Source organism: Cibotium barometz, chromosome 14 (assembly GCF_041138505.1).
Source record: "Cibotium barometz isolate CiBa-2024 chromosome 14, ASM4113850v1, whole genome shotgun sequence".
Classification (NCBI taxonomy): Eukaryota; Viridiplantae; Streptophyta; class Polypodiopsida; order Cyatheales; family Cibotiaceae; genus Cibotium; species Cibotium barometz.
The window spans coordinates 29,393,974-29,466,062 of record NC_141059.1 but is presented as its reverse complement, the minus strand read 5'-3'; the positions used below and the strand labels follow the sequence as shown (position 1 = coordinate 29,466,062).

The 72,089-nt window shown below is 41.4% G+C and overlaps 1 protein-coding gene and 1 pseudogene across 2 annotated transcripts; both read left to right on the top strand.

Moving 5' to 3' along the window:
• Positions 1-19,578: 19,578 nt before the first annotated feature.
• On the top strand, positions 19,579-22,564 carry LOC147631913 (dammaradiene synthase-like). Its single transcript, XM_086808460.1, has 2 exons — positions 19,579-21,856; positions 22,134-22,564. The coding sequence occupies exons 1-2, from the start codon at positions 20,259-20,261 to the stop codon at positions 22,135-22,137; spliced, it is 1,602 nt and encodes a 533-aa protein (XP_086664586.1). The 5' UTR covers positions 19,579-20,258; the 3' UTR covers positions 22,138-22,564.
• Positions 22,565-38,424: 15,860 nt separating this feature from the next.
• Positions 38,425-41,705, top strand: LOC147631912 (dammaradiene synthase pseudogene; annotated as a pseudogene). Its single transcript, XR_015267377.1, has one exon. The product of XR_015267377.1 is annotated as a dammaradiene synthase pseudogene (transcript).
• The last annotated feature ends 30,384 nt before the right edge of the window (positions 41,706-72,089 follow it).

Sequence of the window (72,089 nt, the reverse complement as noted above, 5' to 3'; positions counted from 1 at the left end):
AGCTTAATCTATGCATTAAGCTTAAGCTAAACTAATCCTAAACCCCAGCACCCAAGGGTGCAATAATAGGTAGATAAAAAGCATAAATAATTAGAGGGCTTATCTCTTTTTGGTGAAGTTTAAGGAGAGGATTAGAGGACAAAAAAAAGATTAAACAAAGTAATTAGTAATACAGATCCCAAACGTTTAATGTATAGATACAAAATCTTAAATGCTTAATGCATAGATACAAAACCCTAAATAATACAAGCAAAAGAAAGCTTACCTCAATATTGTCTAGCTAAAAGAAATGATTAGTGCAAGACCTACACAACATAAAAAGATAAAAGAGTGATTAGCAACACATTTAATGAACTCCACCTACCAAACACAAGAAATATACAAAATACCAATACACATTAAGCATAGACATAAAAGGGAGAAGGTTAGTACTCTATGCATTAATCTTAATCTCATTATGTTTCTTATTAATTATAAGGTTAAGCATAACAGAAGCAAACCCTAATCATTAGGTCACACCATCGCTTGTAGAGTGATGAATAGGAAAAGAAAGAGGAATAGCAAGGGGAAGGGGAAAGGGAAAGGGGAGAGGGGAAAAGGGAAGGGGAAGAAGAAGAAGAACCCTAAGCAAATGCATTAGATTAAAACATAAGAGAAAAATACCTTCAAGAGCTTACACCATAGCCATTTCGTGGTGATGAAGAGAAAGAGTCTCATGAAGAGGAAGGGGAAGGGGAATATATAGAGTACAATTGCATGTGAGGGGATCCAGATTGATGAGGAGTTGGTGCGCACGAACTCAAGGAAAGGAGTGGAGGGAGTTTTTTGGGGCAGAGGAAGATAGGCGTCGACAGTGCCGTGGGTTTGAAAACGTGGGTTTGAAAACGTGGGTTTGAAAAGTAAATTTTCTCAGCATCGCTATAAGGGCCACTAAGAACGACACTTAGCGATGCTTTAACGATGCTTATAACGTCATTTATAACGACGCTCAGTAAATTCCTGAGAGTGAACCTATGCATATACCATTGACACTGGTAGATTTAGTGCATATTCATATTCAGTTTTTTAATTGCACACTTTTTATGCCCGATATACAGATGTCTTCTACTAGTTCACATAGTGATGGTTAACCATTAATTGGAGGTCTAGAGTGGTTGCAAAGAAGAATCCCTTGTTAATGTGTAAGATGCAAGAATGTTTGTGTTTGAAACACATGAAAGAGAGGATGTGTTACACAAGGAGGCTAACACACCATTGTATGAGGTTGCAAAGTACTCAAATTTGTGGGTATGCTTGGAAATCCTCAACTTGCAACAACAACATATGGATGAAGTGATAATAGTGTGAATAGCCTACTCTGGTTATTAAAGAAGATGCTCCCAAAAAACAATTTCATGCCTGCAAGAAGAAGTGATGCTCGAAGAATACTTTCCAAGCTTGGTATGGATTACACTCGAATTCATGTATGTTGTAATGATTGTGTACTATTCAGGGGTGCCTTTGCCAATGTCATGCAATATCTAATTTATGGAGAGGCTCATTATAGGAAGGATTTACAGGATGCAAAAATTTTGCAAAAGGTACTGAGGCATTTTACTATTATACCTCACATTCAACATACATTCCGTCAATCCATCGCTGAGTCAATGTCATGGCATGTGAACCATTCTCCAACCGCCGATGGCATGATGAGGATTCCCATCGACTCACCGGCTTGGGCTCACATTGAGGATAGATAGCTAGATTTCAAAGATGATCCCCGTAATTTATGGCTTGGATGGGGTGAACCCATTTGGATTGAGGTCTACCTCATGGTCCACATGGCCCATTGTTCTTGTGAATTAAAATATTCATCCATGGATGTCCATCAATAAGGGTCACGTGATGCTTGCGCTTCTTGTGCTGCCCGAGAAGCACAAGGTAAAGAATATGGATGTATACCTTGAGCCCTTGATTGATAAGCTTAAACAATTATGGAGAGGCATAAGGGTGCATGATGTTTGTCTTCCAATTTCATGCTGCAAAATGCAATGGTGAAGGGTATCTTGATGTCGACCACAATAAATTAATCATTTGTGCATGCTTAGATAAGAATCAATTTATGAGTATGATGTAACTAAGCACTCCGTATAGCCTAGAAAAATATCCATTAACTTTTAATTCTTACATGCCAATTTCGTAAGTCTCACAACTGCAGGAGATAATGCATGTCCAATTTGTGGTCCATCACTTGTTTCCAAACAAGCACATGCACTAAAGAAATTGATTTATGATGAACATCATCGATTTCTTCCTCCAAACCACCCAAATTATGCTCCATCATAGGTTTCTCCGATTTTGAGGAGAGGTGCAGAGTGGGAGGCCATGTGTCATTTGCCTCCTATGATGTCATTGGAGGAAAGTTGGAGGGATGGAGAGTGGATGGGAGATGGAGGGTGAGTCCCATCACAGCATTTGCGGGCATGAAAAGGTACTCAATCTTCTGTCATCTACCATATTGGACAGAGTTAAGAATAAACGATCTTTTGGATCCAATGCACATTTTTAAGAATGTGGCACAAATGAGTTAGGACCATCTAATTGGAAAAAAAGATATCCATGCAATAAGGGATGACCTAAAGGATATCGGACGTATGGAAAATGCATGGCCAAGGGTAGTTAATGATAAGGTGGTTTTATTAAAGGCGCCATGGAGGTTGATAAGGTAAGAGGAAAATACTGTCAAGAATCAAATTTCATATTTTTGTACACCAACCCATGTAATGCATCGGTTAAAGGGTGAATTTACAATAACAAAAAGAATGGTGAGCATCAACTGTATAGTCTCAAATCAAATGATTGGCATAAGATGATGTAGGTACGTACATAACTATATCTATTTTTTGGGGGTTTATGTTGTGTGGACTCTATATTGACCTTTTATTATTTTCAAAAATTGATTTCACTAGTTCATACTTCCAATATTAATTGGTGGGTGAAGAGAACAAAAATCTAAGAATGCTATCTATAAATTAAGTGGATTGGCAAGGTGAGTTCCAATAAAAACTATAGATTTGTGCGTTAGGTATAGCATATAGCTTTGGAATTATCTATTATTCTTTAATTTATCATTTATTCCTTGGTAAAGGAGATTCATCTAGATTCCATTGAGAAGGCTCACGTTGACTCAATTGAGGCGGTGTGTATGATTGAAGAAAGATTTCCAAGAAGCATACTCATAACTCAATTGCTCCTTCTAGTACATTTGGTGGATGAGATGGCTATATGTGGCATTGTTCATAGCTAGTGGATGTCCTTTCTTGAATGCTTCATGAAAATCTTAAAGGGATTTGTGGGGCAAAGGGCAAATATTCCACAGGAACACTCACGAGAACACGGATTATGGAAGGAGGCTGGAAGCAATTAATGCGAGAGAGCGGGATTGTAGCCATGGGAACATAAAGACGCACATAATTTTTTCATATTTTTGTGCTGAAGTGCAATGCAAATCGTTTTAGGCCAATGTGGGTTCTAAATGAGAGTTCTAAGTGTATTAAGCAAGGCTCACTTATGGGGTTGTCCGTCCATGTGTGAAAGAGGCCTAGGGTTAGGGTTAGTGACATCTCTATAAAAGAGATGTTAGCTAAAGAAAGAGGACGTTTTTGGCCATTCTCATAAGCTATTGAGTGAAGCTCTTGAGCTCTCAAGCTATGGCAACTCTCTAACTCTCTCTCTATTGTACTCTAATGAGCATCAAGCTCCAATGAGTATAGCTCCACTTCTTTCTCTTAATCTGTTTTAACATCATTGAAGTAGATTAATCTATGATTAGTTGAATGCTTCTTTCTTTCTCTTGTGTATGCATGCTTGTAGTGTGTGTGTGTGTAGTCTCCATTGATGCAAGCTCTTGCCCACTTCATTAGCAATGAGTTATTCATGGATAGAATCTCTCTATGAGCTTATGTGTTTGTGAATGTTACATTCTATGCTTGCTTAAGCTTGTGGATTAGTAGATGCACGCTTATGGGTTCGCTTGCATTAGGGAAAGCTAAGATTTAATCAATGTTTGAATGGGATTAAGAGATTGCCATGCATTGCTTGTTCTCTTGATTAGTGTAGTGGGTTTAAGGGATTGAGAGATTGATTGAGGTGTTGAATGGTTGAATCGTCAAGTGGTGGTTCGTGTATGTGAGCTCTCCCGCAAGGGATAAGCCTTCATGCACTAATCGGGTTGAGTCCTCGGATTGACATTGTGTTTCTCAACACATTTGTTGATCGAACAAGGATTCAACACACGAGAAGGATTAGAGGTAGGTGCTAAACCTGCCAATTTCAATTTGTGTGCGAAAGAGAGAGGCCTGATTTGCATTTCTGTCATTCTGTTTGAGGATAATTTTTGCTGTCTGAGGTTAATTTTTACAGTTTCAATTTTCTGCATGTTCGTTTTATTTTCTATTCTTAGCTTAGTTTTTTGCATCTTTAATTTTGTGCATTTTAGTTCTCTGTTAAACCTGCACCTGTAGAGAAACTAAAATCTGTACACACCTGTAGAGAAACTGAAATTTGTGCATTTCGAATTCCCTGCAAATCTCATAGCTGCACACTCATTGAGTTCCTTGCCACACGCATTGAATTAGCTGCAAATCTCACAGCTGCGCACGCATTGAGTTCACTACACGTATTGAGCACACACTTCAAAAAAGAAAAAATAATAATAATAAAAGAAGGCGGCTGTGCATGAACAGCGCACCGCACGGAGAGACCTACACACCGCACCATAAAGACCGCCACCGCACCAGATAAAGGGGTGCAAAAAAAAAAGAGTCTGGAAAATTTTTCATTTTCTGGCGCAAAAAATTGGGAGGTTTGAGAGGAGTTAGAAAACACCCATCGTCAAAATTTTGGTCCCGGAACCATTTTCCCATAGTGAGTTCAGTGGAAACTGTTAAATTTTAGGCGATTTTTTATCCTGAAAAATACGCTATTTTTTTGGCCTAATGTGTTCGAGGGGGTTCAAAATGGGTTCTGGCAAAGTTTGAGCCAACTTGAAAATTTTTGGATTTTTTTGAAAAAAAAATATTTATTAAAAAAAACAATCTTAAAATTTGATCTTATGCACTTGCGGTCGGGACGTCATATAGACACTGCCATAGGGTCTAGGGCACCTTCTAGAGTACCTACACAGGAAAGTAGGACCCAATCGGTAGGAAATTTGGCAGATATTGCTGAAACGTTTTCCGAATCCTAATCTGATACCCTTTCCAGGACAACTAGCTCATTGTCTATGGACAATCTAGGGCCGTCAAATAGTCATCCCTTAGCCCCAAATAGGACACCCACAAGATCTTTTAATCCATTTGAAGCCGACATCATGGGGTTACCACTCAATGTGAGACTTCAATATGTCTACACGAATGCTCAAGGAGCTGAGATCTTTAGGGATCCACAACAACGGTATCTCAATAAGATTGCAGACTTTTTCTCAGAGCTTGATAGAGCACCTCTAGTTAATGACCAGGGTAACATGTACATGGGTGGAGATGGTGTTCGCTACGAAGTCACCTATCATCCAGAGAATGTAGACAAATTAGGAGAGCTCTCTAAGAGTGAGTTCCTAGATTTATCAAAGCCTTCCGGAGCAAGGGAGTCTAGAGATGATTGGCTCGTTGAGCCGGACATGCCTGGACCATCCAATGCCCAGTTCTCAAAGCCATCCATAGATGATTTACTTTTTGTAGATCTAAATTTAGAAAGGGACAGGAAAGACAAGAGCAAAATGGATCAGGGGGCTCAGAACCAATGGGAGTTTGTACGACAAATTCCAGTGACAAAGGTCTTTCAAGATGACCCACTTCAAGAGGTCTATAAGGACTCTTTAGAAGGATATTATGCCATAACTAGATTGCCAGAGCTAGATCTTCCTCTAGCACTTGTGGTGGTAGTCGAGAAGCTTGCAGGATACAAGAACCGAATCGTTGTGATAAATGGGCCAATGAATACCGAACCTTAGATTGGAAGGAGATTCGTGAGCTCACGTGGAGAGGACAACCATTGTTCATGAAAGTGTTCTCAACAACTAATACAGCTAAACCAGGAGAGATAGCCTTTCTTGGAGAAACTGTTGCTCCTCCCCTATGAGAGTTCACTAGAGAGGGACCCTCAACATCAAAGTGGACCACTACAAGTAGCCCAACTCTAGCACCAAGATATTATCCTACACCAAAAGTGCGACCACAGATCACACCACAACAACGTTTCTCTCACTATGACAATCGGACGGTAGGGGAGCCAACCCCTTGGAATTTTACCCACACCACACAGGAATGTACTCGCATTGCAAGAATGAGATAAGAGCGTGAGCAGCAAAGGGGTGCGGTGAACACTGATGTCTAAAAGATTAAGAAGAAGACCTAAAAGGACTCTATCGCCTTGATAGATGTTGATAGGACTCTTGGGTACATTATGGGCCCTCGAGATTGATGCCCTCATCTTCATGGGGTACTCCTTATGTCAAAAAGAAAGAAAAGAGTCTGTCGCCCTTGAGATACTTAGCGGCCTTTAGATTCTCTTGGCAGAGGTCTCTTGGCCATTGCTTGGGTCTCATTGGGATGGAACCTTCCTCTTTATCAAGCTAAAAATAATAATTCTCTTTAATCTTCTGCTCTTTACATAAAAAGAAAAAACAAGAAAGGTCCAATCACCATGGCTTATATTTAGGAGTAGGGTTGCCACTTAGGAATAACTTAAACACTTGTAGGACATTGAGACTGCGGTCATAACTTCCGGCGTACATGCACACTTGCCTTTACACAGCACTATCTACCACTTAGTCTCACTTTGACTAGTCTTTACTCGCTTCTTTTAGCACTCTTTAAAACTCTAATCGGCCTTTCACTTGCATGCTCACGTGTGAGATTGTCATTGCTGGTTTTTTTTCAATAAAATGCTTTACTTGTCTTCCATTGTTTTTTGCAGCTTTTGTTTCTACCGCGCCCGAGGACGTGTACGATTTAGGAAGGAGGGAATGTTTCACGGGAACACGGATTATGAAAGGAGGCTGGAAGCAATTAGTGCGAGAGAGCGGGATTGTAGCCATGGGAACATAAAGACACACATAACTTTTCCATATTTTTTGTGCCGAAGTGCAATGCAAATCGTTTTAGGCCAATGTGGGTTCTAAATGAGAGTTCTAAGTGTATTAAGCAAGGCTCACTTATGGGATTGTTCACCCATGTGTGAAAGAGGCCTAGGGTTAGGGTTAGTGACATCTCTATAAAAGAGATGTTAGCTAAAGAAAGAGGACGTTTTTGGCCATTCTCATAAGCTATTGAGTGAAGCTCTTGAGCTCTCAAGCTATGGCAACTCTCTAACTCTCTCTCTATTGTACTCTAATGAGCATCAAGCTCCAATGAGTATAGCTCCACTTCTTTCTCTTAATCTGTTTTAGCATCATTGAAGTAGATTAATCTATGATTAGTTGAATGCTTCTTTCTTTCTCTTGTGTATGCATGCTTGTAGTGTGTGTGTGTGTAGTCTCCATTGATGCAAGCTCTTGCCCACTTCATTGGCAATGAGTTATTCATGGATAGACTCTCTCTATGAGCTTGTGGGTTTGTGAATGTTACATTCTATGCTTGCTTAAGCTTGAGGATTAGTAGATGCATGCTTATGGACTCGCTTGCATTAGGAAAAGCTTAGATTTAATCAATGTTTGAATGGGATTAAGAGATTGCCATGCATTGCTTGTTCTCTTGATTAGTGTAGTGGGTTTAAGGGATTGAGAGATTGATTGAGGTGTTGAATGGTTGAATCGTCAAGTGGTGGTTCGTGTATGTGAGCTCTCCCGCAAGTGATAATCCTTCATGCACTAATCGGGTCGAGTCCTTGGATTGACATTGTGTTTCTCAACACATTTGTTGATCGGTAGTACTCTATGAGCACTATATTGCATGGTAGAGAGAACCGCTCTTCAGCAAGGCCAGAAGAAAGCACGGCAGAGAGATGGTGTGTTTAGGAATCCCTCGTATCCATCTTTGAATAGTTGAAACAAATTGATCCATCTATTCCTATATTTATGCGGATGAATGAATGGTGTAACATGTGCCACATGGAAAATGATGCATTCGAAATATGGATGAGTCCATGTGCAAAAAGGTCATTACATTTTGTCTTCTAACACTTCTATGATAGAAAAATGGATTGACAAATATGAAGATGCAAGAAAGATAAGCATAGAGGAGAGAAGAGTACTTAAGAGATCAACACAAAGGCACATGGCACACCCACCCAACCTAAAGGCTCTTCCAAAGGATTGCAATATTGAATGGCTTTGATATGTCCTAGATCAAGCCAAAAGGATAGGAGAGGAGATTATAAGAGAAGGATGGAAGTATGCAAGGGGATGTGACTACCATGTAAGTAAAGACGTTTTGCTAAGATATATAGTGTTGAATACTAAATTGCTTACATATAAGCTATATTAAAGATTTTTTATTCAATTTGGATTGCAGTATAAAGTGCATAATGCAATGTGGTCAGAAGGCCGACATTTTTGCAACTCATGTAGACTCCAAGAGAATCACATATGATTGTGGTGTAATGGTAAGTTTTGACCAAGAAAGTCGAGCTAGTAGAAGAGATAATAATATTATAGCAGAGAAAGTTAAATATTGTGGAACAATTCAAGACATCTTAGAGATTGGATTTAGAGCTTTCAAAGTGTTCGTCTCTGATGTTAAGTGGTTCAAAGTGGTATATAGAGGTACTCAAGCAACCGCCAAGAAGCATCCAAGAAGATTTTTCAATTGACTTAACTAAAGTATGGCAAGATTCAAGAGACACATACATTCTACCATAACATTGTGAGCAAGTTTACACTTGATTTCCAATTTTGATGAATCTATGGATAGAGGGAAGGCATTGTATATATTTTCTTGTAAATATTTTGTGTTTCTTTCTTTTAGGTTGTGTTTAGCTGAACCAAAGGAATCCTAATTGATGGTATGTAATACAAGTCACTCCTTCATCTAAACATATATTTAAAGATCAAGATGTTGAAGAAGAAATGCATGGTGGACAATCAATGGAGGATGCAACTAACAATCAATATGGTGACCATGAGAACCATGGTGATAATACCTCTACATCTTCTTCAACTAGCGGAATAGGAATAGGAATTTGTATTGATATGGAGCCATTGAAATGATGAATTTAGAGATATACCAATTAGCAGCATGGATTTATTGCAAGATAGATTTTATGATAGTACAAGTTAAATATATATCATCATAACATATGTACACATTGATCGGTTTGTATAACTATTTGATGATTTTGTTGTTTTAGTTCAACAATATCTCGATGTTTGTCAAGTTTTTTGGGTTATAATTTATTTTAAGTTTTCATTCCCACTCAATTTCAACACTGTTTTTTCCCCAGCGTCTCGTTGGAGAGGTGTTTTTTTTGCAGCACCGCTTGAGCGATGCTTAAAGCTGCATTTAACTAGTGCCACTAAAAGCAGTGCTAATAACGGCGCTTATCCAACGCCACTCAACGACGCTAATATCGACACTTAGAGACACTAAAAATGATGCTTAGCAATGCTTTAACGATGCTTATAACGTCGTTTATAGTGACGCCGGGTAAATTCAGAGAGCAAACCTATGCATATACCATTGACACTGGTAGGTTTAGTGCATGTATTCATATTCAATTTTTTAATTGCACACATTTTGTGCCCAATACAGATGCCTTCTACTAGCTTCAGAAGGGGATCATACATGGAAAGATGCCCAAAATAATAATAAGAGGCATGAAATATAGCTATGCAAGAAAAGCTAGTTCTAGCATTTCAAGAGGATGAAGGGGTAATTTTCTTAGCTTGAAGCAGACAAGAACGGTATCGTGCAAGAGCCGTGAGAGTGAAATGCTGGGCGTAGAAGTGATACCTGAGGTAGAAATGACCAAGAAAGCTTGTTCCTGTGAAGGAAGCCTCAAACCACACCAAGACCCATCTTTTCTTTGGGTGGTTAAGGTATCTGACTCCGTGCTCAATGGAATCTACCTTTTCTTTGGGTGGTTAAGAGGTATATGACTCCGTGTTCAATGGAATCTACCTTTTTGGCTGAGGATAGATCCCAAGCTCCTCCCCTTGTCTTTTTTGCCCCTTGGTGGAGCCCAGTTCTCGACCAGATTTTTTGAGGGTTGCCGAGAATTTTTTTCGGTGCATGTACTTGTGTTTACACTTGCCTATACACTCCACGTTACACTGCATGTAGGCACTTACACTTAGAATTTTTCTCTAAGTGTGGACCTCGCCCTCATGTAAAAATGAGGGTTTAGGAAATGCATGTCTAAGCACAGTCAAGTATAATTATATAGAATGTGTAGGGTAATAGGGTGTGCAAATTAGGTTTTGAACTAATAAAGACTACACACAGTACGGTCCACATTTCAGCTCTATCCACCGCACTACATTGTAGTTGTTAGAGAACACCTTTTTGAAAAGGTACATAATGTTGTTGTTATGGTACTTTTCCCCGCCGGGCCCCCCACTACAGACAAGCAGGGGGGGCTTAGTTCTTATCCTCAGCCTTTGCCTAAGGAAAATGCAACATAGGAGTTAGTGCCTTTGCCTAACGAAAAGAAGGCAATTGGATGTAAGTGGGTGTATAAGGTCAAGAATAATGCAAATGGTTCAGTGAGTAGGTATAAGGTGAGATTGGATGCCAAGGGCTATGCGTAGACCTACGACATTAACTATGAGGAGACATTCAGGTCCAGTTACAAGAATGGAAACCGTGAGAGTTGTTATTACTATGGCCTTTACATCAGATATCTGAATATAAAGAATGCCTTCTTGCATGGTGATTTGCAAGAAGAAGTATACACATGATGTAGCCACCCGGTTATGAGAGTGATGCACACCTAGATTTTTGGTGCAGGTTATGTAAAGTCATATATAGCTTGAAGCTACAGGCACCCAGAGGATGGTCAAACAAGATCGGGGAGTATCTTGTTAACCATTGGACTTTAGATATCTAATGTAGATTGTTCACTTTATGTGAAAAAGACAGATAGAGAGATCATGCTATTAGTCATCTATGTAGATGACTTGATTGTCACTAGATGATAGTAATGCTGACATACATGATGTCATGAGGATTTTGAAGTAGAAGTTTGAGGTGAAGGATTTGGGTCAGCTGTATGTCTTGGGCATAGAGGTGGTGAGATCACCTCATGGCATTTTGTTATTACAGAGGCAATATGGCTTGGACATGTTGTCCAAGTATAGTATGACAGGCTGTGCACATAGAAGCTCAATAAATTTAGGAGGTTACTTGGAGTGTAGTGTGTGGAGTTGAGCTCAAGGGGGGAGAGTATTCAGATATCGAGCTCAACTAGTGTTGCGGGGACATTGACGGCCAGCCTTGGTGATAGCTTTTGCACTTATGCCACTGGCATGGTTGGTGAGATTATGGTTGACATGACACTAGTGGATGACAAGCTATGTGATAGCCACTTTTGAGTACTAGAGTTATGGCATAGTTATAATGCCAGCTCATATATTCAAGTTGACACTATGGACTGACCATTGTATGTTATTATATGAGAGTACATTCCCTTATAGTATGTACTCTTACCTTTTAGTTATATGGTTGTAGAGAAGAGAAGAAGATAGAAGAAAATTCAGCTATCCATCTCTCTTGTGTTTTGCTTTCTTTTGTGTGTTTGCATCCAAAGAGCTCAAGTTCTCCCTCTCCCCCACATTCTCTTTAAGAAAGGGAGGGAGAGAAAAGAAAATATGATCTGTTTCTTTCTCCCCCTCCCCCTCCCTCTCATATATTTTGCGTAAAGGGTCCCGCCAGGCACTATGCAGAAAAGAGCGGGTAGCAACGCACCATCACACTCATCCAATGTCCGATGGGGGTGAAACTTTGCAAGTGGGGGGAGAGCGACCCCATGGACCCACTCACAAAATTTCACCTCCATCGGTGTGACATCCTATCCAAAACCATTCTTATTTTGCATAGGGGATCCTTCGGTACTATGCAAAAAAAGAATGGGTGGCATGTATGTGTAGCATGAAGAAGCGATGCCTAAGAACCTTGCATCACATCTAGGCACATAACTGCATGCTAGAATATATTTCTTTGTTAAAAAAAAAACTGGTATTATAATCGCATGAAAGTGTAATAAATGCCACTTTTAATATATTCCTCTTTGCCAACAAAAATAAAAAATATCTATGGTTCTATTTTTTCTTCCTCTTTTCTAAATTGTGAGAGTTTTATTTTTTTCAAAGAGTAGAGAGAGAGTAGAGCTTGGAGCTCTAGTAGGGTGGCTTCAGAAGGGGATCATACACGGAAAAATGCCCGAAATAATAATAAGAGGCGAGAAATATAGCTATGCAAGAAAAGCCAGTTCTAGCCTTTCAAGAGGATGAAGGTGTAATTTTCTTAGCTTTTGAAGCAAACAAGAACGGTATCGTGCAAGAGCCGTGAGAGTGAAATGCTGGGCGTAGAAGTGATACACCTAAGGTAGAAATGACCAAGAAAGCTTGTTCTTGTGAAGGAAGCCTCGTACAAAGATTCATCTTTTCTTTGGGTGGTTAAGAGGTATCTGACTACGTGTTCAATGGAATCTACCTTTTCGGCTGAGGATAGATTCCAAGCTCCTCCCCTTGTCTTTTCTGCCCCTTGGTGGAGCCCACTGCTCCGTCGGATTTTCTTAGGGTTGCGGGGAATTTTTTCCAGTGCATGTACTTGTTTTTACACTTGCCTATGCACGCCACATTACACTGCATGTAGGCTCTTACACTTAGAATTTTTCTCTAAGTGTGGACCTCGCCCTCGTGTAAAAATGAGGTTGTGGGAGAACATGCAAGTGTAATCATTGGATGTGTAGAGTAATGGGGTGTGCAAATTGGGTACTACAACAAAAGCAAGTGTAATTATTGGATGTGTAGTGTAATGTGTAATGCAAATTGGGTTTCGGACCTAGGACCACACACTTTCTAGATTTCAGCTCTATCCACCGTCAGGTGTTGGAGAATTCCTTTTTGAAATGGTACATAAGATTGTTGAAATGGTACTTTTCCGGCAAGACAAGTTGACCGTGGACCCCCGCTAGCAGCCAAGTCCCCCTCAACTCCACCCATGATCGACCCCAACACCTGAAAGACAGAGTCCTCCTTTGCCGCCCCCGCAGTCCAAGAGGAGTTAACTACATCTACGGCACGTGCGGCGTGCTGGTTGCATTATCTGTCGTGGCACCCTCCACTCATGAAGAAGAAATCTCAAGAGGAGCCAAATGGCTACAGAACACTAACAACAGTATATGCTAAAGCTACAACGACCCTGCCCTCAAAGAGCAGACCGGATATGCAAGCAGTTATAGGATTATTGGCCGCAGGAGATGCTCTAGGAAAAGGCTGAGGATAAAAAGCACGCCCAGCCGCCGGCTTTGCACTGCATGGATCGAGCAATGGCCCCTTGCTTGACGCTATCATTGGGGAGTTTGAGGGCGTCCAGGGCCATGACGACAACCGCGCTGTCGTCCACGTCGGCGTACCCAAACTGCTAGGGTACCAGAAAAACATGCCTATCATTGCAGGATTGGATGGAAAAATCTCTAAAGTTAAAGGAAAATTAGGCAAACATGCCTATCATTGCAGGATTGCATGGAAAAATCCTCAAAGCTAAAAGGAAAATTAGGCATATGCCTGTCGAATGTGGAACAGAAACCGTAGTAATATTAAACAGAAGGTACGTAGAATCCATACATACGAGCAATGAAGGAAAGGCAAGGGCAAATATATGAAGGCATAGACTACACGGACCTGGATAAAAGAAGGAAGAAGGCCAGAACTTTGCAATCACAGTGAGGACAGGATTATTGGCAATATGAAGGCATCAACTACAATGGCTTCCCGTAATAAGAGAGCTCTTAGAAGACCTTCATGTCGAACAGTTAAACGGGGGTCACAACAGTACTCGGTGGGAGCAGGCCTGGAAATCATGATCATCGATAGAACTTATATAAAGACCACCTTCAAGTGCAGTTTAACGCGGGTCACTACAGTCGCTGGGAGGCTGGAGATGATCATCAATATGATCAATGAAGTAGGTGGAAGAGTTTGGGTCCTAACTCTCTGATGATAAAACTGCATTCTCCGAGAGATGGATCATGGCAGCAACACGCTACTTTCAGCTTTTAATATTTGGGTGGGGATTACCCTCGGGCCGGGTCATGCGTGTTTTTGGGCATTTTGGCTACTATACTAAATCTGTCATTTTGAAGGCGTCAAAAATTATTATCCTTGTACTGTACCTTAAAAACTGACATTATTTCTACTATACTAAATCTGTCATTTTGAAGGCATCAAAAATTAGTATCCTTGTACTGTACCTTTGTAGAAATCCGTATATTATGGATCAGCGCTAAAAAAAACCGACCTTTAGTGTAATTTTCAAGATTGAATTTCTGGAAAAAGGGTTATCTATTTTTTAGGTTTTATTTACCAAGGTTATTTCTTTAATTTCTTGAAAATAAGGATGAGGAAAAATATGTTCCTCCAAAAAAGGACTAGAAAATATATGTCCTTGCAAAAAAAAGACTAGAAAAAATATATCCTTGAAAATAAACCAAAAAATATATCCCTGCAGTTGTATGTATGATCCGGGTTCGTTCATACTAGGGCTTTGGTTTAGTTAATACATTGTATGATAATAGTTATTACTTATTAGTTATAAGGACGGTTTAAAGTTTAAACTTTAGAGTTCATACAATGGAACCTGGCTCTTCTTGAGTGGCCAATCACATGAAGTTATTCAGATTCCCAGCCTATCCCAGATGCTCTTCCTCAGTCGTGGCCTGTCGTAAATAAGCTCCCGACTCCTGACTCTTCCTGCAATACAGAGCAGACCGTCTTGCATGCATCGCCTGTGACCTGACTCATGAGTCCTGTGTGATGAGCACGAAGCGCACGATGTTGCATGCGATGTTTGTGTTTTGTTGTTTTTTCTCTCTTCTGCAGCCTGAGCTCTCGAGACTGTAGACGATTTTATGGTGGGCTTTGGTCGTTTTCTCTCTATTGTTCTTGTGCTTTTCGTTCTTGGCCACAAAAGTGAAGAGGTTACACAGGTGATAGGTATGTTTCTTTACACATCTGTGAGGTGATTTGATGTTTGATCTATAGTGTATACCACCTGTGAGGTGTATTTCTAATTTGATGTTTGATCTTTATGCATCTGTGAGGTGTATTTCTGATTTGATGCTACATGCATGTTTGTGTTTTGTTGTTTTTGCTCTCTTCTACAGCCTGCCTGAGCTCTCGAGACTGTAGACGATTTTACTGGTGGGCACTGGTTGTTTTCTTTGTAAGAGGTGTTCTAAGCCCATAAAGCTACGGTGAGATTAGATTCCTAATCATTACATTGAGCCTCAAGAGTTTTAGTTAGTATAGAAATACTTTGCCGGCACTCTCGGCTTGACCATTTTCTTGTGGGTATTATGGTGTGGATTTACTATGTGCAATCATGAACATTATGGCAAGTTGTTTAATTACATCATTTATAATGTGCTTTCCTTGGTCACGTACCATTTCACAAGGATAACCACCAAAATAGATAATAATGTTCACACGTAATGAAACTTAGTTATGGTCACAATGCCCATCCTCAAATCTCTTGCTTCAGCCTATTTTGTGACATAGTTTGTAGATCTATTAAAATGTATCTTGCTTGGGTGCTACTGATGGTCCCACAAAATCAATGCCCCATTTTATAAATGGTTCTAAAACTTTGATAAGGTGCAAAAATTTCATGTCTTTTTTAATGGTTTGACACATCATTGACACTCCTGACATCCTTTGACAAATAATGCACAATCCTTAAAAAGTATGGGCCACCAATAATTGGATTGAAGTATCTTTCTTCTAGTAATAACTCCTTGTCGAAGTGTCCTTTAGCTACCTATTGTTGGTGTGCTTGTTCTAAGATGTATAATTATTCATCCTTCCTATGGCAACATCTTATTATGTCATCCTTACCTCTTCTATAAAAGGTTCCAGCAATCAATTGGTAAGGATCCACTTCTTATAGCAACTTTTTAATCTCACCTTAACGCGAAAACCATTAGCTAGAAAGTTAACGATTTTCTTACTCCACTCTGGTATATCTTTAACCTTGAATAGTGTAGCATCAATTAGATCATCATCTCCTCCAACTAGTGCTTCACCATTAGGTATGCGAGCCAAGTCTCACAACCACTGTAAAATCAAATTCAAGAAGGATCAACAACCCACTGCGGTGATTCTCCTTGTGCGGCATGGTTTATTACCAAGGTATAATAAGGCTTCATGGTCAACATAGAAAACAAACTAATTAGCTAATAGGTAATGCCGAAATTTATTCACCGCATACACCGTAGCTAATCCTTCACTTTCCATGGGTGGTTTAGTTTATCTCAGCCTCACATAATTGTCGGCTATTAAAACTTATAGGGTATTCTAGTTTATGTTCACCCGAGTGAGCTAGGACACATCCAATAGCAAAGCTAGAAGAATCTATATACACATGAAATATATTATTCCATTTTGGTACTCACAAGATTACAGAGCAAGTTAGAGCTTACTTTAACGTATCATAGGGACGTTGGCACTCTTCTGTCCACTTAAATACAATGAGAAGTTTAAATCTCGACATAGAAGAGTATAAACCATCCAAAGTAACCTACATGACCCATAGAAGAGTAGAAAAACCATCTATAGTAACGTGCATGCCCCATAAACCTTTGGACTCCCTTGTAATTCCTAGGTGGGGGTAATTCTAAGCTATTTACCTTGTAGTTCATAGGGGGGATAACTCTTAAATAAATTTTACCTTTTTTTCATTTGTGGAGATCCCATTTTTGGACACTATATGCCCTACGATGACTCCATGTTTTACAAAAAATTGGTTCTTGAAGGGGTTTCAGATATGCAATAATCATTCAAATACCTTACGTAAACAAGATAAATTCTTCTTCCATTATGAATGAATGCATAAATCATTTAAGAAAGCTTCAAGAAACTTCCTTAGAAAATAGTTCAAAGTAGCATTCATAAGTCATTGTTGGAATATGACTGGTGCATTTGTGAGACCAAATGACATAACTTTATAAGCAAATACACCATGTTCTGTAACAAAAACACTATTAGCTTGATCCTTAAGAGCAACGAAAATTTGATTATATCTCGAGTATTCGTGTAAGAAGCTGTATGCTTCCTTGCCTGCTACACATTCGAGAATGTGTTTTAAATATGGCAAGGGTTAATGGTATCTCGTAACCGTATTTACCTTCTTAAGTTCAACACATACTCTCAATTTTCCATTCTTTTAAGGTACAATCAAAATTGGTTAAACTAGGATAGGGTTGTTTGTTGCTGATAGATATAGTGTTTTGGGGATTATGTGTTTTACAACCTCAATGGGTACTCCCTTCATGTCGTGGTAATCCATGCAAAGAAATCCTTATATTGCTTGAGGAGAGCAATGAGTTCAGCTTTCTAAATCTGGGTGTGGTCTTTTGCTATTTAGGGTCTTCTTAAGGTTTAGCCAAGTCTACTTATTTTACTTTAGCCAAGCCATTGTAGGCTCCCCCTACGTGACTTGTTAGTTTTTGTGTGGAATTATTAAACACTAACTTGCATTTTCTAATTGTAAAGGATTTATAGTGCTCCGGTGTAGGAGGGCGAAAGTTAGGTGTTAGCTTATGATCATCTTTGGCTGCTTTATCTATAGCTTCTTATTCCTTCTTATTTAGAGCCAACTCTCTATTTCTATTTCGCCTGGCTGAATGACTAAGTTTTGCTTTGCCTATGATATCCATTTTAGCTATTAGCTCAATGGGAGGAGGGAAGCAATACATAACTTTTTATAATTCCTCTCCCTAATTGTTAATAAACTTGTGATGTATATCAAATGCACCAACATGCTATAGTCCCATTGGGTAGGAGTCATTCTTTCTTATAGCCTTTTATGATGATTGGTTGCATAACGCTTACATATTTATCATTTTTGAGATATTCCTTGGTTTTTAAAGAATGCTCATTTCTTTCTTTAGATTGGGACTCAGCGGTTTCATAGCTACTAGTCTTCTTTTTAGTTTTGCTTCCCAAGGTTTCTTTTGATATTGTCGGTTATGTTTTGTTCATGGTTTTTGCAGAGTTGGTGTTGCTTTGGTTTCCATTTCAGACTCACTGACCACTAGTTCTTATGTTATACTTCGTCACTTTATACACAATAAAATATGTAAAATACAAATTACTTTGCTTAAACACAAACACCATTTTAAAATCATAATTTCATTAATAATATAATTTAAAATGCTAAATTCAAAATGCCAATAAGTTAAGAATTTACTTATCCAAGTAGGCTCTTCCAATTTAAAACTTGCTTCTACTTCTAATGCACTGAGCTGCACCAATGTCTTGATCTACAAGAACCCAAATAGTGTGAATTAAGTTATGCTACCGCATGTAAATTAAACATGAAAAGTATAGTAATATTATTCAAAAAATTAAACAAATGCATACTACCTAAAACATGAGTAGGCAATGGGATTGAAATTGATTAATAGAATATGCAACATTGTTCCAAAAATTAAACAATGCATAATAACCAAAACGTGAGTAGGTGTAATAAGATTAAAGTTGATTAATAAAATACTTAACATTATTTAAAAAATTAAGCAAATACATACAAACCAAAATTTCCTACAGGTTGTGACCAGTCTAAGGTCTCTCTCCTCTATGCGGCGCTAGCGCTACTGTAGAGACTGTAGTCTGTGAGATAGACAAATGGATTGTTTCAGAAATAGCCCATGGTAAATGTAAGCTAGACCAGAGGCAAATTTATGTATTAAAATCTTAAATGTTTGACTAAATGCCCAACAAATATGACCATCTATCAAAAACTCGTGCGAGAAAAAATATGCTCGAGTTTGCAATTATAATTAAAACAAATTAGAAAATCCTTTTGGAAAATAAAAATGGAAGGCCTAAAAGAATGAGTTTTCGGAGATTCAAATAAGCATTTTCATTGTAGATATATTAGATTTTTCATTGTTCATATATATTAGATTTTTTCTGTGCACATACTACACTGTCTAAGGATGAAGGGCAAAGAAAAGGCAAGATCTTGCTTGATCTTAAATAAAGAGAAATACATTCACCAAGAGGGATCCATAATATACGGATTTCTACAAAGGCACAGTACAAGGATAAATAATTTAGTAGAAATAATGTCCGTTTTTTAACCTTATTCTTTTACGGTCATTCAAAAATAAGTGGCCAAAATGCCCAAAAACGGGGAATGACCCTTTAAAAAGCAACCTACTCGTTTACGAGGCCCCAGGGTACTCCTCACCCAAATATTAAAAGCTGAAAGTAGCGTGTTGCTGCCGTCTCTCGGAGAGAGAGTTAGGACCCAAACTCTTCCACCTACTTCATTGATCATATTGATGATCATCTCCAGGCTCCCAGCGACTGTAGTGACCCCCATTAAACTGCACTTCAAGGTGGTCTTTATATAAGTTCTATCGATGATCATGATCTCCAGGCCTGCTGCTCCCACCGAGTACTGTTGTGACCCCCGTTTAACTGCTCGACATCAAGGGCTTCATTACGGGAAGCCAATACTCCTGTCCTCACTGTGATTGCAAAGTTCTGGCCTTCTTCCTTCTTTTATCCAGGTCCGTGTAGTCTATGCCTTCATATATTTTTTTATTTTTATTTTTTTTCGGTAGAAACAGGAATATATTAAGAGAGGAGAAAATTACAACATCCCATGAGGAAGGTCCATGGGGGACCTATAAAACAGCTAAGCCAATAGGTGGCTTTAGCTACAATCCAAAGATGAATACACCTAACTGAACAGGAATGGGATTGCTAAGAATAACATAGAGCCAGTGGACTGAGGATGAACCACCTATATACAGAACAAAGGACATGAATGAAAAGGTATGCTATCCCCCCTCTGTATTCTTCAGTGGACTAAGCCCGATGACCACCATAATGGAGCCTGCTGAAGCATTCCTTTTCGAGGCCTTGACACATGCTTGCCCTAGTGTTGGAGTTAGAAGAATTCAGAACTTTCCTCCACTTTCTCCACGGATGATCCTGCCAGCGACCAGCTTCACAACTTTCACCTCTAGGTTGGAAAAACCAGCGCAGCCATGGCGGGTGGGAGCTTTTCTATGGAGATGGTGGTGAGTTGAGTCTCTCCATAGAAGCTTACATGGCACTGCGTTTGCTGAACGTTCCTGTTACCGACCCAGCACTGCAGAACGCTTTGAAATTTATTCTTAACAGAGGAGGTCTGACAAAGGCTAGGATTTTCACCAAGCTTTGTTTGGCTATGCTGGGGTGCTTTGATTGGAGGGGGATACCTTCTTTGCCAGCTTGGTTGACGTTGTTGCCGAACTGGTTTTTGACAAACATATATGAAATGTCTAGCTGGGCGAGGTCATGCACAGTGCCTTTGATTGTGGTGTTTGATAAGAAGCCTGTATTCAGGGTGACTCCGGCGGTGTGCTTGGACGAGCTGTATGTGGAAGGGAGGAAGCAAGCGCGCGTGACCGCACCCTTCAGAGGCGATTGGACGGACCTCTTTGTGGTGGTGGATTACGCTCTCAAGGTGGCGGAGAGGTGGGGGTTGGTGCCGTTCAGGGAGAGGGGCCTCAGAGCGGCGGAGAAGTGGCTGGTGGAGAGGCAGGAGGACTCGGGTAATTGGGCGGGGATCTGTCCGGCCACGTTCTACTCTATGCTGTGTATGAAGACGCTCGGGGACGAGGTGACTGATCCGGTGATGCACAGGGGGCTGCTCGCCCTAAAAGACTTCTCAATGGAGACCGCTGATCAGTACTGGGTGCAGCCGTGCGTGTCGCCTGTGTGGGACACGGCGCTTGTTGTCAGATCGCTGGTTGAGTCCGGGATGCCGCCTGATCATCCGGCCCTCCAGCGGGCTGGGGAGTGGCTACTCAAGAGGCAGATTACCCAGCATGGAGATTGGTCCTTCAAGAATAACTCCGGCTTCACGGGCGGCTGGGCATTCGAGTTCTTCAACAGATGGTACCCCGACGTGGACGACAGCGCGGTTGTCGTCATGGCCCTGGATGCCCTCGAACGCCCCAATGAGAGCGTCAAGCAGGGGGCCATTGCTCGCTCCGTCAAGTGGATCACCTCCATGCAGTGCAAAGCCGGCGGCTGGGCGGCTCTCGACAAAGATAATGACCAGGACTGGCTCAACTCCACCCCTTACGGTGACCTGAAAGCTATGATCGACCCCAACACCTCCGATGTCACCGCTAGAGTCCTGGAAATGGTGGGCAGATTAAAGCACGGCAGCTACAACGCCCCTTTGCCAACCCCGGAGTCCATCTCTAGAGGCCTCGCCTACCTCAGAAAAGAGCAGGAGAAAGAAGGCTGCTGGTTCGGAAGATGGGGCGTTAACTACATCTACGGCACGTGCGGCGTGCTGGTTGCATTATCTGTCGTGGCACCCTCCACTCATGCAGAAGAAATCTCAAGAGGAGCCAAATGGCTAGTTCAAGTGCAGAACACTAACAACAGTATAGGAGATGGAGGGTGGGGTGAAACATGCTACAGCTACACCGACCCTGCCGCCCTCAAAGAGCAGACCGGATATGGAAGCACTCCTTCTCAAACCGCATGGGCAGTTATAGGATTATTGGCTGCAGGAGATGCTCTAGGAAAATATGAGGTAGAGTCCATTGAACATGGAGTCAGACACCTCTTAACCACCCAAAGAAAAGATGGATCTTGGTACGAGGCTTCCTTCACAGGAACAGGCTTTCCTGGTCATATGTACCTCAGGTATCACTTTTACGCCCAGCATTTCACTCTCACGGCTCTTGCACGATACCGTTCTTGTCTGCTTCAAGCTAAGAAAATTATGCCTTTATCCTCTTGAAAGGCTAGAACTGGCTTTTCTTGCATAGCTATATTTCACGCCTCTTATTATTTTTTCGCTTTCTGAAGCCACCGTATTAGAGCTACTAGCTCTATTCTCTCTCTACTCTTTTAGAAAAATAAAACTCTCACATCATCCCCTCCAGTACTAACAATGCTGCAACATGAACTGTTTCTACAGATGAAGAATGCAAACTCTGCTAGGAAGAAGGAGCTCCACAAAAGAAGAGACTTCCTCAAGAAAAGCAAACACGCATGCAACAACATGGACATGCTGCACAAGACGGACAGCATCCTCTATGTTAGGTGGGATGAAGAGTTGGAACATGACATCCATGATGTCCGCGAGAAGGACAGAATACTCACTGAGCACCTGCTGGAAATCACCGATATTTACAATAAGGTGGATGAGAACGCTGCACACCCCAACAGGCCCCCGAGAGCTTGCAACTGTTCTGTATACCCATGTGTGCATGCCCTTGTAATCATGTAACCCCTAGATCAGTATGGTTCCTTTTGAAAGGGCACAGCCCGTATCTGCTATGTAATCGTCAGTCCCTTTTCTTTTTCTAATTCAAAATCCTTGCTTTTTATTTTTTTTTTAAAAAAAACTCTCACAATTTATTATTTCGGGCTTCTTTCCGTGTATGATCACCTTCTGAAGCCACCCTACTAGAGCTACTAGTTCTATTCTCTCTCTACTCTCTGCTCTCTACTCTCTGAAAAAAATAAAACTCTCACAATTTAGAAAAGAGGAAGAAAAAATAGAACCATAGATATTTTTTATTTTTGTTGACAAAAAAAATATATTAAAAGTGTCATTTATTACACTTTCAAGTGATTATAATACCAGTTTTTTTTCATATTACAAAGAAGATGTGATGCAAGGTTCTTAGGCATCGCTTCTTCACGCTGCATATAAAAGAAACAGAAGGACGCAGGGTTCCTAGGCATCCTTTCCGTTTCTTTTACGAACTGTGGCTGTAGTTGCAGCAATGGTAGCACATTACATTTATTGCGCCGATTAGGAATGGCCAAACTTCTATGTTGACTAGCGCATCGCACCACGTGCTGCCTTGCGAATAGGGAGCCAAAGGGATAAGCGAGAAGGGGGGTCGATGATGATGGAGGAAAATGCAATAGTAGGCATGCAGATGTTGTTTTAGTTTCTTTGTTTATTGATGTTTTCGTTTCAAGGAAACCAAAATGAAACTTTAATTTCATTGTAAAATAGAGCACTTTCTTAATTGCACCTTAGTGATGAGTAGGAGGAGCTAGTATTTGTCCTCCTTCAAAGAGCGTGATGGAAGTTCTACCCTCCTCTCTCCCTCTGTCCCCCCATCTCTCTCTCTCTCTCTCTCTCTCTCTCTCTCTCTCTCATAGACACATATGCTTGAAAAGAGGTAGAAAGAGAAGACTAAGTCAAACCCCAGGGTGGGAACTAGCAAATATTATATATAAATTCAAAAAAGAAAATTAAAAAAATTCCATTGTTATTTCGACACTTATTTCAAACGCATATTTCCATGAGTATTTTGACGCACATTTCAACGCACATATCGACGACGTGACTAGGCATGGAAACTAAGCATCGAAAAAGAGTGATTCTCTTGTAGTTACAACCCAGATTCAAAGAGGATCTTTTTTTTTTCGAGAAAAGATCCTTTCATTAGTTATATTAAAACGCCCATAGGGCTAAAAAAGATCTCTCCTACTCATAAGAGAAGCAGAGCAGTGAATACAGCAAGGCAGCCCGGGAGACTCTCCCTAGGTGCTGCAAAATACAAGCATCAGTACAAGGACTGAGGGGCTAAATCATACAATAGGGGGGGGGGGAAGCCAAACAGGTGGCCTGTAATGCCAACGGGGGGATCCCGTGTGTAGGGTATAGAAGGGGCCGCTGCGCGAGGTGGTGTACGCTGCAAGATCGCCTCATCCGGATGCGGTCATACTGTCCTCGCAGGGTGTGGATCAACTCCTGCCAAATCCCCCGTACAGTCTCTGCTGGGGGCTCCAGTCTCCCCTGAAAGGCCGTGAAACACCGGGCCCTCCAGGTGAACCAGATGGTGAGGCTGCTGAGGAGCTCCCATCGTAAATCCCTCTCGTGTGTCCAGCTGGTGGACGAGAAATCCGGTGCCGGAACCAAGCGAGGCTGGCCCCTAATGAATCTGATGGCGTGACTGTCCTGCTCCATCTCATAGCCCATAGAGCAGGCCCTGACGAAGTCGACCAAGCAGCGGCGCCCCACGTAAACATACCCTCTGGAGAGAGAGGGCCAGAATACGCAGCATCCGCAGCCAAATCTGTTGCAATCCCAAAGGCAATGTCTCTGTGTCTCCATAGGGTGGCCGCATCGGACGCAAGTCGTCGGAAGACCGTTGTAAACAAGCCAAGTGCCAACTGCTGAGCCCCTGTGGGCCACCACTGGAAAGTCGAGATCCTGCGGGCCTCTCCACTAGCCGAGAGCGGAGCCCAAAAATCCTCCAGGAACTCCTGTGAGAGTCCCTGTAGCCGCCAATGCCCCGCTGCTGCAGAGCTGGAGAGACCATCCTCCTTGCCGTCAATATATGCCGCCCCACCCGAACTGTATACTGGAAAAAGGTGATCTCTGTGGCCTCAAGGCATGCATAAGGATCATGCCACTCGTACTCCCCAGGGTCCCACCGTAAGGGGCGCGCTGCATATGCCCATATGCGCCAATCCGGGAGCACTTCTGCAGGGTCGGGGTCAATATGCCACTTCCGAGAAGCGGCGGCCACTACCCGTATCCTTTGAAAGGTGCACTCTGCAACCAAAGGCGACTCCACCTCCACTCTCTGAAGTCTGCCCTCATCCTGAATCTCATAGTAGAGGCATCTGCCATCCTCAGTGCAAGCTCTACCAGTAATCAGGATCTCCAACTGTGTAAAGGCTCCCATCCACCGTGGGGCCACTAGCTCGAAAGGCGTGAACCACTCCTCTGTGAGTGCCTCCTGAATATCATCCCTCATAATTAACCCCGCTCTGAAGTGACTCAGCCTCTCCACCTGGATCTCCTCTGGGAGGCTGCAGAAGGCCTGCCAGTCTCCAAAACTACGTGCTAGGCCTACCGCTAAAGGTCCCCACGCTAGACGAGGCCGAGAACCCAGCATATGACCCTGCTCTGTGCGAACCACTGGGCTCCAGATGAGCGGCTGTCTGGCCCGCTCCTCAACACAAGGAGGTCGTTGAGAGAGCCCCGGTCTCAGCAGCTGCCAAGCTCTCAGGATACTCAAAGCAAATCTGTCCTCCCATCCTCTACTGAGGCCTGTCCTCCTCATCTCTATGAAGATCCAGCGAATCTCTGGTGCCCAAGTGCCCCCTGCTGGGGGAGCCCGAGCCTGCAGCCGCTGCAAGAGAAGCTCTTTCCAAGGCTCAGCGCGCCTGGAAGCAGCCCCCGAACAATAAGCTTCCCCAATAAGGCTCTACTCTGATCGACTGGATCTATAATGCCCAAGCCTCCCTGAGCCAGCGGAAGTGTAATAACTGTCCATGCAACCTTTGCCCGCGCTGGCTGACCGTCCCGCCCAGACCAAAGAAAGTTCCTGATCAGCCTCTGTACCTGGCTGATGCAAGAGCTCGAGAAGATCCAGCAAGATGTAATGTACCACATGGTCGCTAAAACAGCACCTGATTTGCCACCACCACCCTCCCAGCCAAGGATAGTCGAGCTGTACTCCAATACAAAAGCTTCTTCCGAATGCTCAGAAGAAGCAGGGCAATCTGTTGCTCAGGTGACAAATCTAGTCCAATCTAGCATCCCAAATACCGCACTGCTGTGCCAGGAGGAATCCATCTAAAATCGGGGTCCGGGCTCCATGCCGGAGTGGAAGCACTACTGATCCAAAAGGCCAGTGTCTTGCGCCAATTGATAAATGCTCTTGAAGCTGCACTAAAAACCTGGAGCGACTGCTCTGCCCGAAGAAGATTGGCCTCTTGGCCATGCAAAAATAAGCCCGTGTCGTCTGCAAACTCAGCATCGAGCAGGCCCTCCCCCTGACTCGGAGCTGGAGTCCTCTCAAACCAACCTCCTCTGCCGTAAAATACATGCTCATAGCCTCCGCAAAGAAGAGAAAAAGAAAAGGGGCGAGGGGACACCCCTGACGGACTGATCTGGTCAGCTCAAAACTCGGCCCCCGTCCTCCTGCAATCAACACCTGGCTACGAGCTGTGGAATACAGAGCCGCCACCCCTCTGATCCATCCTGGCTCAAAGCCCAGGCGAAGCATAGTGCCCTCTAAGAAACCCCAATCAACTCGATCGTATGTTCTCAAAGTCGAGAAGCATCACGACCAAGTCCTCGCCAAGAAATCTAGCTCGGGCCGTCGCCTCCCAGAAAGTAAAGATGTTGTCAAGGATACTGCGCTCCTTGACGAATCCTGTCTGGGTAGCATGAATCAACTCCCCCAGGAAGTGGATCCTCAAACTCAAGGCCTTTGCTAAGACCTTGTAGACAGTATTGAAAATCATAATAGGCCTCCAATGCCGAATATCATCTGATACTCCTTCCCCCTTGGGGATAAGAAAGATCAAGCCCTCTGAAAAGCTCTGTGGCATCACCCCATTGTCCAAAACATACTGAAAGCCCGTGCGGAGGCCTGGCCCCAAAAGGACCCAATAGCGCATAAAAAAGGCCGGCGTCAGTCCGTCCTCCCCTGGGCAACTATGTCGTGGTAGGACCCTCAAGGCCTCGGCAAGCCCAATCTCTGAAAGAGGCGCACCAAGAACTGTACGCATACGATCTGTGACCCTCCTCTGCACATGGGCCCACACAGTCTGTCTGCAAGCATCTCAATCCTGAGTGGTTGCTGGCTCCGCTGAAAGCAGGTCTCTATAGAATGCAGTGGCAATGGCTCTGATCTCCCCGGGCTCAGTAGCTACCGATCCATCCGGTCTACCAAGCTGACGGACTCCTGCTCGAGCATGGCGGAGTCGAGTGATCTCAAAAAACTCCCCAGTCACTCTATCACCAAGCTGCGTCCACTGAGAGGCCTGACGACGATAGTAAAACTCATGTCTCTGCTCCTCTGCCTCTCTAACCTCCTGGCGTGCCTGGCTCAGCTGTGACGCCACCCACACACATGCAGCTGCTGCTCCTAAAGGCGCTGTAGCGAAGAAAGGCTGCATCTCAGCCGATGCTCCCGCTCGCGAATCTCTCCCAGCCGTGTCAAAGCTGCAGCGTGCAAGAAAGAACTAAGCTCGATTAGTCCCTGGGCACACTGGCCTGCTGCATCCTGTGGTCAGAGCACTGACTATTATGCCAGATCCTCTCAATGTCCTCAGCGAGACTGGGATCTGTAAGTACCCTCTCTGGGATCCTCAACTGCAAGCTGGGCTCTCGTGTCCTCTCCTCCAATGTCAAGATAACTGGCGAATGATCTTAAAATGAAGTGCCAGCGAGAATGTCGACAGAGCCCCCTCGCTCCCCTAACCAATCGCCCACATAAAAGCGATCAATCCGTGATAGATTAGTCCCTCCCTGCCGGCAATCCGATCGAGAGAAACTAAGACTGTACTGAGAGCGGGAGAAGGCCCCATGCTGCCATGCATGGGTGACCCTCAGTGACCCTCAGTGACATGCAAAACCAGTCGCCCACATAAAAGCGATCAATCCGTGATAGATTAGTCCCTCCCTGCCGGCAATCCGACCGAGAGAAACTAAGACTGTCCTGAGAGCGGGAGAAGGCCCCATGCTGCCATGCATCAGTGACCCTCAGTGACATGCAAAACCAGTCCCAAGCTGCAAGCTCCATGCCGTGCACTGTAACACGACTGCCTCCCACCCTATCGGCCGGGTCCTCAAGCATGTTGAAGTCTCCCTCGACACACCAATGTGCGGCCTCTGGCAATGCATCCGTAACCTGGGTCCAGAACTCTGCTCTGGCACTAGCATGATTGGGCGCATAGACGTTGAGCACGCCCAATGGGTCATCATGCATCCTCAGAATGACATACTGTGCTCTACCAAGCACAATGATCCCTCGATCCACAATGGCCTGCCGCCATACATCTGCAATGACCATGCATACTCCTCCCTGTCCACCCAAAGGACCAAACCCTACAGACCAAAAGGTGTCCCACCTACCAGGCATCACCGAACCATATCTCCGGATCCTGCTCTCACCCAAGTGGTGCTCCTGCATCATCAAAATATCAATGCTGCCACCAACCAGGCATCTCTGAAGCTCCTGCCTCAAGCAACCACGATAGCATATAAAATGTGCTCTGCCAAGGCCCTGTACATTCCATGAGATGATCCTCATGGATGACCTGCTGAGGTGGATGCTGTCTCAGCCGTACGGCGGGCCTTCGTAAGCGGCTTGGATGGAGAGTAGTCCCCATCCGAGCGGCTGCGAATCTGCTACTGCAAGAATCACGGATCAGGCGCCAGTGGCTGTGGCCCATGACGACTGCCTCCCGCTCTGACAGAGCAACCTCGTGTATACATACATATCCAGGGTCGCGTGCTAAGTCTGCCACTATGCGAATGACCAAATGACGAATCCCTGAGGCATCCACACTCCCGGGATCCAAGAAAAAATGAGCCAACTCCCATAGTCGGCCTATCACATCTGTCACCTCCAGATTGCTCACATGATGAGAAAACTCAACTGCCTGAGTCTTCAAAGTGCTAAGAGCGGGCTCTAGAGTCCACTCCCGGTCGCAAGGGCCACATAGAGGGAACGAGAAGGCCACCGCTGAATCAAGTGCCTCCTCCCCGCGGGCCGGAGGTATCACTACATGAACTTGGATGGGTGCTGGCATGGGGGCCCTCTGCTCCAAAAAGCCGTGTGAAGGCGTAATCAAAAGCCTCCGAGCGCTGTCTAATGCCGAGGTCAAGTGCCTCCTCCCCGCGGGCCGGAGGTATCACTACATGAACTTGGATGGGTGCTGGCATGGGGGCCCTCTGCTCCAAAAAGCCGTGTGAAGGCGTAATCAAAAGCCTCCGAGCGCTGTCTAATGCCGAGGCGACTCAGCCGACTGCGGATAGATGATATCCGTGAAGCCCGAATCGGCATGGTAGGTCTCCTCTGTGGTGCTCGAGCGAGGTCGGTGCTCAGCGCCCTCCGGACTGCAGGTGAACGCCAGGGGACTACCAGGGCCTCCCCGGAAGGTGAGGCGGGCGGGGGGGAAGGAGGGGGGGTGAGGGGGGTGGAGAGGGAGCCGCTGCCGAAATCGGAGCAGAGACGGGAGGAGGTGAGGGTGGAAGCGAGGCGGTGGGAGGGGATGGGGGTGGGGGTGGGGGTGGGGGGGTGAAGGAGGGGGTGCTAGCATCTCGTGGTCTCAGTCGTCGCCGTAGGGGTCTCCTCCTGGAGAGGAGCAAAGCTGTTCCTCATGGGAACCCAGTGAGGCTGAGACTGTGGCTGCTGCTCTGCAGCGGTCTCTGAGCGTGCTGCTGCGGCTCTCTCCCTCGGCGGTGCCCCTGTCCAGGCTGCCACTCCAAGGTCTCTGTGGCCTGAGCAGGTGTCCCAGAGGCAGCCTGCCGAGCCGCATCTGTAGGCGGGCCATCAGGGGCCTACTGTGGTGAGGGTCGGGGTCTCCTGCGAGGGCAGGCCTTGGCCAGATGACCGACCTGCCTACAAATGAAGCACTGGTTCGGGAGCCCCGAGAACTCCACTCTCTGATCAATCCATCCCCCCCCTATCCTAGGTAGCTGAATGACCTTAGGAAGGGAGGAGATGTTAGACACCAAAACTCTGACCGAAGGTGCTCTGGCCACCACTGAAGCTGCTGTGGGGCCAGTCTCTAGTACCGAGCCCACCAATGCTCCTAGCCTAGAGAGGAGCGAAAGATACTCCCGACGGAGTCTAGGGAAGCAAACTGTAACATGAAAAAGGCGCTCTCCCTGCTCAGCCGCTCTGCTGGGTCGAAGCCATGCTGCCAAGGTCTGAAGAAAGCCCGAGCACCCCTGATGTCAAGGGGACTCATGGCAAGGACCTTGGCCACGCTCTGGGCGGTCTCGAACTCGATCTGGTAATGTCCATGGCCCAGTAGCTGTACGTCCAGGATCTTGCCCACATCTGCAAGAAGGCGGGCTTGGAGAAGATCCCGGATCTCCCCTCTGTTGAGGCGAGTGCCGACTATACGACAGATGGTGGAATGAGCCTGGAGGCGTTCCACCTCTGCGGTGAGGCTCGCTTCCTCTTCTGGCGAAAGAGAAAGCCTGATGGGGGTGTCCTCAGGGGCGGGCGAGGGGGCTGTGGATGATGAGTCCCTTTGAGGCGGGGCGGGAGGAGCCTCCATCAAAGTCTGAAGCTATGGCGAAGGCGAGGCGAAAGCGAAGATCCTGCAAGAATCGAGCTGCACACAGCGAGGAGGAAGACGAAGGTCAGAGAACCCCCTGGTGGGGGCGGAAGTCAGCAAGAAAAAGGAGGGGGGGTGAAGTGGCTAAGGAGAAACCCTAGGGGGGGCGGGAGCTGCGCGCAAGTGGGGAGGGGAGGAGAAAGGGCTGGCGGAGGGGGGGGCGGGGCGCTGCAGAGTGAAGGTGGGCGCGAAAGAAGGGGGGGCGCGAAGGCGAGGAGGGGCGACGGCGGGCAATGCAGCGAGGGAGGGGGGCGCAGCAGCGAAGGCAGGCGGGGGGGCAAAAGGAGGGGCGGCGGGCAGTGCTGGGGCGCAGTAGCGAAGGCAGGCGGGGGGGACAAGGGGAGGCGCGAGGAATGAGGGGGGGCGCGAGGAAAGAGCAGGCAGGAAGGCGGGGGGCGCAGGAGTGCAGGTAGCGCGAGCAGGGAGGGGGGCGGGAGCTTCAGCGAGCCAACTCATAGAGATAGATTCAAAGAGGATCTAAATTCCGACTGTCCTTTTAAAGCCATACACTCTCATAAAACCTTAACCGGCCTTTAAAGACATACTTACATATAAACTTTGACACCACAACCTCCACATGACAAAGGGCGATGTCTACTCTAAGTAATTTAAGATCTAAGATTTCACCAATAATCATAATTCTCCTCTTTCATATTTTTAGTTTGAACAAGTGGTAGAAGAAGCACAATTTTGAATAAGCTCCCATTACTTAACAAACTCATGTAAGATTATATTGCTAAGACAAACACATGTAAGGTTATATTGCTAAGACAACTGTCTCCATGTACCTATAGGCTACTACCATCACCATTACCATTGTTGATGAATTTATTATATATAAGTCACCAATTGACAAGAAAAGCACAAGCTTTGCTAATTCTCCTAACTTTGATAAATTACAGTCCACTACAAGGAGAGAAGGGTGAACCAACACTTGTATCAACATTTTTTTATGGGTTTTTGAACTTACCGAGCTGGTAGCATTGCTGGTACGGGATCAGTAGTATCCAACAATCTTACCACAGCAACAAAATTTACTAGCGCCCATGTACCAGCAATCTACATTTGAAAAAAAATTAAGGTAAAAGACTGGGGACATACTTAGTATTTCCCCAGTCTGCCCTAGGCTTAGAGAGAGCATTAGGGCCAAAAATGAAAAAAAAAGGCTCTTTAAGGTTTTGATTAAAACACTAATTAGCTGAGGTTTTAGTAGAATGAGACTTCCAAATTTGGCCATTCAAAGGCACTTTTGGTGCATTTAAGAGACAGGCCACAATAAATGCTAACATTCCTTAAATCATGTGAGAGGTACTTTTCAATCGTTATTCTTAGTGTTATTTGAACTTTTGAAACGTCTATTGTACAAATATTTCCACCAAAACATGTCCATTTTTCCTCTCGTCATCATTTGAGTGCTCTCTCTCTCTCTCTCTCTCTTCTCTTCTCTTCTATTCTTTTCTGTTATATCCTTGCACAGTGGATTATACTCTAATGTCTATCACTTACTCTTTACTCAATGCAAGAGAATGCAGATACAAACTTGCTATTAAGATACATCAGGTCTACTCATCTTGGAGAAGTATTCATCACCGAGCATTGTTGGACAAAAATGAGGCAAACAGACTACAACTAGAGGGAAGAAAGCACATTGATTTGTGGGTGGATGGAAGTATTTATCCCAATGATCCTTCAACTGGTAGGCCTCCTCCATTTGTAAATGTTCATGACTTGATTAGATTTGTTGGAGATGATTTTGATGGTCTGCTTGGTTACTGTATGAAGTTATATTCTGCATCTTCTATGTGCTCAGTCCAAATGCATCAACTGAAAGAAACTTTATTAACATCTTAGAAAACTATTTCAGAGCTTTATGATAAGATTAGAGAGCTAGAAGCTGTAAACCACTCCTTGAAAGAGAAATAGTAAACTTGAAAGAAACCCCAAGAGGATTCATAGAGAGGAAGAGAACTTTAAAGAATATAAGTGAGTTGTCTAAAAGTAGTGGGGCTAAAAAGAGGAGACTCAACCTTGCAAAGAAATTTGTCTCACATTTTAGGTATTAATATCCGTCCAAATGAGGAGAGAATCAAGCTTCTCATTGAAACCATGAACAAGGCAGACCTAGTCAGAATTCTTCAATCTCTAGAGAATACAATTTTGAGAGATCTTACTCTCAAAGAGTTGGTAACAGACTTAAGGACCATTGTGAAACCAAATGAAATAGTAGAGACTTGTGGCACTATATGGGTATTCACAAAGGTTACCAAGCTCTTTCTAGATTATGGTTCCGAAATCTTAGATGTAAGAGAATAAGGGTTTTTGGTTTGCCAAGATCCCTTTTAGTTTCTACTGCTAGGACTGCTATGAATCAGAATTCTGAGTATTTTTGGAGAGTACATATCTATTGAAGGGATAATGCCTTATGAGAAGCAGAAGAAAAAAAGTACATTTGTCTATAATGCATTCAAAAATATATGGGTGGATCTTAGAAAAGTACAAATTGCAATGGTGCATATGTATAAAATTACTGTAGAAGAATGTGGTGGTGTGCTAAAGTTCGTGTTGAAGCTGGATGAGGCACAGATCCAAAAAGGACAAAAGATGGAAAGAGTGAGCATATCTATCATGAACAGGGCAATTGAGTACAGTAATGTTAGAGGAGAGGAACGAGAACATAAACTCCAGTCGGAGATGGAGCTTTGGTGGATTGGTTCAGCTCAAATACCAACTGAAAATCCTCAAACCCTCAAATGGTTGTTCTCCCACACAGGTATCCCTAATATCATTCAATCCCAAAGTACTGGAGATATGTTCATAGTTGATGGAGTTGGAAATTTCAAAGTGGAATGGCATTTGGGTGCTGTCTTAAAGACTATCAAATGTATGCTTGGAATATGCAATGGGGTAATGCAAAGAGAGTCCCAATGAGAGACTCTATAGATCTAAGTTCAAGAATAAAGAAGACATTTGGGATCCCATTCTTCCTATCTCTCTTAATAATGTTCACATATGAACTTTGCATGTAGAGATAATAATATTTGACAAGCTTCAGAGATTGCATCTTGATTATGCATATTCTATTAAACCAACATCATTGGCACATCAATGTATTGATAAATGTGAAGCATTGTTATCAAAAATGGGCTTTCATGGGGGTCAGGTTCATTTAAGGAAAGATCCAACAGTTTCAAGGAAAACACGAGATGTCTTGGAAGATGTCTCCATGGGAGGTGCAAAAGTCAAAAGATTTTTAGGAAACCATAGTAAAAAACAAGTGAATGTTACGTGGGATTATTGAAAATAATTGTGTGAGATCACGAAAAATGTTGCCAGCTAGCAAATCTTAGAATGAAGGTTTGGAAGCATCTTGATATCTTTTTAAATGTTCTTAGACACAGCAGAAGACATCAGCTACATATGCGCAAGAGTACAAAAGTTCTATTATAAATCTCTTTCAATAATCAAATAAGCATGGGGAGAAAAAGATCACATACTATTTGGTAAGACTCCTTTGTATTCATGATACACTCAGTGGAATTGACATATGCTATAAAAAGAAAATTGTTATACAGCACATCCTCCATGTACATGGGCCATATTTTGTTGAGGAGCAGGCACTTTCAATAAGAAAATCCAACATTTTCTCTGTAGGAGACACCTCTACTATCTTGGAAAGGCCAGGAGCCTTAATGGCTAATGACTTAAACTTTTTTGATGCTATAGGACTTGCCTTTTGTGACTTTGTAAGCCTTCCACGTGCTTTGGATACACTAGACATTGATTGGGTATCTAGTGCACTAATAAGGGAAAGATTTAAGGACCCAGTAGGCTTTAGATACACTAGACTTTGATTGGGTATCTAGTGCACTAATAAGGGAAAGATTTAAGGACCCAGTAGGCTTTGTTGGAGAGGGTTGGCTTGTTTCCTTCAATTTCTTAGATGATTTTGTAACTGCTATAGGAGATTTGGATAGCCCTCTGTTTTTTGAAATTTTGGACCTGGATGGAGATATTTGTGAGAAGACTGCAAACCAATAGGTGTTTTTGGTGAGGTAGACATTTGAGATGAAGACTTTGAACCACCCACTGGAGATGGTGACCTTTGTGAGGCATGAGTTGGTGATGGGAAAGATGCCATTCCAATAAGAAGCTGCCATGTGTCACGAGCCGTTGGAGACAACGAATGGCAATGTGCCACATGTCCAATGGTCAGTGAGGTATATATAGAAATGTGGGACCACATTATTCATTTTCAACTTTGAGAGAGCTCTGTCCTTACGTGCGATGACATCATTCCCAAGTGAAGTCTCCACGTGCCTTCAAGTAATCCAATGTGATCTTCTTTTTTCCGTATGGCATGAAGGGATCTAAAGTAGCATGCAGTTTTGCCCCTATCGCGCCATTACGACAAGGTTGTAGGGGTGAGACGACAAGGTTGTAGGGGTGAATTTATGCGTGAAATATGGGCCCCTTGAGTTTGTCATAGAAATAAGACTACATACCCAGATAGATCCCATAAGAGCCTGATATTGAAAATGGACCCCCTCTCTGATCCAAGTCTGGTGCTAGTGCTACTAGAGAGAGAGACATAGTATTGTTTTTAGTCGTCCATAAAACGGTGCGAATCGCCTGCTTCTTCAAGGGAATTACCACCTACTCGCGCTGTTACGGAATGTTTTGCATGTCTTTTATTGGAAGTACTTTATTCATTGATCATCCATTGAAAATATGTGGAAGACATTCGAAGAAGCCATTAGTTCTTCATTGATTTTCTACGAGGTTGGAAATCAAAAGAGCGTTATGTTGTAATTGTTTCCCCTGGCATGTCCAAGTCTGGTGCTATTGCTACCAGAGAGTGAGAGTATTGTTTTTTGCCATCCACCAACGGCAGGAATTGCCTGCATGTTTAGGAGATTTACCACCTATCATGCCATTATGGATTGTTGTGCATGTCTTTTATTTGGGAATACCTTATCCAACCTCCTTGTTTGTCTTTGGTGTGTGTGCTTAGCATATAAGTGTATGGATAATTTTTTCTTGCTTTTGTCTGGGACATCCTTTTGTGTGCTTTTTTGAAACCACTGGCCATGTACATCCTTTCTTTATTTCTTCCTTTTTGAGGGTCTTCTATTAATCTAGAAAGGATTTTAACCTACTGCAGGGTTTCTCAAATATTTCTGAGTTTACAATCTATGGCAAGGACAAAGAAAATTGCAAGGAAAGTATATAGTGACGATCCAAAGATAACACAGGTTGCTACTGCACCTAGTCCTAAGAAGAAAACAAGATCAAGATGGTATTATATGAAGAGGTGTTTTTCAGAGATCACCTAGTCCCAAGATGACACTCATCATCTTATCCCAAGGGCTACCTTCATCCGTGCAGTAAAGAAAATATGTGACAGGATTGGTCTCTTGACCAAAAGTAATACCCCATACAAAAAGTGGCAAGCTTCTGCATTGTGTTTCTTGCAAGAAGCAGCTGAAGACTTTCTTATAGATTTCATGAATGATGCCTATATTGCTGCTACACATGCACACAACGTCACGTCACTTTAATGAACAAGGATTTCTCAGTGGTGATCAAGTTTAGGTATAGATTTCATAAAGTTCTCAAGCCACTTCCCACCACAGATACTAGGGCCTTTGATATCCTGACAATTCCTCCCAAGAGGTTTCGCAAAGCTGTAGGGCCTACTATTGAAGATGTTACACATGAGTATGAAACAAGAAAAACACTTGACCAAAAAGAGACGCTTCGAGAGGGATGATAATTTTTATAAGGAGGAAGTTAAGAGACTTGGTGCTATGAATTTTGATAGAATGGGCAAGGTATTTGGTCAAATGATTATCAATGTCTCCTCCAGCCCTCAGAATGAATATTACTTGAGCATTTCACCTGAGGACAAAGTGATGTTAGAGAAGAGAGATATTGAAATATCTGACTCTATATTATTCTGTTGCATGAGGTAAGCATCATTCTTTAGCCATAGTTTTGTCATTTTCTCTCCTTTTTTCATACTTAATATTGTCTTTGATTACAGGGCATACATTTCTACAATGCCCACAGAGGTTTCAAGCAGCATATTTGTGGTTGATCCTCTAATATCAAGTGATATCTTTTCAAAGACAGGATCAAATATTGAAGTGTTTTTAGTGCATATGACAGTCTGAGAAACTATTATATATTCATCCCATATAATGAAAGGTAGTATTTTTTTAAATAGTTGTAAGATAGTATTTTTTATAGTTTTAAATTCATAACTCATGTGAGTAGATATTTTCTTACTATTGCTTTTTTTGCAGTCACCATTGGAGTCTTATACTCATTGATGTTTTGAATAGAGAGGTTACTTCATGAACTCCTTAGCAGGTATTCATGGTCAATGAAAAATGTAAGTATCTCTTTTCATCAACTATCACAATTTTGTTACAAACATTGCACCTGTTTGATATGCTCTTTATTGCAGTGCTTGCAAAATTGTATTAGCATATTTAGAGAAAAATTATGAAGACCTTGCAGATCTAGAGAAGCCATTCAAGTATCTTCAGAAAGAGGTATTGAGAATTTAGTTTGGATGTTTCTTTGTTTGAAGATGGCTTTCTTCTAATTATACTTCAGGTTCCAATTCAGTCTGACAGTACTAGTTATGGATGGGGGGTGATTGCAAAAACAAATGCTTGCAGGACAATAGATTTTAAGTTGTTAAAATAACAAGTCAATGTAAGAACCCCACAGAATCCTTTGCATTGCTCTTAATGTATTTGTACATTATTTTTCTTAGAACTCCACTTTTTTTGGTAGTGTAACGAATACCTTGAATCTTATATTTGGTTGATAAGAGAGAGATGTATTGAGATTATATTGGACAAAGCAATTACGCATGTAGATCCTCACTCTCCTCCTCCAGGAGATCAGGCTCAAAGAAAAGGGAAGGAGAAGAAGCTGAAAAGACATAAAGATAAAGGCAAGGGTTTGCCAGTGCATTCTCTTTTAAAATTTGAGAAGATGCAAAAAGCCTCAAAGGAGACCACTGCAAAGAAGTCCTCTGCAAAGAAGACATCTCAGCCAAAGAGAACCTCACAAAATAAATCTCCAGCAATTACGCATGTAGATCCTCACTCTCCTCCTCCAGGAGATCAGGCTCAAAGAAAAGGGAAGGAGAAGAAGCTGAAAAGACATAAAGATAAAGGCAAGGGTTTGCCAGTGCATTCTCTTTTAAAATTTGAGAAGATGCAAAAAGCCTCAAAGGAGACCACTGCAAAGAAGTCCTCTGCAAAGAAGACATCTCAGCCAAAGAGAACCTCACAAAATAAATCTCATGCAAAGAATCCCTCTGCTCAGAAGCCCCTCAACTTCAGTGATGTTCCTACTCAAGGACAAGAGGAAGCAAAGTCTGGGAGTCCAAAAAAACCAAGTGAAGACCAAGAGTAAGCAAAGTCTAGGAGCCCAAATAAGCAAAGTGAAGATCAAGAGCAGGCAAAGTCTGGGAGACCAAATAAGCAAAGTGAAGATCAAGAGTAGGCAAAGTCTGGGAGCCCAAATAAACAAAGTGAAGATCAAGAGGATTATAATATTTTGTAACTTCACATATACGCAGTGACATTTTATAACTTGCAAGATGTATTTGTACCATTTATTGTATATAAATCACAATTCGTTTATGAAAGATGTAGTTATCTACTAAATGTTTGTTCACAAATGGAAATGGTCAAGAAAAATGTCAATTGTCTACTCATTCATGGTTTAAAAATTACAACAGTTGGAGGTAAACAACTCATACAAGATATAGAGCATTTATCTCTTCTTCCAATTGTAGTACTATTGACCTTGAATTTATAACTAGGGGAGGTGTTGTTAAGAAACTCCAAGGTTTCCCTAACGTCTTTTTGTCCACTGAGAGGTAACATTAATATCCTTTCTTTCAGCATGTGGAATAACCTTTGCAACTCAAACCTAAATGACATGCAATCTATATCAGAATCCAAAGGCTCCCAGATACCCAACTTAAGTTTGTATCTCCTATAATCATAACCAATAGTAAGATATTGTCGAGAGATATTGTAAGACAAAGCCAAGGATTGAGGACATGCATTGCACCTTCTGTAGTCACCCTAAGTTTCAGGCTTTGAAGATGTTGTACATGCAGGCATACAAAGTAGTCCTTTGAGGAGTACTTAAGTAATCTTCTCTAATTCTGAATTAATTATTTATCACTTGCAGAAAATATTTTTTCCAACAATTCAAAAAACTATCAACCTCAAATTTTTGTAGGTTTTTTCTTAAATTTTAAAGTTTTTAGCAAAATTATAACTAAAATCCCTTAAAATTTGTAAGTTTTTGTGAATTGTTATTTTAAAATTTGAAGGTTATTTTTCAAAATTTGCCATTCAACTATTTTGAAGCCGTTTCACTCATCACATGTTTTGCTAGATTTAGATTTAGTTAAACTTTAGCTCTGTTGTAGGCGTCCATTATAACTTTTACACTTTAGTAAGCTATGGAGATGTAGAAGAGGAGTGAGCACTTACTCCATGATTTGAGAACCTTGTTTGGATAGCGTGTTTTCAATCCACGTTTTATGAGCATTTATAGAGTATATATATTGACATTTAGAGAATCTTTTAGGAAATGTAAAACTTTTCAGGTTTCCACATTCCACTTTTGGATAGTTGGAAATTGAAATTTATAGAGTATATATATTGACATTTAGAGAATCTTTCAGAAAATGTAAAACTTTTCAGGTTCCACATTCCACTTTTGGATAGTTGAAAATTGAAATTAGAAACTAGTGGTCTCGCTTGCTTTGAATGTAGTGGTCTCTCTTCTGCAACTTGCAGATCAGACCGATGAGATTGAATTAACTTTATCATTATTTAACAATCTTACTGATTCGGGAACCGATCAAGAGATGATTATCTGTAATTATTTGTCTTATTTAAGAATATTTCTTTATAATTATCAATTGGATTGTGCATATATATTTCTAATCTAGAAATTTGCTTGTTTCTTTCATGAGCTGCATGCAGGGTATTAGTGGTGTGCGTATAGTCGTGAGCAAAGATGTTGCCATACAGTCAAGAGTTTTACAATGAAGCGGAAGCCATTAAAGGTGGAATGGGTGGAGAAAACCCGACTTTAGATGAGGCCATCAAGCGCAGCCAAGATCTGCTGCTTTCCCAACAGTACCCAGAAGGCTACTGGTGGGCAGAACTAGAGAGCAATGTTTCCCTCACTGCTGAAACCGTCCTCTTGTTCAAGATATTGGGCATTGATCGTAACTACCCAGTCCACAAGATGGAGAATTACATAAGGAAAAACCAGCGCAGCCATGGCGGGTGGGAGCTTTTCTATGGAGATGGTGGTGAGTTGAGTCTCTCCATAGAAGCTTACATGGCACTGCGTTTGCTGAACGTTCCTGTTACCGACCCAGCACTGCAGAACGCTTTGAAATTTATTCTTAACAGAGGAGGTCTGACAAAGGCTAGGATTTTCACCAAGCTTTGTTTGGCTATGCTGGGGTGCTTTGATTGGAGGGGGATACCTTCTTTGCCAGCTTGGTTGGCGTTGTTGCCGAACTGGTTTTTGACAAACATATATGAAATGTCTAGCTGGGCGAGGTCATGCACAGTGCCTTTGATTGTGGTGTTTGATAAGAAGCCTGTATTCAGGGTGACTCCGGCGGTGTGCTTGGACGAGCTGTATGTGGAAGGGAGGAAGCAAGCGCGCGTGACCGCACCCTTCAGAGGCGATTGGACGGACCTCTTTGTGGTGGTGGATTACGCTCTCAAGGTGGCGGAGAGGTGGGGGTTGGTGCCGTTCAGGGAGAGGGGCCTCAGAGAGGCGGAGAAGTGGGTGGTGGAGAGGCAGGAGGACTCGGGTAATTGGGCGGGGATCTGTCCGGCCACGTTCTACTCTATGCTGTGTATGAAGACGCTCGGGCACGAGGTGACTGATCCGGTGATGCACAGGGGGCTGCTCGCCCTAAAAGACTTCTCAATGGAGACCGCTGATCAGTACTGGGTGCAGCCGTGCGTGTCGCCTGTGTGGGACACGGCGCTTGTTGTCAGATCGCTGGTTGAGACGGGGATGCCGCCTGATCATCCGGCCCTCCAGCGGGCTGGGGAGTGGCTACTCAAGAGGCAGATTACCCAGCATGGAGATTGGTCCTTCAAGAATAACTCCGGCTTCACGGGCGGCTGGGCATTCGAGTTCTTCAACAGATGGTACCCCGACGTGGACGACAGCGCGGTTGTCGTCATGGCCCTGGATGCCCTCGAACGCCCCAATGAGAGCGTCAAGCAGGGGGCCATTGCTCGCTCCGTCAAGTGGATCACCTCCATGCAGTGCAAAGCCGGCGGCTGGGCGGCTCTCGACAAAGATAATGACCAGGACTGGCTCAACTCCACCCCTTACGGTGACCTGAAAGCTATGATCGACCCCAACACCTCCGATGTCACCGCTAGAGTCCTGGAAATGGTGGGCAGATTAAAGCACGGCAGCTACAACGCCCCTTTGCCAACCCCGGAGTCCATCTCTAGAGGCCTCGCCTACCTCAGAAAAGAGCAGGAGAAAGAAGGCTGCTGGTTCGGAAGATGGGGCGTTAACTACATCTACGGCACGTGCGGCGTGCTGGTTGCATTATCTGTCGTGGCACCCTCCACTCATGCAGAAGAAATCTCAAGAGGAGCCAAATGGCTAGTTCAAGTGCAGAACACTAACAACAGTATAGGAGATGGAGGGTGGGGTGAAACATGCTACAGCTACAACGACCCTGCCGCCCTCAAAGAGCAGACCGGATATGGAAGCACTCCTTCTCAAACCGCATGGGCAGTTATAGGATTATTGGCTGCAGGAGATGCTCTAGGAAAATATGAGGTAGAGTCCATTGAACATGGAGTCAGACACCTCTTAACCACCCAAAGAAAAGATGGATCTTGGTACGAGGCTTCCTTCACAGGAACAGGCTTTCCTGGTCATATGTACCTCAGGTATCACTTTTACGCCCAGCATTTCACTCTCACGGCTCTTGCACGATACCGTTCTTGTCTGCTTCAAGCTAAGAAAATTATGCCTTTATCCTCTTGAAAGGCTAGAACTGGCTTTTCTTGCATAGCTATATTTCACGCCTCTTATTATTATTTCGCTTTCTGAAGCCACCGTACTAGAGCTACTAGCTCTATTCTCTCTCTACTCTTTTAGAAAAATAAAACTCTCACAATTTATTATTTCGGGCTTCTTTCCGTGTATGATCACCTTCTGAAGCCACCCTACTAGAGCTACTAGTTCTATTCTCTCTCTACTCTCTGCTCTCTACTCTCTGAAAAAAATAAAACTCTCACAATTTAGAAAAGAGGAAGAAAAAATAGAACCATAGATATTTTTTATTTTTGTTGACAAAAAAAATATATTAAAAGTGTCATTTATTACACTTTCAAGTGATTATAATACCAGTTTTTTTTCATATTACAAAGAAGATGTGATGCAAGGTTCTTAGGCATCGCTTCTTCACGCTGCATATAAAAGAAACAGAAGGACGCAGGGTTCCTAGGCATCCTTTCCGTTTCTTTTACGAACTGTGGCTGTAGTTGCAGCAGTGGTAGCACATTACATTTATTGCGCCGATTAGGAATGGCCAAACTTCTATGTTGACTAGCGCATCGCACCACGTGCTGCCTTGCGAATAGGGAGCCAAAGGGATAAGCGAGAAGGGGGGTCGATGATGGAGGAAAATGCAATAGTAGGCATGCAGATGTTGTTTTAGTTTCTTTGTTTATTGATGTTTTCGTTTCAAGGAAACCAAAATGAAACTTTAATTTCATTGTAAAATAGAGCACTTTCTTAATTGCACCTTAGTGATGAGTAGGAGGAGCTAGTATTTGTCCTCCTTCAAAGAGCGTGATGGAAGTTCTACCCTCCTCTCTCCCTCTGTCCCCCCATATCTCTCTCTCTCTCTCTCTCTCTCTCTCTCTCTCATAGACACATATGCTTGAAAAGAGGTAGAAAGAGAAGACTAAGTCAAACCCCAGGGTGGGAACTAGCAAATATTATATATAAATTCAAAAAAGAAAATTAAAAAAATTCCATTGTTATTTCGACACCTATTTCAACGCATATTTCCATGAGTATTTTGACACACATTTCAACGCACATATCGACGACGTGACTAGGCATGGAAACTAAGCGTCGAAAAAGAGTGATTCTCTTGTAGTTACAACCCAGATTCAAAGAGGATCTTTTTTTTTTCGAGAAAAGATCCTTTCATTAGTTATATTAAAACGCCCATAGGGCTACAAAAGATCTCTCCTGCTCATAAGAGAAGCAGAGCAGTGAATATAGCAAGGCAGCCCGGGAGACTCTCCCTAGGTGCTGCAAAATACAAGCATCAGTACAAGGACTGAGGGGCTAAATCATACAATGGGGGGGGGGGGGGGAAGCCAAACAGGTGGCCTGTAATGCCAACGGGGGGATCCCGTGTGTAGGGTATAGAAGGGGCCGCTGCGCGAGGTGGTGTACGCTGCAAGATCGCCTCATCCGGATGCGGTCATACGGTCCTCGTAGGGTGTGGATCAACTCCTGCCAAATCCCCCGTATAGTCTCTGCTGGGGGCTCCAGTCTCCCCTCAAAGGCCGTGAAAAAATCCCTCTCCTGTGTCCAGCTGGCGGACGAGAAATCCGGTGCCGGAACCAAGCGAGGCTGGCCCCTAATGAATCTGATGGCCTGACTGTCCTGCTCCATCTCATAGCCCATAGCAGGCCCTGACGAAGTCGACCAAGCAGCGGCGCCCCACGTAAACATACCCTCTGGAGAGAGAGGGCCAGAATACGCAGCATCCGCAGCCAAATCTGTTGCAATCCCAAAGGCAATGTCTCTGTGTCTCCATAGGGTGGCCGCATCGGACGCAAGTCGTCGGAAGACCGCTGTAAACAAGCCAAGTGCCAACTGCTGAGCCCCTGTGGGCCACCACTGGAAAGTCGAGATCCTGCGGGCCTCTCCACTAGCCGAGAGCGGAGCCCAAAAATCCTCCAGGAACTCCTGTGAGAGTCCCTGTAGCCGCCAATGCCCCGCTGCTGCAGAGCTGGAGAGACCATCCTCCTTGCCGTCAATATATGCCGCCCCACCCGAACTGTATACTGGAAAAAGGTGATCTCTGTGGCCTTAAGGCATGCATAAGGATCATGCCACTCGTACTCCCCAGGGTCCCACCGTAAGGGGCGCGCTGCATATGCCCATATGCGCCAATCCGGGAGCACTTCTGCAGGGTCGGGGTCAATATGCCACTTCCGAGAAGCGGCGGCCACTACCCGTATCCTTTGAAAGGTGCACTCTGCAACCAAAGGCGACTCCACCTCCACTCTCTGAAGTCTGCCCTCATCCTGAATCTCATAGTAGAGGCATCTGCCATCCTCAGTGCAAGCTCTACCAGTAATCAGGATCTCCAACTGTGTAAAGGCTCCCATCCACCGTGGGGCCACTAGCTCGAAAGGCGTGAACCACTCCTCTGTGAGTGCCTCCTGAATATCATCCCTCATAATTAACCCCGCTCTGAAGTGACTCAGCCTCTCCACCTGGATCTCCTCTAGGAGGCTGCAGCAGAAGGCCTGCCAGTCTCCAAAACTACGTGCTAGGCCTACCGCTAAAGGTCCCCACGCTAGACGAGGCCGAGAACTCAGCATATGACCCTGCTCTGTGCGAACCACTGGGCTCCAGATGAGCGGCTGTCTGGCCCGCTCCTCAACACAAGGAGGTCGTTGAGAGAGCCCCGGTCTCAGCAGCTCCCAAGCTCTCAGGATACTCAAAGCAAATCTGTCCTCCCATCCTCTACTGAGGCCTGTCCTCCTCATCTCTATGAAGATCCAGCGAATCTCTGGTGCCCAAGTGCCCCCTGCTGGGGGAGCCCGAGCCTGCAGCCGCTGCAAGAGAAGCTCTTTCCAAGGCTCAGCGCGCCTGGAAGCAGCCCCCGAACAATAAGCTTCCCCAATAAGGCTCTACTCTGATCGACTGGATCTATAATGCCCAAGCCTCCCTGAGCCAGCGGAAGTGTAATAACTGTCCATGCAACCTTTGCCCGCGCTGGCTGACCGTCCCGCCCAGACCAAAGAAAGTTCCTGATCAGCCTCTGTACCTGGCTGATGCAAGAGCTCGAGAAGATCCAGCAAGACGTAATGTACCACATGGTCGCTAAAACAGCACCTGATTTGCCACCACCACCCTCCCAGCCAAGGATAGTCGAGCTGTACTCCAATACAAAAGCTTCTTCCGAATGCTCAGAAGAAGCAGGGCAATCTGTTGCTCAGGTGACAAATCTAGTCCAATCTAGCATCCCAAATACCGCACTGCTGTGCCAGGAGGAATCCATCTAAAATCGGGGTCCGGGCTCCATGCCGGAGTGGAAGCACTACTGATCCAAAAGGCCAGTGTCTTGCGCCAATTGATAAATGCTCCCGAAGCTGCACTAAAAACCTGGAGCGACTGCTCTGCCCGAAGAAGATTGGCCTCTTGGCCATGCAAAAATAAGCCCGTGTCGTCTGCAAACTCAGCATCGAGCAGGTCCTCCCCCTGACTCGGAGCTGGAGTCCTCTCAAACCAACCTCCTCTGCCGTAAAATACATGCTCATAGCCTCCGCAAAGAAGAGAAAAAGAAAAGGGGCGAGGGGACACCCCTGACGGACTGATCTGGTCAGCTCAAAACTCGGCCCCCGTCCTCCTGCAATCAACACCTGGCTATGAGCTGTGGAATACAGAGCCACCACCCCTCTGATCCATCCTGGCTCAAAGCCCAGGCGAAGCATAGTGCCCTCTAAGAAACCCCAATCAACTCGATCGTATGTTCTCAAAGTCGAGAAGCATCACGACCAAGTCCTCGCCAAGAAATCTAGCTCGGGCCGTCGCCTCCCAGAAAGTAAAGATGTTGTCAAGGATACTGCGCTCCTTGACGAATCCTGTCTGGGTAGCATGAATCAACTCCCCCAGCAAGTGGATCCTCAAACTCAAGGCCTTTGCTAAGACCTTGTAGACAGTATTGAGGATCATAATAGGCCTCCAATGCCGAATATCATCTGATACTCCTTCCCCCTTGGGGATAAGAAAGATCAAGCCCTCTGAAAAGCTCTGTGGCATCACCCCATTGTCCAAAACATACTGAAAGCCCGTGCGGAGGCCTGGCCCCAAAAGGACCCACTGCTTGTTCTTATCCTTGGCATCATCATCCTAATCATCTTCATCATCCTCGTTATGTCGTCACTCTACTTATCAAGAAAACAATCAAGTATTAATAGATATCATGTGTGGCAAGAAAAGATATCATGTGTGGCAAGAAAAGATATACCAAGGTCATGAATTCTATAGAATGTAATCAAACAAAATAATATATCTATACCTCATCATCCAACATGCATCATTTATTAAGCTCCACACCATTCTCATGGATCCATTGCCACAAATCAAATTGATTATGATTAAACCTGTATGCATACTCATCCATTATTAGTGAACGACCAACAACCTCTTTCTACATATCAAGTGAATGAAGATAATTTTTAACTTAATGTACTAAAAACATATTAGACTTAAAATATAAAACAAGTCAACTAGCAATTTTACTCACAAAGCACGCTGTGAATGCCAACTTTCCTTCTTGCTTGAAGTGGGAAGGTAAAAAGATGCAGGGAGGAAGAGAGATTGAGCTCTTGCAAGACCTCACACACTCACACAAACCCTAGAAGAGAACACACACGATGAGAACAAGATGAGATGCTGAAAATTGTTCTCCTTCTTCATCTTCTCAACAAAAGGGTTCTAACAAAAGATAAGGAAAATACAACATAAAATAAGTCAACTAGCAATTTTACTCACAAAGCATGCTATGAATGCCAACTTTCCTCCTCGCTCAAAGTGGGAAGCTGAAAAGATGTAGGGAGAAAGAGATCTTGAGCTCTTGCAAGCACTCAGTCACTCACACAAACCCTAGAAGAGAACACACAAGATGAGAACAAGATGAGAGGCTAAAAATTGTTGTTGTTCTTCTTCTTCTCAACAAAAGGGGTCTAGCAAAAGATAAGGAAAATATAACATAAGTACTAAAGTACTATGTACATGCGGTCCATAATGTGAACACGGTAAGTGAGTGAGATGGCAAGATAAGTATGCCATAACTCAATGGTGGACTAGTAGCTAGTGTAGTCTAGTTTTAGAATCACTGGCAAAGATCTATCATGTCAGCATCCTAACAAACACTCCAGTGATGTAAGTGGAGAAAACAATCACCTAGGCATATTATAAGTGTTAGTTCGTGTTGATCTTGATATATCAACACTCCCCCTTAAGCTCAACTCCATCTCTATGACTCTAAGCATAGTGCTGAATCTGTAAAGCTTCTCTACTCCCAGGGCTTTCATGAAAATGTGAGCCACCTGCACCTCTGTGCTAACCTACATGAGATCAATGTCTCGTGCTAAGACCCTCTCTCTAATGAAGTGATAGTGGGACTCTATGTGTTTAGTTCGCACATGAAAAATCAAGTTCCTCGCCAACTATATATGCCGAGGTTTTCATAATAGATGGAAACCTATGTGTCAACCTACATTCTCAAATCACTAAGTAGCTTTAGCAATCAAGCTACCTCACATGCTGCCATTGTAGCATCCCTATACTCTACCTATGTACTTGACAAGGCAATTACTAGCTGCTTCTGGGCTACTCCAAGTCACAAACACCACTCCCAAAAGAGAACATAAATCCACTGGTAGATCTCCTATCTACTGCAATACTACCAACCCAATTTGCATCAATGTATCCAAACAACTACAACTTTGTATTAGCCTCATAAAAGAGACCATAGTCTATAGTATACTTCACATGGCGCAATGTGTGCCTCACACCATCTAAATGTGGCTTCCAAGGAACCTACATAAACTGGCTCTGCAAACCGACTATATAATGATCGTCATGTATATCAAGATACCCACTAAGGAAAAAAATAGGGGCTAATCTTCACTAATTGGCTATTTTTAAGGGTTTTTCCAAAAAAAGATTCACCCAATATCTTAAAACATTCGCCCAAATTTTAGCCGTTTTGAAGGATTTTAGAAAATATTCACCCAATTTCGGACATACATTCACCCCATTTTCTATTTTTTTTAAAATTTATATAGGAGGAATAATCACCAACCCACCTATGCTTCTTTATTCATGGAGGCATCTTATTTTTTTTACCCTGATACCCACTATCTTCTTGAACATAGTGGCGTTCTTCAAATCTCACCTACAACTGCACTCAACCTACCATTTGAATCTAATGGCATAGAAATTGGCTTACAATCAGCCATACCATATCTGGACAGCATGTCCAATGCATATTGCCTTTGTGATAGGCATATGCCCTTGGCCGTTCTAATAACCTCAATGCCATGGAAGTACTTTAGCTCACCCAAATCCTTTATGTTAAATTTGTGCTTGAGGAGATATTTCATACTCTCAACTTCCTCTCCACTATCACCCCCAACAACAATCAAGTCATCCACATTGATTGTGATGACCAGAAGACCCTTATCACTCTTTTGCACATAGAGTGAATGATCAGCATATGCCACATGAAAGCCAATGGCGATAAGATATTGTGTTATCTTATCATGCCATGCTCTTGGTGCCTGTTTCAATCCATAAAAAGCTCTCCGCAACTTGCATACAAAATTAGGGTGATCGACATCTTCATAACCTAGTGGTTGATCCATATACACTTCTTCTTGCAAATCACCATGTAAGAACACATTCTTAACATCCATTTACTATAAATCTCATCCTTTTGATGCAGCCACTGTAATAACAACTCTCATGGCTACCATCTGGGCTGAACGCCTCCTCATATCAATGCCATAAGTTTGAGCATAACCTTTGGTAACTAGTCTTGCTTTATACCTACTAATATTTCCATCTGAGTTGTGCTTTATTTTGTACACCCACTTGCATCCAATAGCCTTCTTATCCTCAGGTAATGGCACCAATTCCCAAGTCTCATGAATGCAGTCATTTCTTCATCCATAGCTTTCTCCCAATCCAAATTTCCAACAGATTCTTCAAAACATGTGGGTTAAACATCTTGCACAACTTTAGCCATATATGCAAAATGATGAGCAACATAACCATCATATATCAACGTATCATTCAAGAGGTTTTCTAAATCTCCCTGACTTATGTTGTGATCACTACTTGGCATTTTTGTTGTTTTTCTTACCTTTCTTACACCAGTTGTTCTAATAGTTGGGAGTGCTAGTGTGGAAGAGTAGGTTGCATCAGAGGACTTTTCAGAGGGTGCACAATCTGCAGCTGAACAGCCCACTGTAGTAGAAGATGCGGGGCCATCTTCCTCACACGAGGAGAGCAAGGTGCTGCTAGAGCTTGAGATCAATCTCTTGAGCACCATTGTGGTGGAAGGTGAAGAATACTTATTCCTTCATGACCTTGAAAAGGTAGCTGGCTTGAGAATGGATGAATGCTTGGGCATTATATGCATGCAATCTGAGGTGGACCTTGATACGTACAACCTCGGTCCTCACCTAGATAGTGTTATATTACCCCTTGGAGAACCTATCTCGCAGAGACAGTTGCTTTGGTCAAGGAAATTGTGGTTGAGACCGCGGAGCAAGCCCTAGTTCCAAAGGAGGAATTCACAACCTTACAAGACAAGCTAGAGGCTAAAAAGGATACCCTTTCTGCTGGAGTGATGGAGGAGACCAAAGCACCTAAAAAGGATGAGGCTAAGTCCTCGATTGACCTCTCTGCCCCCACCAGCACTTTGGCAAAAGAAGACATTGAGCAAGAGGTAATAATCAACCTTTTACAACTTAGAAACATTTGTAATTATGTATAGGAAAGTATTTTGATTTTTCCTTTGATTACAGAGGGTGGTTGAAATTGATGCATTTTTCTTTGATTACAGAGGGTGGTTGAAATTGACGCATTTGCTCTGGGAGAGGCGGCGGTAGTAGCAGAGACCAAGCCAAGGTCCATGGACATTATGCTGCGTTGGCGCACTATCTTGGTCAGCTTCCTGTGGATGGCATCGCCATTATCCACAAGGACTACACTCCTCAATCTACCTTCACTCTCTTCTTTTTGAAAGCCCTCTCTAAGGTGCTCTGTGTAGCCTCTATGGCACAGAGCACTAAATGTATAGTTCTGATTAAAAAATCCCTTGCCTTCGATGTTTTTGGTTCTGGATTTAGGGGTAAGCTTTTTGCTCGTATAGGTATAGCCAAAAGCATAGACATAGAAGATCCTCAAGAAATAGCCCAATCACTCCTTGAGCACACTCTGCCCAATAACGAGAGAAGGAAGGTCAATATTGTAAGAAAGCTTTTGTAAAGATGATGTATCACTTCTTATTATGAATACATTACAGTTTTTGCAAACTTATTTTCATCAAGTATATCATTGTTTTTTCTAGTTTGTACCATCAATGTTTTTGTGAATGCATCAAAAATGACCCTGGGAGCCTGGGGGAGCAGTGCTAGAACAGTGTGAATTTTGAGCTTACATTGCTGCTGTAGAGCCCAAATTCGTACTGTTTTGGCACAGCTTCCCGAGCCCTTCAGGAGCAATTCTGATGCATTGGATGACAAATAATGTATTTTTACACATGATTAAAGGTATTTTTACACATGATTAAAGGTATTTTTATCTTGTAAATTACTATTTTTCATAATCAATGTACTCATAAAAAATGATTCTGAGTGGCTGGGGGAGCAGTGCCAGAACAGTGCGAATTTTAGCCTGCACTGCGCTGTAGAGCCCAAATTCGCACTATTATGGCATAGCTTCCCCAACCCTCCAAGAGCGATTCTGATGCATTGGATGACAATTATTGTATTTTTACACACATGATTAAAGGTATTTTTATCTTGTAAATTACTCTTTTTTAAAATTAATGTACTTAACTTCATTAAATGCATTAGTGATCCTGAGTGGCTGAGGGAGCACTGCCAGAACAGTGCAAATTTTGAACCTGCACCCCCGCTGCGCAGAGCCTAAATTCGCACTGTTCTGGCATAGCTTCCCCAGTCCTCCAGGAGCAATTCTAATGCATTGGATGACAAACAATGTGATTTTACACATGATTAAAGCTATTTTTATCTTGTGAACTATTATTTCTCACAATTAGTGTACTCAACTTCATTATAAATGCATCAGAAATGATCCTGAGTGGCTAGGGGAGCAGTGCCAGAACAGTGTGAATTTTGAGCTTGCATCGCCGCTGCAAAGGCTAAATTCGCACTGTTCTGGCATAGCTTTCCCAGTCCTCCTTCTATCATCTACCATATTGGACAGAGTTAAGAATAAATGATCTTTTGGATCCAATGCACATTTTTAAGAATGTGGCATCAATGATTTAGGATCATCTAATTGGAAAAAAAGATATCCACGCAATAAGGGATGACCTAAAGGATATCGGATGTATGGAAAATGCATGGCCAAGGGTAGTTAATGACAAGGTGGTTTTACCAAAGGCGCCATGGAGGTTGATAAGGTAAGAGGAAAATAATGTCAAGAATCAAATTTTATATTTTCGTACACTAACCGATGTAATGCACCGGTTAAAGGGTGAATTTACAATAACAAAAAGAATGGTGAGCATCAATTGTATAGTCTCAAATCAAATGATTGGCATAAGATGATGTAGGTACGTACATAACTATATCTATTTTTTGGGCACTCCTAGGTTTATGTTGTGTGGACTCTATATTGACCTTTTATTGTTTTCAAAAATTGATTTCACTAGTTCATACTTCCAATATCAATTGGTGGGTGGAGAGAACAGAAATCTTAGAATGCTATCTATAAATTAGGTGGATTGGCAAGGTGAGTTCCAATAAAAACTATAGATTTGTGCGTTTGTGGTATAGCATATAGCTTTGGAATTATCTATTATTCTTTAATTTATGATTTATTCCTTTGTTGAATATGTCAAAGTGGTAAAGGAGATTCATCTAGATTCCATTGAGAAGGCTCACGTTGACTCAATTGAGGTGGTGTGTATGATTGAAGAAAGATTTCCAAGAAGCATACTCATAACTCAATTGCTCCTTCTAGTACATTTGATGGATGAGGTGGCTATATGTGGCATTGTTCATAGTACCTAGTAGATGTCCTTTCTTGAATGCTTCATGAAAACCTTGAAGGGATTTGTGGGGCAAAGGGCAAGGCGAAGGAAGCATGGTAGAGGGATGGTGTGTTTAGGAATCCCTCGTATCCATCTCTGAATATTTGAAACAAATTGATCCATCTATTCCTATATTTATGCATAACGATGAGGATGAATGAATGGTGTAACATGTGCCACATGGAAAATGATGCATTCGAAATATGGATGAGTCCATGTGCAAAAAGGTCATTATATTTTTCTACTAATCTTGATTAACTAGATAATGGGCTCATAAACTTGATGGATTCTAGGCTTGGCTCTGATACCATGTTAAAATTACAGCAATGTGAACTTCTATGATAGAAAAGTGGATTGACAAATATGAAGATGCAAGAAAGATAAGGATAGAGGAGAGAAGAGTACTTAAGAGATCAACCCAAAGGCACATGGCACACCCACCCAACCTAAAGGCTCTTCCAAAGGATTGCAATATTGAATGGCTTTGATATGTCCTAGATCAACCAAGCCAAAAGGATGGGAGAGGAGATTATAAGAGAAGGATGGGAGTATGCAAGGGGATGCAACTACCATGTAAGTAAAGACGTTTTGCTAAGATATATAGTGTTGAATACTAAATTGCTTACATACAAGCTATATTAAAGATTTTTTATTCAATTTGGGTTGCAGTATAAAGTGCATAATGCAATGTGGTCAGAAGGCCGACATTTTCGCAACTCAACATGTAGACTCCAAGAGAATCACATATGATTGTGGTGTAATGGTAAGTTTTGACCAAGAAAGTCGAACTAGTAGAAGAGATAATAATATTATAGCAGAGAAAGTTGAATATTGTGGAACAATTCAAGACATCTTTGAGATTGGATTTAGTACTTTCAAAGTGTTCGTCTCTGATGTTAAGTGGTATATAGAGGTACTTTCAAAGTGTTCGTCTCTGATGTTAAGTGGTTCAAAGTGGTATATAGAGGTACTCAAGCAACCGTCAAGAAGCATCCAAGCAGATTTTTCAATTGACTTAACTAAAGTATGGCAAGATTCAAGAGACACATACATTCTACCATAACATTGTGAGTAGGTTTACACTTGATTTCCAATTTTGATGAATCTATGGATAGAAGGAAGGCATTGTATATATTTTCTTGTAAATATTTTGGGTTTTTTTTCTTTTAGGTTGATGGTATGTAATACAAGTCACTCCTTGATCTAAACATATATTTAAAGATCAGATGTTGAAGAAGAAATGCATGGTGGACAATCAATGGAGGATGCAGCTAACAATCAATATGGTGACCATGAGAACCATGGTGATAATACCTCCACATCTTCTTCAAGTAGCGGAATAGGAATTTGTATTGATATAGGAGCCATTGAAATGATGAATTTAGCAGCATGGATTCATTGCAAGATGGATTTTATGATGGTACAAGATATATCATCATAACATATGTACACATTGATTGGTTTGTATAACTATTTGATGATTTTGTTGTTTTAGTTCAATAATATCTGGATGTTTGTCAAGTTTTTTGGGTTATAATTTATTTTAAGTTTTCATTTCCACTCAATTTCAACATTGTTTTTTCCCCAGCGTCTCGTTGGAGTGGTGTTTTTTTTGCAGCACCGCTTGAGCGATGCTTAAAGCTGCATTTAACTAGTGCCACTAGAAGCAACGCTAATAACGACGCTTATCCAACGCCACTCAACGACCCTAATATCGACGCTTAGAGACACTAAAAATGATACTTAGTGACGCTTTAATGATGCTTATAACGTCGTTTATAGTGACACCAGGTAAATTCCAGAGAGCAAACCTATGCATATACCATTGACACTGGTAGGTTTAGTGCATGTATTCATATTCAATTTTTTAATTGCACACATTTTGTGCCCAATACAGATGTCTTCTACTAGCTTCAGAAGGGGATCATACATGGAAAGATGCCCGAAATAATAATAAGAGGCGTGAAATATAGCTATGCAAGAAAAGCTAGTTCTAGCATTTCAAGAGGATGAAGGGGTAATTTTCTTAGCTTGAAGCAGACAAGAACGGTATCGTGCAAGAGCCGTGAGAGTGAAATGCTGGGCGTAGAAGTGATACCTGAGGTAGAAATGACCAAGAAAGCTTGTTCCTGTGAAGGAAGCCTCGTACCACCAAGACCCATCTTTTCTTTGGGTGGTTAAGAGGTATCTGACTCCGTGCTCAATGGAATCTACCTTTTCTTTGGGTGGTTAAGAGGTATATGACTCCGTGTTCAATGGAATCTACCTTTTTGGCTGAGGATAGATCCCAAGCTCCTCCCCTTGTCTTTTTTGCCCCTTGGTGGAGCCCAGTTCTCGACCAGATTTTTTGAGGGTTGCCGAGAATTTTTTTCGGTGCATGTACTTGTGTTTACACTTGCCTATACACTCCACGTTACACTGCATGTAGGCACTTACACTTAGAATTTTTCTCTAAGTGTGGACCTCGCCCTCATGTAAAAATGAGGGTGTAGGAAATGCATGTCTAAGCACAGTCAATTATAATTATATAGAATGTGTAGGGTAATAGGGTGTGCAAATTAGGTTTTGAACTAATAAAGACTACACACAGTACGGTCCACATTTCAGCTCTTTCCACCGCACTACATTGTAGTTGTTAGAGAACACCTTTTTGAAAAGGTACATAATGTTGTTGTTATGGTACTTTTCCCCGCCGGGCCCCCCACTACAGACAAGCAGGGGGGCTTAGTTCTTATCCTCAGCCTTTGCCTAAGGAAAATGCAACATAGGAGTTAGTGCCTTTGCCTAACGAAAAGAAGGCAATTGGATGTAAGTGGGTGTATAAGGTCAAGAATAATGCAAATGGTTCAGTGAGTAGGTATAAGGTGAGATTGGATGCCAAGGGCTATGCGTAGACCTACGACATTAACTATGAGGAGACATTCAGGTCCAGTTATAAGAATGGAAACCGTGAGAGTTGTTATTACTATGGCCTTTACATCAGATATCTGAATATAAAGAATGCCTTCTTGCATGGTGATTTGCAAGAAGAAGTATACACATGATGTAGCCACCCGGTTATGAGAGTGATGCACACCTAGATTTTTGGTGCAGGTTATGTAAAGTCATATATAGCTTGAAGCTACAGGCACCCAGAGGATGGTCAAACAAGATCGGGGAGTATCTTGTTAACCATTGGACTTTAGATATCTAATGTAGATTGTTCACTTTATGTGAAAAAGACAGATAGAGAGATCATGCTATTAGTCATCTATGTAGATGACTTGATTGTCACTAGATGATAGTAATGCTGACATACATGATGTCATGAGGATTTTGAAGTAGAAGTTTGAGGTGAAGGATTTGGGTCAGCTGTATGTCTTGGGCATAGAGGTGGTGAGATCACCTCATGGCATTTTGTTATTACAGAGGCGATATGGCTTGGACATGTTGTCCAAGTATAGTATGACAGGCTGTGCACATAGAAGCTCAATAAATTTAGGAGGTTACTTGGAGTGTAGTGTGTGGAGTTGAGCTCAAGGGGGGAGAGTATTCAGATATCGAGCTCAACTAGTGTTGCGGGGACATTGACGGCCAGCCTTGGTGATAGCTTTTGCACTTATGCCACTGGCATGGTTGGTGAGATTATGGTTGACATGACACTAGTGGATGACAAGCTATGTGATCAGGGATTTAATATTCACGTGATCACAAGATTTTTTGTGATAATAACACATGTGAACAAGTTATTCACATGTTCTCATGTTACCGTTCACAAAATAATAGGTCACTTGCCATTTGGGAACCCCTTAAAAGCTTGACTACACATGGGAATAAGCTATTCACATGTTCTCATGTTACCATCTTCACATAATAGCAGGTCAGTGGCCACCTAAGAAGATTTTTTATACCCGACAAAGATAATTTTTTTAGGCCCTTGTGAAAGCTTTGTGAATATAACATGTGATCATAAGATTTTTTGTGTTATTAACATATGTTATTAACATGTTCACATGTTTTCATTTACGTCAGTGAAATCCCTGTATGTGATAGCCACTTTTGAGTACTAGAGTTATGGCATAGTTATAATGCCAGCTCATATATTCAAGTTGACACTATGGACTGACCATTGTATGTTATTATATGAGAGTACATTCCCTTATAGTATGTACTCTTACCTTTTAGTTATATGGTTGTAGAGAAGAGAAGAAGATAGAAGAAAATTCAGCTATCCATCTCTCTTGTGTTTTGCTTTCTTTTGTGTGTTTGCATCCAAAGAGCTCAAGTTCTCCCTCTCCCCCACATTCTCTTTAAGAAAGGGAGGGAGAGAAAAGAAAATATGATCTGTTTCTTTCCCCCCCTCCCCTCCCTCTCATATATTTTGCGTAAAGGGTCCCGCCAGGCACTATGCAAAAAAGAGCGGGTAGCAACACACCATCACACTCATCCAATGTCCGATGGGGGTGAAACTTTGCAAGTGGGGGGAGAGCGACCCCATGGACCCACTCACAAAATTTCACCTCCATCGGATGCCAGATAGGTGTGACATCCTATCCAAAACCATTCTTATTTTGCATAGGGGATCCTTCGGTACTATGCAAAAAAAGAATGGGTGGCATGTATGTGCAGCATGAAGAAGCGATGCCTAAGAACCTTGCATCACATCTAGGCACATAACTGCATGCTAGAATATATTTCTTTGTTAAAAAAAAACTGGTATAATCGCATGAAAGTGTAATAAATGCCACTTTTAATATATTTCTCTTTGCCAACAAAAATAAAAAATATCTATGGTTCTATTTTTTCTTCCTCTTTTCTAAATTGTGAGAGTTTTATTTTTTTCAAAGAGTAGAGAGAGAGTAGAGCTCGGAGCTCTAGTAGGGTGGCTTTAGAAGGGGATCATACACGGAAAGATGCCCGAAATAATAATAAGAGGCGAGAAATATAGCTATGCAAGAAAAGCCAGTTCTAGCCTTTCAAGAGGATGAAGGTGTAATTTTCTTAGCTTTTGAAGCAAACAAGAACGGTATCGTGCAAGAGCCGTGAGAGTGAAATGCTGGGCGTAGAAGTGATACACCTAAGGTAGAAATGACCAAGAAAGCTTGTTCCTGTGAAGGAAGCCTCGTACCAAGATTCATCTTTTCTTTGGGTGGTTAAGAGGTATCTGACTACGTGTCCAATGGAATCTACCTTTTCGGCTGAGGATAGATTCCAAGCTCCTCCCCTTGTCTTTTCTGCCCCTTGGTGGAGCCCACTGCTCCGTCGGATTTTCTTAGGGTTGCGGGGAATTTTTTCCAGTGCATGTACTTGTGTTTACACTTGCCTATGCACGCCACATTACACTGCATGTAGGCTCTTACACTTAGAATTTTTCTCTAAGTGTGGACCTCGCCCTCATGTAAAAATGAGGGTGTGGGAGAACATGCAAGTGTAATCATTGGATGTGTAGAGTAATGGGGTGTGCAAATTGGGTACTACAAGCATAGTCAAGTGTAATTATTGGATGTGTAGTGTAATGTGTAATGGGGTGTGCAAATTGGGTTTCGGACCTAGGACCACACACTTTCTAGATTTCAGCTCTATCCACCGTCAGGTGTTGGAGAATTCCTTTTTGAAATGGTACATAAGATTGTTGAAATGGTACTTTTCCGGCAAGACAAGTTGACCGTGGACCCCGCTAGCAGCCAAGCCCCCCTCAACTCCAGAGTCCACCCATGATCGACCCCAACACCTGAAAGACAGAGTCCTCCTTTGCCGCCCCCGCAGTCCAAGAGGAGTTAACTACATCTACGGCACGTGCGGCGTGCTGGTTGCATTATCTGTCGTGGCACCCTCCACTCATGAAGAAGAAATCTCAAGAGGAGCCAAATGGCTACAGAACACTAACAACAGTATATGCTAAAGCTACAACGACCCTGCCCTCAAAGAGCAGACCGGATATGCAAGCAGTTATAGGATTATTGGCCGCAGGAGATGCTCTAGGAAAAGGCTGAGGATAAAAAGCACGCCCAGCCGCCGGCTTTGCACTGCATGGATCGAGCAATGGCCCCTTGCTTGACGCTATCATTGGGGAGTTTGAGGGCGTCCAGGGCCATGACGACAACCGCGCTGTCGTCCACGTCGGCGTACCCAAACTGCTAGGGTACCAGAAAAACATGCCTATCATTGCAGGATTGGATGGAAAAATCTCTAAAGTTAAAGGAAAATTAGGCAAACATGCCTATCATTGCAGGATTGCATGGAAAAATCCTCAAAGCTAAAAGGAAAATTAGGCATATGCCTGTCGAAATGTGGAACAGAAACCGTAGTAATATTAAACAGAAGGTACGTAGAATCCATACATACGAGCAATGAAGGAAAGGCAAGGGCAAATATATGAAGGCATAGACTACACGGACCTGGATAAAAGAAGGAAGAAGGCCAGAACTTTGCAATCACAGTGAGGACAGGATTATTGGCAATATGAAGGCATCAACTACAATGGCTTCCCGTAATAAGAGAGCTCTTAGAAGACCTTCATGTCGAACAGTTAAACGGGGGTCACAACAGTACTCGGTGGGAGCAGGCCTGGAAATCATGATCATCGATAGAACTTATATAAAGACCACCTTCAAGTGCAGTTTAACGCGGGTCACTACAGTCGCGGGTCACTACAGTCGCTGGGAGGCTGGAGATGATCATCAATATGATCAATGAAGTAGGTGGAAGAGTTTGGGTCCTAACTCTCTGATGATAAAACTGCATTCTCCGAGAGATGGCAGCAACACGCTACTTTCAGCTTTTAATATTTGGGTGGGGATTACCCTCGGGCCGGGTCATGCGTGTTTTTGGGCATTTTGGCTACTATACTAAATCTGTCATTTTGAAGGCGTCAAAAATTATTATCCTTGTACTGTACCTTAAAAACTGACATTATTTCTACTATACTAAATCTGTCATTTTGAAGGCATCAAAAATTAGTATCCTTGTACTGTACCTTTGTAGAAATCCGTATATTATGGATCAGCGCTAAAAAAAACCGACCTTTAGTGTAATTTTCAAGATTGAATTTCTGGAAAAAGGGTTATCTATTTTTTAGGTTTTATTTACCAAGGTTATTTCTTTAATTTCTTGAAAATAAGGATGAGGAAAAATATGTTCCTCCAAAAAAGGACTAGAAAATATATGTCCTTGCAAAAAAAAGACTAGAAAAAATATATCCTTGAAAATAAACCAAAAAATATATCCCTGCAGTTGTATGTATGATCCGGGTTCGTTCATACTAGGGCTTTGGTTTAGTTAATATATTGTATGATAATAGTTATTACTTATTAGTTATAAGGACGGTTTAAAGTTTAAACTTTAGAGTTCATACAATGGAACCTGGCTCTTATTTGCGGTCTTGAGTGGCCAATCACATGAAGTTATTCAGATTCCCAGCCTATCCCAGATGCTCTTCCTCAGTCGTGGCCTGTCTCGTAAATAAGCTCCCGACTCCTGACTCTTCCTGCAATACAGAGCGGACCGTCTTGCATGCATCGCCTGTGACCTGACTCATGAGTCCTGTGATGAGCACGAAGCGCACGATGTTGCATGCGATGTTTGTGTTTTGTTGTTTTTTCTCTCTTTTGCAGCCTGCCTGAGCTCTCGAGACTGTAGACGATTTTATGGTGGGCTTTGGTCGTTTTCTCTCTATTGTTCTTGGCCACAAAAGTGAAGAGGTTACACAGGTGATAGGTATGTTTCTTTACACATCTGTGAGGTGATTTGATGTTTGATCTATAGTGTATACCACCTGTGAGGTGTATTTCTAATTTGATGTTTGATCTTTATGCATCTGTGAGGTGTATTTCTGATTTGATGCTACATGCATGTTTGTGTTTTGTTGTTTTTGCTCTCTTCTACAGCCTGCCTGAGCTCTCGAGACTGTAGACGATTTTACTGGTGGGCACTGGTTGTTTTCTTTGTAAGAGGTGTTCTAAGCCCATAAAGCTACGGTGAGATTAGATTCCTAATCATTACATTGAGCCTCAACAGTTTTAGTTAGTATAGAAATAAGGACTTTGCCGGCACTCTCGGCTTGACCATTTTCTTGTGGGTATTATGGTGTGGATTTACTATGTGCAATCATGAACATTATGGCAAGTTGTTTAATTACATCATTTATAATGTGCTTTCCTTGGTCACGTACCATTTCACAAGGATAACCACCAAAATAGATAATAATGTTCACACGTAATGAAACTTAGTTATGGTCACAATGCCCATCCTCAAATCTCTTGCTTCAGCCTATTTTGTGACATAGTTTGTAGATCTATTAAAATGTATCTTGCTTGGGTGCTACTGATGGTCCCACAAAATCAATGCCCCATTTTATAAATGGTTCTAAAACTTTGATAAGGTGCAAAAACTTCATGTCTTTTTTAATGGTTTGACACATCATTGACACTCCTCACATCCTTTGACAAATAATGCACAATCCTTAAAAAGTATGGGCCACCAATAATTGGATTGAAGTATCTTTCTTCTAGTAATGTCTCCTTGTCGAAGTGTCCTTTAGCTACCTATTGTTGGTGTGCTTGTTCTAAGATGTATAATTATTCATCCTTCCTATGGCAACATCTTATTATGTCATCCTTACCTCTTCTATAAAAGGTTCCAGCAATCAATTGGTAAGGATCCACTTCTTATAGCAACTTTTTAATCTCACCTTAACGCGAAAACCATTAGCTAGAAAGTTAACGATTTTCTTACTCCACTCTGGTATATCTTTAACCTTGAATAGTGTAGCATCAATTAGATCATCATCTCCTCCAACTGGTGCTTCACCATTAGGTATGCGAGCCAAGTCTCACAACCACTGTAAAATCAAATTCAAGAAGGATCAACAACCCACTGCGGTGATTCTCCTTGTGCGGCATGGTTTATTACCAAGGTATAATAAGGCTTCATGGTCAACATAGAAAACAAACTAATTAGCTAATAGGTAATGCCGAAATTTATTCACCGCATACACCGTAGCTAATCCTTCACTTTCCATGGGTGGTTTAGTTTATCTCAGCCTCACATAATTGTCGGCTATTAAAACTTATAGGGTATTCTAGTTTATGTTCACCCGAGTGAGCTAGGACACATCCAATAGCAAAGCTAGAAGAATCTATATACACATGAAATATATTATTCCATTTTGGTACTCACAAGATTACATAGCATGTTAGAGCTTACTTTAACGTATCATAGGGACGTTGGCACTCTTCTGTCCACTTAAATACAATGAGAAGTTTAAATCTCGACATAGAAGAGTATAAACCATCCAAAGTAACCTACATGCCCCATAGAAGAGTAGAAAAACCATCTATAGTAACGTGCATGCCCCATAAACCTTTGGACTCCCTTGTAATTCCTAGGTGGGGGTAATTCTAAGCTATTTACCTTGTAGTTCATAGGGGGGATAACTCTTAAATAATTTTTACCTTTTTTTCATTTGTGGAGATCCCATTTTTGGACACTATATGCCCTACGATGACTCCATGTTTTACAAAAAATTGGTTCTTGAAGGGGTTTCAGATATGCAATAATCATTCAAATACCTTACGTAAACAAGATAAATTCTTCTTCCATTATGAATGAATGCATAAATCATTTAAGAAAGCTTCAAGAAACTTCCTTAGAAAATAGTTCAAAGTAGCATTCATAAGTCATTGTTGGAATATGACTGGTGCATTTGTGAGACCAAATGACATAACTTTATAAGCAAATACACCATGTTCTGTAACAAAAACACTATTAGCTTGATCCTTAAGAGCAACGAAAATTTGATTATATCTCGAGTATTCGTGTAAGAAGCTGTATGCTTCCTTGCCTGCTACACATTCGAGAATGTGTTTTAAATATGGCAAGGGTTAATGGTATCTTCTCGTAACCGTATTTACCTTCTTAAGTTCAACACATACTCTCAATTTTCCATTCTTTTAAGGTACAATCAAAATTGGTTAAACTAGGATAGGGTTGTTTGTTGCTGATAGATATAGTGTTTTGGGGATTATGTGTTTTACAACCTCAATGGGTACTCCCTTCATGTCGTGGTAATCCATGCAAAGAAATCCTTATATTGCTTGAGGAGAGCAATGAGTTCAGCTTTCTAAATCTGGGTGTGGTCTTTTGCTATTTAGGGTCTTCTTAAGGTTTAGCCAAGTCTACTTATTTTACTTTAGCCAAGCCATTGTAGGCTTCCCCTACGTGACTTGTTAGTTTTTGTGTGGAATTATTAAACACTAACTTGCATTTTCTAATTGTAAAGGATTTATAGTGCTCCGGTGTAGGAGGGCGAAAGTTAGGTGTTAGCTTATGATCATCTTTGGCTGCTTTATCTATATCCTTCTTATTTAGAGCCAACTCTCTATTTCTATTTCGCCTGGCTGAATGACTAAGTTTTGCTTTGCCAATGATATCCATTTTAGCTATTAACTCAATGGGAGGAGGGAAGCAATACATAACTTTTTATAATTCCTCTCCCTAATTGTTAATAAACTTGTGATGTATATCAAATGCACCAACATGCTATAGTCCCATTGGGTAGGAGTCATTCTTTCTTGTAGCCTTTTATGATGATTGGTTGCATAACGCTTACATAATCATTTTTGAGATATTCCTTGGTTTTTAAAGAATGCTCATTTCTTTCTTTAGATTGGGACTCAGCGGTTTCATAGCTACTAGTCTTCTTTTTAGTTTCGCTTCCCAAGGTTTCTTTTGATATTGTCGGTTATGTTTTGTTCATGGTTTTTGCAGAGTTGGTGTTGCTTTGGTTTCCATTTCAGACTCACTGACCACTAGTACTTATGTTAGATTCATTCCTTGTGGATTCAAGCTCACTATCTAATTCCTTTAATATCATAGTGTAGAGCATGGTAAAACCTTTAGGAGTTCTTGACCATCAATTGTAACCCATGTAGACCCTCTTGTTTCCTAGCTATATCAATTGTGGCCAATAATATATATCTAATTTAAATCATTTTTAAAATCCATGGCAAGTTATTTTTGAGCAGCCTTGTAAGGTGGGTTCTTCCCTACATTGGTCTCTTCTTTGCCACGTATAACATTATTTAAATGGGGAAGATAAACCCTAATGATTGAATCATTGAATTGGAGGTAGACATGCTTCTAAGACTAATAATGTGTACCATCTTGGTAATGAAATACATTAATTTCATGTAAGTTATGTCTCTTTCTTTTCTTCTATCCTTCATAACAACAACATGCAAAGAAGTTTTAGTGGCATTTTCACTACACCACTTCATGTGAGAAAATTTGTGTTCTTCTGAGCGTATGTGCTTTTGAATAGCACTAAGTTGAATGGTTTTACATCCTTTTCCCTTCCCCAATGTTCCCCCAATGTTCCTTTACTTTATATTTTTCACACCATACACATTTCATGCACTCTTCCTTTCCATACACAATCATTTTTAGAAAGGTGAATTTTGACTCCCACTCTTTTCTATATTTTCAATGACAATTCTTCTTGTTTGAGTTCTTTCTCATCTACTTTATTCTACGACAATGAACCATCAGGGAAATTATGAGCTCATTTTTGGGCCCCTCTATGCTCTTTCTCTCTCTAAAAAATGGGGCCATGGTGAACCCTATCAATCTTATGTCAGAACCCCTCCATGCGACATATCATTAAGAAGCTTATGATGAGTAGATTTCAAATATACAATATCCAACAAGTTTCAAGTAATAGTAATACTCAAGATACACCATAAACAAGATTTAAGATGCCAAAATGGGGCCACGGTGAAATTTAAGCATCATACCAAACATTTCCAAATCATCATTCACAACATCTTCTTGTTTGAAAGTTCTTGCTCATCTACTTTGTTAGACGACAATGAACTATCCTGTATCATCTTCTTGTTTGAAAGTTCTTGCTCATCTACTTTGTTAGACGATAATAAACTATCATGCATCATACCAACCATTTCCAAAATTAATCATCATTCACATCATTTTCACTGCTTTTAATTTCAAAGTTTTCTATCTCAACATTACTAGAAGTTGGCGTGCCAAATAGATTATGCATCGTCTGTTCTCTAGACTTGTTTTGAGGTTATGAAACACTTAGCACTTGAAATAGTGTGCTTTGGCTCATTTTGATCTACAAAATGTGCACATTAAAGTATAAATTAGAGTTATGTACTTCCATGACACTTTTTACCAAATCGCTTTAAGATGATAGTTCGTCACATTATACACAATAAAATATGTAAAATACAAATTACTTTGCTTAAACACAAACACCATTTTAAAATCATAATTTCATTAATAATATAATTTAAAATGCTAAATTCAAAATGCCAATAAGTTAAGAATTTACTTATCCAAGTAGGCTCTTCCAATTTAAAACTTGCTTCTACTTCTAATGCACTGAGCTGCACCAATGTCTTGATCTACAAGAACCCAAATAGTGTGAATTAAGTTATGCTACCGCATGTAAACATGAAAAGTATAGTAATATTATTCAAAAAATTAAACAAATGCATACTACCTAAAACATGAGTAGGCAATGGGATTGAAATTGATTAATAGAATATGCAACATTGTTCCAAAAATTAAACAATGCATAATAACCAAAACGTGAGTAGGTGTAATAAGATTAAAGTTGATTAATAAAATACTTAACATTATTTAAAAAATTAAGCAAATACATACAAACCAAAATTTCCTACAGGTTGTGACCAGTCTAGGGTCTCTCTCCTCTATGCGGCGCTAGCGCTACTGTAGAGACTGTAGTCTGTGAGATAGACAAATGGATTGTTTCAGAAATAACCCATGGTAAATGTAAGCTAGACAAGAGGCAAATTTATGTATTAAAATCTTAAATGTTTGACTAAATGCCCAACAAATATGACCATCTATCAAAAACTCGTGCGAGAAAAAATATGCTCGAGTTTGCAATTATAATTAAAACAAATTAGAAAATCCTTTTGGAAAATAAAAATGGAAGGCCTAGTTTGAGAGAAGTAATAAAAGAATGAGTTTTCGGAGATTCAAATAAGCATTTTCAGTGTAGATATATTAGATTTTTCATTGTTCATATATATTAGATTTTTTCTGTGCACATACTACACTGTCTAAGGATGAAGGGCAAAGAAAAGGCAAGATCTTGCTTGATCTTAAATAAAGAGAAATACATTCACCAAGAGGGATCCATAATATACGGATTTCTACAAAGGTACAGTACAAGGATAAATAATTTAGTAGAAATAATGTCCGTTTTTTAACCTTATTCTTTTACGGTCATTCAAAAATAAGTGGCCAAAATGCCCAAAAACGGGGAATGACCCTTTAAAAAGCAACCTACTCGTTTACGAGGCCCCAGGGTACTCCTCACCCAAATATTAAAAGCTGAAAGTAGCGTGTTGCTGCCGTCTCTCGGAGAGAGAGTTAGGACCCAAACTCTTCCACCTACTTCATTGATCATATTGATGATCATCTCCAGGCTCTCAGCGACTTTAGATTGGGACTCAGCGGTTTCATAGCTACTAGTCTTCTTTTTAGTTTTGCTTCCCAAGGTTTCTTTTGATATTGTCGGTTATGTTTTGTTCATGGTTTTTGCAGAGTTGGTGTTGCTTTGGTTTCCATTTCAGACTCACTGACCACTAGTTCTTATGTTATACTTCGTCACTTTATACACAATAAAATATGTAAAATACAAATTACTTTGCTTAAACACAAACACCATTTTAAAATCATAATTTCATTAATAATATAATTTAAAATGCTAAATTCAAAATGCCAATAAGTTAAGAATTTACTTATCCAAGTAGGCTCTTCCAATTTAAAACTTGCTTCTACTTCTAATGCACTGAGCTGCACCAATGTCTTGATCTACAAGAACCCAAATAGTGTGAATTAAGTTATGCTACCGCATGTAAATTAAACATGAAAAGTATAGTAATATTATTCAAAAAATTAAACAAATGCATACTACCTAAAACATGAGTAGGCAATGGGATTGAAATTGATTAATAGAATATGCAACATTGTTCCAAAAATTAAACAATGCATAATAACCAAAACGTGAGTAGGTGTAATAAGATTAAAGTTGATTAATAAAATACTTAACATTATTTAAAAAATTAAGCAAATACATACAAACCAAAATTTCCTACAGGTTGTGACCAGTCTAAGGTCTCTCTCCTCTATGCGGCGCTAGCGCTACTGTAGAGACTGTAGTCTGTGAGATAGACAAATGGATTGTTTCAGAAATAGCCCATGGTAAATGTAAGCTAGACCAGAGGCAAATTTATGTATTAAAATCTTAAATGTTTGACTAAATGCCCAACAAATATGACCATCTATCAAAAACTCGTGCGAGAAAAAATATGCTCGAGTTTGCAATTATAATTAAAACAAATTAGAAAATCCTTTTGGAAAATAAAAATGGAAGGCCTAAAAGAATGAGTTTTCGGAGATTCAAATAAGCATTTTCATTGTAGATATATTAGATTTTTCATTGTTCATATATATTAGATTTTTTCTGTGCACATACTACACTGTCTAAGGATGAAGGGCAAAGAAAAGGCAAGATCTTGCTTGATCTTAAATAAAGAGAAATACATTCACCAAGAGGGATCCATAATATACGGATTTCTACAAAGGCACAGTACAAGGATAAATAATTTAGTAGAAATAATGTCCGTTTTTTAACCTTATTCTTTTACGGTCATTCAAAAATAAGTGGCCAAAATGCCCAAAAACGGGGAATGACCCTTTAAAAAGCAACCTACTCGTTTACGAGGCCCCAGGGTACTCCTCACCCAAATATTAAAAGCTGAAAGTAGCGTGTTGCTGCCGTCTCTCGGAGAGAGAGTTAGGACCCAAACTCTTCCACCTACTTCATTGATCATATTGATGATCATCTCCAGGCTCCCAGCGACTGTAGTGACCCCCATTAAACTGCACTTCAAGGTGGTCTTTATATAAGTTCTATCGATGATCATGATCTCCAGGCCTGCTGCTCCCACCGAGTACTGTTGTGACCCCCGTTTAACTGCTCGACATCAAGGGCTTCATTACGGGAAGCCAATACTCCTGTCCTCACTGTGATTGCAAAGTTCTGGCCTTCTTCCTTCTTTTATCCAGGTCCGTGTAGTCTATGCCTTCATATATTTTTTTATTTTTATTTTTTTTCCGTAGAAACAGGAATATATTAAGAGAGGAGAAAATTACAACATCCCATGAGGAAGGTCCATGGGGGACCTATAAAACAGCTAAGCCAATAGGTGGCTTTAGCTACAATCCAAAGATGAATACACCTAACTGAACAGGAATGGGATTGCTAAGAATAACATAGAGCCAGTGGACTGAGGATGAACCACCTATATACAGAACAAAGGACATGAATGAAAAGGTATGCTATCCCCCCTCTGTATTCTTCAGTGGACTAAGCCCGATGACCACCATAATGGAGCCTGCTGAAGCATTCCTTTTCGAGGCCTTGACACATGCTTGCCCTAGTGTTGGAGTTAGAAGAATTCAGAACTTTCCTCCACTTTCTCCACGGATGATCCTGCCAGCGACCAGCTTCACAACTTTCACCTCTAGGTTGGACTTGCTTGATCAGCTTGAGAATGCTGTCAAGAAATAGAAAGAAATTGTGATTAGTTTTTATACCAAAGAGGGCTTCATTCCTTTATTTCCAGACATACCACAATAGGAGACATCTGATAGACTGCCACATTAAGGGGTCTAGCTGATGACATTCCCCTAACAGAACTTCATATATTTGCCCTTGCCTTTCCTTCAATGGCGCTCATACGTACCTTGTTTTTAATCTTACTACGGTTTCTGTTCCACATTTCAATAGACATATGCCTAATTTTCCTTTAACTTTGAAGATTTTTCCATGCAATCATGTTGCAATGATAGGCATGTTTGCCTAATTTTCCTTTTAACTTTAGAGAATTTTCCATCCAATCCTGCAATGATATGCATGTTTTTCTGCTACCCTAGCAGTTTGGGTTTAATAAAACCTTCTTTTTTATTTAGATGATTTGATTGATTATGCTTTTGCCACTTGCCACCCTGACATCAATTTGGATTTCAGCGAATTGATTATGTACTTTGTCGTAGTCCGATACCGAACGATACTATGTGCAAAGTTGAAGATATGATAGAATCTTCAATCTCCTAGCTGTTAGTCTAATAATTGGGCCATGGAGTGTTGTAACAAACAGACTTACGCATCCATGCTCACTTAGCTATATCTTTAGATCAGTTTAAACATTAAACTCTATAGCTTAAGGACATATACGAAGTGGTGTCGGCTCATCAGTACACTTACACTAAATCCACTAATTAGTATTTTAAAATTTAGCCTTTGAGACTTAATCAATGTGTCAATTCACTAGGGATTCACAATGAATGGTTCTAACTTCTGTATTTAGCTTAGACACGACATTCGTGTTACAGCACTAATCTCATTCATATTGTAGTCCCTAGTAGATTGTTTTCAGGCTTTGAAGATGTTGTACATGCAGGCATACAAAGTAGTCCTTTGAGGAGTACTTAAGTAATCTTCTCCAATTCTGAATTAATTATTTATCACCTGCAGAAAATATTTTTTCCAACAATTCAAAAAACTATCAACCTCAAATTTTTGTAGGTTTTTTCTTAAATTTTAAAGTTTTTAGCAAAATTATAACTAAAATCCCTTAAAATTCGTAAGTTTTTGTGAATTGTTATTTTAAAATTTGAAGGTTATTTTTCAAAATTTGCCATTCAACTATTTTGAAGCCGTTTCACTCATCACATGTTTTGCTAGATTTAGATTTAGTTAAACTTTAGCTCTGTTGTAGGCGTCCATTATAACTTCTACACTTTAGTAAGCTATGGAGATGTAGAAGAGGAGTGAGCACTTAGTCCATGATTTGAGAACCTTGTTTGGATAGCGTGTTTTCAATCCACGTTTTATGAGCATTTATAGAGTATATATATTGACATTTAGAGAATCTTTTAGGAAATGTAAAACTTTTCAGGTTTCCACATTCCACTTTTGGATAGTTGGAAATTGAAATTTATAGAGTATATATATTGACATTTAGAGAATCTTTCAGAAAATGTAAAACTTTTCAGGTTCCACATTCCACTTTTGGATAGTTGAAAATTGAAATTAGAAACTAGTGGTCTCGCTTGCTTTGAATGTAGTGGTCTCTCTTCTGCAACTTGCAGATCAGACCGATGAGATTGAATTAACTTTATCATTATTTAACAATCTTACTGATTCGGGAACCGATCAAGAGATGATTATCTGTAATTATTTGTCTTATTTAAGAATATTTCTTTATAATTATCAATTGGATTGTGCATATATATTTCTAATCTAGAAATTTGCTTGTTTCTTTCATGAGCTGCATGCAGGGTATTAGTGGTGTGCGTATAGTCGTGAGCAAAGATGTTGCCATACAGTCAAGAGTTTTACAATGAAGCGGAAGCCATTAAAGGTGGAATGGGTGGAGAAAACCCGACTTTAGATGAGGCCATCAAGCGCAGCCAAGATCTGCTGCTTTCCCAACAGTACCCAGAAGGCTACTGGTGGGCAGAACTAGAGAGCAATGTTTCCCTCACTGCTGAAACCGTCCTCTTGTTCAAGATATTGGGCATTGATCGTAACTACCCAGTCCACAAGATGGAGAATTACATAAGGAAAAACCAGCGCAGCCATGGCGGGTGGGAGCTTTTCTATGGAGATGGTGGTGAGTTGAGTCTCTCCATAGAAGCTTACATGGCACTGCGTTTGCTGAACGTTCCTGTTACCGACCCAGCACTGCACAAGGAACTTTTGGTGGTTCCCTATATAGTAAACTTCACCATATATAGGAAATTTTGAGAGATTTCCTGGTTATGTTGATGGAAATTTCCTAGTTATATCTAGACAATCGTATTCCCTATTCTCTCAATCCTCTATATGTAGGAAATATGGGCTTATATCTAGGTAATTCAATTTCTTATATAGGAAATATGGGCCAATATCTAGGTAATTAAATTTCCTATATAGAGAGTATGAGCCAATATCTAGGTAATTCAATTTTCTATATAGAGAATGAATAAGAAATATAGGCTATTATCTAGATAATACAATTTCCTATATAGAGAATGGATTGCCTATGTGGAGAATTGAACCACAAATGAGTTATTTAAAAAAATTGGTTATTTTGGAAAAATTGATTACTTTGAAACTTTTATACTTAATATTCAAGCATCAATATTATTACAAATTGAAATACTTAAATTCTCCTCTCTCTCTCTCTCTCTCTCTCTCTCACACACACACACACACACACACACACACACAAAACTCAATGTAACATACGTGAAAATGTAGGTATATCCTCTCATCCTATATCAAAGTAAGAGAATGATTTTACCAATACTAGCATGCCCATATTCAAGCTAAACGGCCATCTACCTTAGAAACTAAGGTTTTCTCTCTCCTCATCAAATAGATAGATATTCTCTCTCTCTCTCCCTCTCATACGTAATCCAAAATCTTAGATTATTATCTCTCTCTAATGTGTCGCAGCACTAATTAATGATTATAGTAAGGTTTTACACCTTAGCTAAGACATCTCCCTCTCTCCCCCTCTTAGTGTGTTCATGTCCATCTATTTTTCTCACTCTGTGTTAAACGTCTTGTAGAATGTAAATTTTAAAAAAAATGTATACAATAGCCTTTCTCTCTCTTTCACTAGGTCATTGCCCAACGAGAAAATACTACACATAGCGTATTTAAAGCCTCTCTCCAAACTCTCCAGAATACAAAAACCTCTAGAGCTTCGAACCTCCAGTCATCCACATGTCAAGATTTCATCTCTAAGGATATCTAAGGTTACCTCTCACCACTTCAAATTAATTAATTGAAAACAAAATTGGGAAACCATATTAAGCTTGCACTAAGTTAAAATATATACAAATAGGACAAAAGATTTGTGTTGATATTGCGAAACAATGGTGGGAAAGAACATTTTGCATGGGAATGGTGAGAAAGAGTGAGTGTTTTGATAGAATTTACCTACATAGCTTTCAAAGGATAGCTGTAAAACCTCTTAAGATCTCATAATACCATATACATGAGTTCATGATCTTTCTTAAGATCTCATATAATTTCATAAAATCTTTTTAGAGATCTAATGAGATCATAAGATTCGTAAGACTTCCTCTATGAGTCCATAGGATCACATAAGGGTTGAGAAGGGCTCATCGAACTTAGCCTGGTCCTAGTGCTTATAACATTTTGAGATGATCAAAGCTAAGTTCCCTAGGAATATACCCACACAACATATTTTCTCCTAGTCTTAGGTATACTAGCTGTGAGAGCAACATTGAGAGAGTGATGCCAGTGTCCCACTCATGAGATTGCTTCTTTGTGGAGATACAATGTTTCTTATGTCATCTAAACCAATCACCAACCCACTCTCAAAACTAGGAATCTTTGGCATTGACATAGGAGATGCCAAGATAGGAGAGCAAGAGATAGACACTAGCGCTACACTAGTGTAACTATAGCCATGATAAATTAATCCGCCAAAACCAGTGCAGCTATAGCTCTAATAGTGATATTTTTCTTCCCCCAATTGTAAGTGACTCCACGTCACTTAGATGAGAAGAAGTTTTTAGCATTCAAAAAAACGTTATTATGCTACCCAAGTCAAACCTTACAAAAACACATATGCAAGTGACAAGTTAGAGAAGCAAAGAACTTGCTAGGAAATAGAATTATATTTAAAGACTTGAGTCTTAAAGTAAAGATATCATGCCATGAGTGCTTGGCCCATAAATAATTATAATAGTTCAAAATAAAAGTGGACACAATAGTTGCTTTATGCTCATAAGAGAAGTAAAAGTGGACACAAGGGTTGCTTTATGCTCATAAGAGTTCTTTAAACTTAATATACATTTGCCATTGTGCTTCTTCCTTTCCATATTAAGGCGGTAGTCATAAACATGATTTTTTTTGCATGACTAGGAATCGTTTGAGAAGTAAAAGTGAACAAAAGAGTTGCTTTATGCTCATAAGAGTTCTTTAAACTTAATATACATTTGCCACTATGCTTCTCCCTTTCCATGTTGAGGTGGTAATCTTTAACATGATTTTTCTTGCATGTATACAATTTAGATTAATGTGGTCACCTTATAATGTGTAAGCTTGGATTTTATGACCACATAGTGTATGGTAGAAGCTCTTAAGATCTAATAAGACCATATATGAGGTCATGAAAGTTCCTAGATCAATGTGATCATCCTTTAATGTCTAAGATTAGCTTTTATGACCACATAGTGTATGATGGTAGAAGCTCTCAAGATCTCATAAGACCATACACGAGCTCATAATATTTCTTAAGATCTCATAATTAATGTAAGATCTCATAATTTATGTAAGAGCTCATATAATTCATGTAAGAGCTAATATAATTTCAAATGCATGTTCTATATCCATTCGTGCTCTCCTTGTTTCAGTAACATGAGCCCTCATGTGCTTCCAGGTTGTCATCTCAGAGAGGGTGATCACAACAATGGCATCTAAAATGCATGTTCTATATCCATTCGTGCTCTCCTTGTTTCAATAACATGAGCCCTCATGTGCTTCCAGGTTGTCATCTCAGAGAGGGTGATCACAACAATGGCATCTAAAAAGATCAA

Bases quoted from the DNA above. Each gene is read 5' to 3' on its own strand.
- LOC147631913 (XM_086808460.1), top strand. From the start codon at position 20,259: ATGGCACTGCGTTTGCTGAACGTTCCTGTTACCGACCCAGCACTGCAG.